The sequence below is a fragment of the Bufo gargarizans genome, chromosome 4 (assembly GCF_014858855.1).
Source record: "Bufo gargarizans isolate SCDJY-AF-19 chromosome 4, ASM1485885v1, whole genome shotgun sequence".
NCBI classification, from domain to species: Eukaryota; Metazoa; Chordata; class Amphibia; order Anura; family Bufonidae; genus Bufo; species Bufo gargarizans.
In genome coordinates, this window is record NC_058083.1 from 188,067,241 (window position 1) to 188,138,567 (window position 71,327).

Consider the following 71,327-nt stretch of genomic DNA (forward strand, 5'->3'; position numbering starts at 1 on the left):
TTTTTTGGCCTGATTCTGTAGTTTATATAAATGCCCCATATTTGGTCGTAAACTGCTGTATGGCCACACGGCAGGGCACAGAAGGAAAGGAATGCCATATGGTTTTTGGAAGGCAGTTTTTGCTGGACTGGTATTTTTGACACCATGTCCCATTTGAAGCCCCCCTGATGCACCCCTAGAGTAGAAACTCAAAAAAGTGACCCCATTTTGGAAACTACACCCGTCAAGGTATTCAAAACTGATTTTACAAACTGTGTTAACCCTTTAAGTGTTCCACAAGAGTTAGTGGCAAATGGAGATGAAATTTCAGAATTTCTATTTTTTGTTACTTTGCCTCACAAAAAGTGTAATATAGAGCAACCAAAAATCATATATACCCTAAAATAGTACCAACAAAACTGCCACCTTATCCCATAGTTTCCAAAATGGGGTCACTCTTTTGGAGTTTCTAACCTAGGGGTGCAACAGGGGGGCTTCAAATGGGACATAGTGCCCAAAAAAACTGTCTAGCAAAATCTGCCTTCCAAAAACCGTATGGCATTCCTTTCCTTCTGCGCCCTGCCGTGTGCCCATACAGCGGTTTGCGACCACATATGGGGTGTTTCTGTAAACTACAGAATCAGGGCCATAAATAATGAGTTTTGTTTGGCTGTTAACCCTTGCTTTGTTACTTGAAAAAAAATATTAAAATGGAAAATCTGCCAAAAAAAGTGAAATTTTGAAATTGTATCTCTATTTTCCATTAAATCTTGTGCAACACCTAAAGGGTTAACAAAGTTTGTAAAATCAGTTTTGAATACCTTGAGGGGTGTAGTTTCTTAGATGGGGTCACGTTTATAGAGTTTCTACTCTAGGGGTGCATCAGGGGGCTTCAAATGGGACATGGTGTCAAAAAAACTGTCCAGCAAAATCTGGCTTCCAAAAACCATACGGCGCACCTTTCACTCTACACCCCGCTGTGTGGCCGTACAGTAGTTTACGGCCACATATGGAGTGTTTCTGTAAACGGCAGAGTCAGGTCAATAAAGATACAGTCTTGTTTGGCTGTTAACCCTTGCTTTGTTAGTTGAAAAAAATGGGTTAAAATGGAAAATTAGGCAAAAAAATGAAATTCTCAAATTTCCTCCCCATTTGCCAATAACTCTTGTGCAACACCTAAAGGGTTAACGAAGTTTGTAAAATCAGTTTTGAATACCTTGAGGGGTGTAGTTTATAGAATGGGGTCATTTTTGGGTGGTTTCAATTATGTAAGCCTCACAAAGTGACTTCAGAGCTGTAGTGGTCCCTAAAAATTGGGTTTTGGAAATTTTCCGAAAAATGCTTCTAAACTTCTAAGCCTTGTAACGTCCCCAAAAAATAAAATGTAATTCCCAAAATGATCCAAACATGAAGTAGACATATGGGGAATGTAAAGTCATCACAATTTTTAGGGGTATTACTATGTATTACAGGAGTAGAGAAACTGAAACTTTGAAATATGCTAATTTTTCCAAATTTTGGGTAAAAATTTTTTTACTTCATTTTACCAGTGTCATGAAGTACAATATGGGACGAAAAAACAATCTGAGAATAGCCTGGATAAGTAAAAGTGTTTTAAAGTTATTCACACATAAACTGACACTGGTCAGATTTGCAAAAAATAGCCTGGTCCTTAAGGTAAAAAATGGCTTGGTCCTGAAAGGGTTAAATACACATTTTTATTCCCCCCCCCCCCCCTCCCCTTTAGGTATATCGGTTGCTGGAAAAAAAACAAAAAAAACCCATAATAAATAATACCCTCCCCCCTGCCAACCCTTTTTATTGAGCCATTTCTGCCAAATCCTGGCGAATCTATATTTTTTCTTGAACCCGATCAGGTGGAACTCCTCATTGGCTAACATCATCCTTGTGCGATTTCCCCATTCTTTAACTGTGGGGATCTCATCCCCCCCCCCCCCCCCCCCAATGCCCAACTATGCATTTTCTGGCTTGGAACAGTAACTTAGTTGCAATTTCCCTGTGTTGGGGCACTTCCACACCATCCATCACCCCTAAGATGCATTCCTCTAAATATCTGGGTACTGTGAACTGATGGTATTCCTCTATTTTTTCAGTTATCTTTACCCAGTCATTTTGGATTTTTATGCATGTCCATAGTATATGTATATCGTCCACTCCTATCTCTCCACACTTCTGGCAAGTAAAGACTTTAGTTCTATAGTACTTCATTAACGTTTTTGGAGAGTAGTAGAGATGAGACAATATATTGAATTGGATTATTCTATAGGAGAAATTTCTTGAAACCCTAGTCTTTGCCTGTATAGCTGAATCCCAAAAACCTTCCCGCACGGGTTCCAGAGTGCCCTGCCATTTATGGATCAGGTTATCCACTGCTCTACTATTATTCTTTTGATGCGACAGCCATTAGTATATCCTTGAAATCAATGTCTTGCCAGGTGTTAGCTTAATGATATTCTCCAAGGGCTGTGGCAAAGTGGTTATTTGTGTGCCTTTCCCTATTATCTTATACAGTGCATGTTTTAGTTGTAAGCAATAGAACCTCAGCCCTATATTTTTCAATTGGTATCTTGTTTTTAGCTCTTCATAAGGTATTATATCCCCCTCCACCCATACCTGTCCTAGTTTGTATATTCCATATTTCCACCAGATCTTCTGGTCAATTAATTTTAATTCTGTGAGGCCAGTATTATCCCATAGTATGGTATCTGCATAAAGCCCGGTTTGGGGCCATAGTTCTTTTGCCATCTCCCAACTCTTGGCCATCAGCTGAATCAAAGGTCTATATTTCACTCCCTGTTGAGCCAGAATACCTGTTTCCATAACATTTCTTACATTATATTACATTTCTCCAGTCTTTTATTTATCCCTTCCAATTCATTTTTGTAACTTTGCGTGTGACTCCATGTTATCATGTTTTTTATAATCCCTGCACTAAAATAGAGTTCCAAGTCTGGTACTGATAATCCACCCTCCTTCTCCTGAATACTCAGTATCTGTGCCTTAATCCTCGCTTTTTTTTCCTCGCCATATTAAATCAGAAGGCTAGCTATTTTTTTAAAGTATCTTTTGGGGATTATCACTGGTGTATTCCACAGGATATAGTTCAGAGCGGGTAATATGCACATCTTAACCAGTGAAATACATCCTGCCATTGACATGTACAATTTTTTCCATATCTCTATTTTCTTCCTGATTTCCTGGATTTTCGGGATCACATTTAACTTAACATAGTCGTTAGGATCTGGAGTGATCTGAATTCCCAAATATTTAACGGGTTCATCAATCCTCTTGATTTCCAACTCTCTCTCTAAACTCATTCAATCGGGACACACGCCGATTTGGAACAGTTTATCCTAAGTCCCGCAAGTCTACCAAATTGCTCGAATACCTGAAATACCCTTTTAGTGATCCATGTGAACCCACAAATAACATATCATCTGCATATAAAGCAATTTTTTCCTCATGGGTGCGATATCTAAACCCCACAATTTCCGGATCCTATCTGATCATATCTGCAAGCGGTTCAACAGCTATAGCAAAGAGCAGAGGGGACATCCCTGTCTAACCCCTCTGCCAATTGGTATGCCACATGAATGTTCTCCATTTACTATCACCCTTGTGGAGATTTCCGTATACAATAGTTTTACCCATGTAACAAAGCGATCCCCGAATCCCATTTTCTTCATTGTGTTGAACAAGAAGGGCCATTCTATTGTATCAAAAGCCTTTGAGGTGTCTATAGTCACAATCAACCGTTCTCCGCAATTTGTGGGTTCAAACTGGGTATTCACAAAATATCTCATGATATTCTCAGTGGTAGTTTTGCCCGACATGAATCCCGACTGATCCTCATGAACAGGCTCCGAGATCACACTCCTAAGTCTATTTGCCAACATCTTAGCTAGTATTTTATTATCTGTGGTGATCAATGAAATAGGGCGGTACGAGTCCATCAGGGCCGGGTCCTTACCTGGCTTTAAGATGAGTGTGATCAAGGCCTCTCGCGTAGAATCTGGCAGTTTTCCCGCCTGCTCCACTGACTCCCAAATTTTTAGCAGTTTCGGAAATAGTATTTCTTTATATTGAGCGTACACCTCAAATGGAATGTCATCTATTCCTGGGGCCTTGTTCTTTGTTATGCCTTTTAACATCTCCTTCACTCAGGGTTAAGGGAGCTTCCAGGGACTTGCATTGATCTATTGTTAACCTTGAGATAGTAATTTGATCCAAAAACTGTTGTATTTGCTTTGAATTTTTATCTATCTTGCTTCTATATATATCTGCAAAATATTTTTGGAGTAGCTCTATTTTAACAGTTTGCTCCGTATGTTTATGTCCCGTTTCATCCCTCATGCAGTGGATATACTTATTATTTTTTGTTTGGGTAGCTACCAGGGCTGCTAGTTTTTTCCCGGGGATGTGTGCATAGATGTAATTGTCCCTTACGTAGTTTTCTCATTGTTGTTCTGCCAATAAGAACAGTTCATCCTTTAGTTCAGAGGCCTTCTCTATCCAGAGAGTATAGTTTTGATCTGTAGGGTTTACAGTGTAATTTTTTTCACTTTTTTCTGCCTCACTTTCCAGTTTTGTTAATTTCTCCCTTATTCCTTTCTTATATAACACTGTATACTTTGTAATAATCCCTCTAATAAAAGCCTTGGCAGCCTCCCACACCATAGTAACTGTCGTTGATCTATCGTTTATCTCAAAGAACTCTCTTATCTCTCGCAAGATCTTATCATGTGTATCCATATTTATCCATCCTAAACTTATGTTCATCCCTTTTTTTTTTTTTTTTGTGTTTTAATATCTATATTAACTGGATTGTGATCTGAAACACCCCGTTGCCCGTATTTCACCCCTGCAATTTCCAGTGAGCTTTTCTCATTTGTGAAAACTAAATCGATCCGTGATAGACTCCTATGAGTCTTTGAAAAACATGAGTATTTCCGTAAATTAGGGTGCATGACCCTCCAAATGTCAACCCAACCCATCTCTGGTAGTGATATTTTTTAGTTTAGATCCCGTACAGGGCCCCTGATTATTCCCCAATTTACATCTATCTATTCTTACATCCATAACGTTATTAAAGTCTCCAACCACCAACAGTAGTTTTTTCCCCTGCCTTAAGTGCAATATCATACATTTTTAAAAGGATGTCGATTTTAAAGGGTGGCGGTATATACACACTTGCTATTAACCATGCTCTACCTTCCAGAATACAATCCAACAGGACATAACAGCCCTCCTTATCTATAGTTACTTTCACTATTTTTATATCTATGTCCCGGTGTATTAATATGCTTACTCCTTTCGCGTATGCTGAATATACTGAATGGAAGGCATATGGCATCCATGGTCTACCTATCCCAGAAGTATTATCAATCATGTTAATGCTCTGTGTCTCTACTGTCCGGAGCGGGCTTGGCTCTCTTTCACACAGCGGATTACCCGCACCAGATCCGCTCGTGTGAAAGAGCCCTAAAAGGTGAAATAGGTGGTGAGCACACTAGAGGCTATTTAGATTGAATCAGATTATTCTGCCTTTCCTTCCCTATTTATATGTTGATCATGTCTTATATCTTTGTATTCTATGATTAAGACCTGAACTGGTCGAAACACGTCAGATTTTTCTATAGGAGGGATGTTATTCCTAATATTTTAATAAGAAGAAATAAAGATTTTGGGGGTTTTATTTGCTGGATCAAACTTTTTTTCTGCATCTCTGAAGTGTGTGAAAACGACCCAGATCCGCGCTGAGTGGGTCAGATGACCTTCCACCTGAGAGCTAGACATACTACTACACTGATTGAAAAATGAATCCAGCCAGCAAAGGAGGCAATATGGACAATCACAATACATTAGTGTCTTGTATGAGAAATGCAGTTTGCTGAGGTAAGACAACCCCTTGAAAGGGTAGCTGTCATATTTTTTATTTTATTTGCTAGTTTATTAGAGCTAGGCATGTATACCTGAGTTAGTCTGTCAATGATTGTCAAAAGATCTGTAATTACCTGATAATAACAGCTTTCATTAATGTCCTCTGTCCTTTTCCACTGTTCCCTTAAAAGACTGTTGCTAGGGCTTGTCTGTCTACCTTTTAGTATAAACAGAAGACAGAGCGGTCCTTTTTACTGCATCCTGCATTAGGCTTCAGAGTGAGGAGGCGTGTCTCTCAATATTCCAGTCTGATTGGCTGGCAGGGAGCTGCTGGCTACAGCAATTGTGTATGAGAAGTGAGGGAAAGAGGAGCCATCTTGAGAAGGTCCTCATATTGTAAATGTTTAAACAGCCGTAACTAAGGGAAAAACTCAAGGAAAAACAGTGGTATGTGAAGAAACTAAAGATTTTTTTATGCATAATGCTGCAGCAGCAGTAACATATGCTAAAATGGATTTTTTGATGAAAACATGTTACCCTTTAACCCCTTAAGGACGCAGGGCATACCAGTACGCCCTATTTCCCCGAGTCCTTAAGGACTCAGGGCGTACCGGTACGTCCTAGCTTAACATCGGGATTCCGGCGCCCCAGGGGTTAATCTGAACAGGATGCCGGCTGAAATCATTCAGCGGGCATCCTGTCACAACGACAGGGGGGTCATGTGACCCCCCCGTGTCAGCGATCGCAGCAAACCGCAGGTCAATTCAGACCTGCGGTTTGCTGCGCTTTTTGCAGTTTCTGATCCCCACGGTCCCTGACCCTGGGGGGTGTCGCAGGAGGTGGGGGCGTTGCGGGAGGCAGGCGGTGCGGCAGGCGGGATCACGATCCCCCGCCCGCCTCCCCTTGAAAATTCGTTGGCTTCTAGTGGGTATACCAGGGTGTCAGCACATTGCTGACACCCTGGTATAAACGGCTGACATCTGTGCAGATGTCAGCCGTTTAACCCTTTCCATACGGTGGTCCTCAGGTGACCACCGTAAAAAATAAAAACGGTGTAAAAAAAGCCATTTTTTGTCATCTTACTTTACAAAAAGTGTAATAGCAAGCGATCAAAAAGTAATATGCACCCCAAAATAGTGCCAATCAAACCGTCATCTCATCCCGCGAAAAATGAGACCCTACTCAAGATAATCGCCCAAAAACTGAAAAAACTATGGCTCTTAGACTATGGAGACACTAAAAAAATTGGGGTTTTAAAAATGAAGTTATTGTATAAAACGTACATAAATTTAAAAAATTGTATACATATTAGGTATCGCCGCGTCCGTGACAACCTGCTCTATAAAATTACCACATGATCTAACCTGTCAGATGAATGTTGTAAATAACAAAACAAAAAAACGTGCCAAAAAAGCTATTTCTTGTTACCTTGCCGCACAAAAAGTGTAATATAGAGCAACCAAAAATCATATGTACCCTAAACTAGTACCAACAAAGCTGCCACCCTATTCCGTACTTTCTAAAATGGGGTCACTTTTTTGGAGTTTCTACTCTAGGGGTGCAACAGGGGGGCTTCAAATGGGACATGGTGTCAAAAAAACCAGTCCAGCAAATACGGGGTGTTTCTGTAAACTACAGAATCAGGGCCATAAATAATGAGTTTTGTTTGGCTGTTAACCCTTGCTTTGTAACTGGAAAAAAATATTAAAATGGAAAATCTGCCCAAAAAGTTAAATTTTGAAATTGTATCTCTATTTTCCATTAAATCTTGTGCAACACCTAAAGGGTTAACAAAGTTTGTAAAATCAGTTTTGAATACCTTGAGGGGTGTAGTTTCTTAGATGGGGTCACTTTCATGGAGTTTCTACTCTAGGGGTGCATCAGGGGGCTTCAAATGGGACATGGTGTCAAAAAACCAGTCCAGTAAAATTTGGCTTCCAAAAACCATACGGCGCACCTTTCACTCTACGCCCCGCTGTGTGCCCGTACAGTAGTTTACGGCCACATATGGGGTGTTTCTGTAAACGGCAGAGTCAGGGCAATAAAGATACAACCTTGTTTGGCTGTTAACCCTTGCTTTGTTAGTGGAAAAAAAGGGTTAAAATGGAAAATTAGGCAAAAAAATGAAATTCTCAAATTTTATCCCCGTTTGCCAATAACTCTTGTGCAACACCTAAAGGGTTAACGAAGTTTGTAAAATCAGTTTTGAATACCTTGAGGGGTGTAGTTTATAGAATGGGGTCATTTTTGGTGGTTTATATTATGTAAGCCTCACAAAGTGACTTCAGAGCTGTAGTGGTCCCTAAAAATGGCGCAGGCGCACTGAGAGGCGGCCGCTCCATCCTCAATGCGCCTGCACCGATGACGTCACATCTACACCCGCCGCAGGCGCATTGAGGATGGAGCGGCCGCCTCTCAGTGCGCCTGCGCCGATTAAAGACAGGTACGGCGCAGGCGCGAGATATGGAATTCAATCAGGGCCAGCAGAGAACGATTCCGTTCCCTGGCCCTGTCAATCACAATGCACAATCACAATATGAGCAGGAATCAAGGTGAAAAATAATATATATGTTTTTTATGACTATTCAGGATCAGATCCCAGTAGGAAGAGAGAGGTGAGCTACGCTCCTTCCCAGAACGTGTTCTAGTTTCTATAAAAACCGCTTCCTCCATGTAATGCGGGCCCGCCGTCCTCCACTACCTCCTGACAGCGCGCGCCAGCAGAAGGCGGTCACATGACACGGTGACGTCACGGTCACGTGGCTGCAGTTTACCTACTGTCCTGTGCTCTAGCGTCTGGGAGACCATGTGACCTGGAAGTGATTGGCGCGGTTTTGGCGCGCTGGATAGCGGAGTTGAACACTGAGCACATTGGTGCGTCATGTAAGTGCGGCGGACGGGCTGTCCGTACACAACCCGCAGGGCGCAGTCACTAGACTATGTCCTCTATATTATGTGCATGCTCTAATGCTAAGTAATGTGTATCTCCTGGCAGAGGCAGCAGAATGCAGGCGTTTCTGAAAGGGAGCACGGCTATCAGCACTAAGCCCGTGAAGGAGAAGACGTCTGCCTCCACTTCTGGCAGCAGCGTTGACGGCAAGAAGCAGAAGCTGGTTCCATGGGTGGAGAAATAGTAAGTGCCCCCCCCTTTCATTGTTTCCATGGTGATGTCAGAGGCAGGTCTGTCCAGGAGTGCACCCCTGGGTTTGTCACTCGGGCACCCTGTAGTATGAACCTGTCTGCACTGTGTGTAAAATGCATATGACATAGGTTTACAGTCCACGCCGCAGGGCTGCATATGGTCTGTGGACCTCTTTCTGCAGTGTGTGAATGCGACCCTCTGCTTTGCTGCAGTAGTAAACGGCTGCAGGTTTTCTACTTGGAATCCATTCTGGAAAACCAACAGTGTATCTCCCATATTTGAACATACCCTTAAAGGGCTTGACCTGTGAAGACATCTTATCTCCTATCCATAGGATAGAAGATAAGTGACCGACTGGAGGGGTCTGACCACCGGGACTCCCCGTTAGGCTGGCGTTAGACATCTCCGGGAGGGGGGAGCAGCCCGCTGGAGATGTCTGGATCCGGCATTGATGGACACTACCTGACACCCATCGGCTCCAATGGACCAATGGAGATCCGCAACCTGTCAAACATTGGCCGGAAGAACACCACTGAACGCTGTGTTTTTGTCCGGCCGATTCTCTGCGTCTTTGCCGTGATGAGGCTCGATATCCACCAGTCCCCATTATAGCGGATGGGGCTGGACAGCGATGTGGTAGCTTCTGCCAATTCTGGAATGCAGTGAGTCGGAACAGCCTGCTGGGTCTAGAAGCGCTAGTGTGAAACTAGCCTTACCCATTCACACTCGCCCTCTATAGCAGTGTTCTTCTACTCCGGCGCTCAGGCCCCATCTGTCAGGATTTGAGAATATCCCACAGAAGGAATACCTGTGGTAAGTCCTGATGCATGGACACAAATTATATCACCTGCTCAATACTAAGGAAATCCTGAAAACCTGACCGGCAGGTAGGCCCTGAGGACCGGAGGTGAGGAACCCTGCTCTATAGGACTGCGTGAGATAGCTGACCACTTTTACTGTCTCTAGTAGTCCCAAAGAGTTAATAGAGCTGCCAGCATGCAAGCGAGTTTTCCTCTCCATGCGAATGGAGAGCAGGGCCTCCAGTTCTCATTTTTGTGTAGACCCGTTCAGACACCTATCCCTTATTTTGGGCCTAAAGCACAATGCTTGTGGAAAAAAGTGTCGATCCAGATCAGTTCTGGAGAGAGATTATACAGCCTCGCGGTAACTAGGGCTAATACGTCGGCTCCAGTTACAGAAATCAGCAAGAAAAAAAAATGTTAAATGCTCCTCAAACATCTAGTATAAAATGCAAAAAAAGCTACCACACACTGCACCGCAGCTTCTGGCCCCACTCCCAGCCATCATAACCCATACAGCCTATATATCAAACCAACCGTTTTGGAAAGGGGGAATAATGGAAAAATATTATTTTTCTTTTTTTTTTTGTTAACAGCAAACAATGTGAAAAACTGAATATTTTCTTCCTTATTTTAACATTATCTTGGTTATATAATTTAGGCTACTTTCACAATTGCAGCAGAGTGATCCAGCAAGCAGTTCTGTCGCCGGAACTGCCTGCCGGATCCGTCAAAACGTATGCAAACTGATGGCATTTGTAAGACGGATCAGGATCCTGATCCGTCTGACAAATGCATTGAAATGCCAGATCCGTGTTTCCGGTGTCATCCGGAAAAACGGATCCGGCATTTATTTTTTTTATTTTTTTTGGTCTGCGCATTCCGGTATTTTGAATGCCGGATCCGGCACTAATACACTCTTATGGAAAAAAATGCCGGATCCGGCATTCAGGCAAGTGTTCAGTTTTTTGGGCCGGAGATAAAACCACAGCATGGTGCAGTATTATCTCCGTCCTGATCAGTCAAAAAGACCTGAACTGAAGACATCCTGATGCATCCTGAACCGATTGCTCTCCATTCAGAATGCATTAGGATAAAACTGATCAGTTCTTTTCCGGTAATGAGCCCCTAGGACAGAACTCTATGCTGGAAAAGAATAACACTAGTGTGAAAGTACCCTTATACCAGGAATGGTAGTCCTAATTAGTCCTCTGCAGGCTACAGGTTCCTATGGTCCATGTGACTGCTGGAAAGCATATCTGACTGCTGTTAACAATAGCTCAGGCAAGATGGCTGTCCCTGTAGCATTGCCCAGAAAATCAAAATAAAACATACAATCAGAAAATAAGCAGATTGGGGGGGAAAAAAACTAGATGATACATCTGCTCGTTGAATAGCGCAGTACAAAATGCTGGTTTGACTGTAAGTGGCAATAAAAAGCTGATGCAAAAAAGAATAGGCAGCTTGAAAGGAACCAACAAATGCATCCATCTCTGGATTTGTATGAGGTGTAATGTTTATAATTGTCCATTTGGCGGCGCCCTGGAGACTTTTTTTTTTTTTTTTTCTTTATGAAATTATCAGTTTTAATATTACGGATGATTACTTGTTTGTATGTAATTAATGGCTAGAAGCTCCTCGTTGACTAACCCTGGAATTGGCAGACCTAAGTAAAACTGCTGAAAAGTTAGTTCTGTGTGGTGAATTCCAGGGCAGCAGATAAAGGATACTGCGTGAATCCACAGCTTGTGTACGTCATGTCTTTTATTTTAAATATGGTTTCTGTGCAGCCGGCCGAAATGTGTGGATGAAGTGGCTTTCCAGGACGAAGTGGTGGCTGTGTTGAAGAAGTCACTGGAAGGAGCCGATGTAAGTAGTCTATAGTAGTCAAATTTCTTTTGAGGTACCTTTTTTAAAATGCATTCAAGTATATTGTAGACACCAGCAATGACGTGATCCTGCAGAAAAAACAATATGGGCCTTGTATAATAAACCATGATGCCTGTGCATAAGGCCTAAGGTTTTTGCCTTTTTATTTTTATTTTGCACATACAGTTTTTTGTGCCTTTTGGCTGCAGTGCTAATTTACCATAGTTAAAGGGGTTGTCTAGTTTAGAGAACTGGTAAAATGATGTTTGTAGTTAGCCAAAAAGGGATATTCCAGTAGGGAATCTGTCACCTAGTTTGAGCATATTAAGCTCTTACCATTGCAATGTTCAATAAACTACCTTCTTTCCAGCAAGGGTCTTTCTTTTATTCATGTTGTCATTTAGATAAAAAAAGTTTTTTTGTTGTTATGCTAATGAACCTTCAAAGTGCCCAGAGGGGCGTTATTCCTCTCCTCTAGAGCCCAGTAACGCCCCCTGCAGTGCCCAGCACGCCTTAATTTCAAGCCCAGCACGCCTCCTACAGCCGAGCTGAACGTCGCCGCCCCCTCCGCTACGTCATATAATTTATTCAACATACGAACCTTGCTTCATCCTTCTTGCACATGAAATCTCCCGTAGCTGCAGTATTGCCGACTGCCTGCGCCTGTCCGATCCTACTGCTCCTGAGGGCAACAGCGCTCTGACTACCTCACTGGGCTCGGCGCATGCCCAGTGACACTATTGAGGCTGTTGCCCTCATGAGCCGCAGGATCGGACAGGCACAGGCTAAGGGGCTTAACCTAGAATGTGATTTAAAATCATGTTTAGTTTAGTGTGTCAATTTTTAAATACAACTTAGTGGGCCGTACTTACGGCAGTGCTGGTGAGGTAGGACCTTTGGGTGCAAGGGATGGTGTTTAGTGCTGCCTGGGTAGAATTGGTCACGTCACCAGGATCAGGTGACGAGACATGTGACAGGAGTTTTATAGATGATACTAACGTAATCCTCCTGAAGCTGTTTTAAAGTATTAATAATAAGTGCAGGAGATAAAGATAAGTGTAGGAATGGCTTTTGATGTATGATATTTGACTGTATTTGTGGGAATGTGAATTGGATTGGGTATTGTCAATAATGGGTGGGACTGCGATGTGGTTTAGAAGTGCAGTCATTCGCTCCTGAAGAAGCATGTAAGCGAAACCCGGGTCGGGCGATACTTTGTATGCAGTCCCATGATCTTATATGCTTTTAGCAAGAATTTGCTTGTGAGTATAATAAATCATTTTATAATGTATGGAGGAAGTTAGTGCTTTATTATGGCTGCGCTTTCTTGGTTGCCTACAGGAGGGTCGGGTAGAGGAGAGACTCCTATCTGTGGAGCTTGATGGTTCTTTTCCGTGTCCAGAGGAACGATTAGCCTTGTGCTGAGAAAAAAAGGAGACTTGGGAGTGAGAAGCAGCGCGGTCTTCCATAAAACAATATAGCTAAAATGAACGGTCTATCCTAAAACCCCAAGTGTATCCTCTTTTCTCAATCACCTTTGTGCTGTGGGCGTATAATAGACTTATGTTAATGGTGGAAGGCACTGACTGAACTTATTGGCTTCTATCCAAGACATGGCAGCAGGCAGGCCAGGATGTAAATGCCAGTTGTCATTTTAGGATTGAGATAGAGTTACACGGTAACAGCATATACCGTATTTTTCACCCCATAAGACACACTTAGGTTTTAGGAGGACAAAAAATAAATAAATATTTTTAATTAGCCCTCAGCTTAGATCCCCAATGTGAATGAGCCCCATGCCTCTCATCAGCCCCCAGCAGTCTTATATCAGCCCCCATTGCCTCTCATATTAGCCCCCAGCAGCCCCCATTCCCTCATGTTTTATAAAAATAAATAAACCACCGACCTCTCCTGCTCCTGGATGCCGCCGCTCCTCGCAGCCTGCAATCTTCTTCCTCCTGCTGTCGGCTGTGCTGTGAACTGGAGCGCACAGTGTGAGGTCACAGAGCGCCCTAACGCACTGCACAACCGGCAGCTGAGGACCAGGGTTATTATTTTGCGCACTATTTCACGTTGCAATCTACTGCAGTTGAAGCCGTCAGTCACCATTGTGCGGTTATGAAAGACAGGAGTTATAATGAGGCTTCAACATGCAGAGAGACACACAATCTCCACCCAATTGAAAAAAGTACTAGTAGTCTATAAATGACACGTGCATTTTTTGCTATCAGCTAACATGGAGCTGGTGTTTTTCAACTTATAAATGCATGCAAAAAACACCTCAAACTATTTGAACCCACCCTTGGGGTGTTGCCACCCAGTTCTGTGTCACCTTTGAAGTGTGGGAGGAAACCGGAGTACCTGGAGGACACCCAGGCAAACACGGGGAGAACATACAAACGCCATGCAGATGTCCTTGGTCGGATTTGAACCTAGGACCCCAGCACTGCAAGTGCTAGCCAATGTGCTGCCTAATTTTAATGGTGTCTAGGCATTGAGGATAAAAACGCCATGCACCGTGAGGTTGAAAACAACACTATTACCAAAAAAATGCATGTGTGCACTGTGTTTAATATTTCCAATAGACTTTGCATACAATATTTGGCGCTAAAAGAAGGCCATGTGTGACACCTGGCGTAAGGCAGAAAGGTACAGTTGTGTTCAAAATAATAGCAGTCAGACATCACTAACCTGATGATATTTCTACATGCCAAATAATTTACTAGCAGGTGTAGTAGTATGCTGCTGATTCTGTGTAATTGTGCGTGCTGCTGATTCTGTGTAATTGAAAGGGGCATGTTCAAAATAATAGCAGGTGGTAATTATTGCCCTTATTTAAAGGGATTCTGTCACCAGTTTCTGACCCCCACTTTTAAAAATATGGTTCTGTGCATGGAGCCCTTGTGATTCCTATTGTGGTCTTATAAGCTAAATCTGCAGGCTCATTTAGTTAAAAAAAACGCTTTATCTAACCTGTCAGTCATCTTGTTAAGGTGCCCAGGGCGTTGCTCATGGCTTGAAGATGCCGCCCGCCGCCGCCGTTCGTGCCCAGCTCCTCCTCTGCTCTCATCAGCGCCGCCTGAAAATACTTAGATACGCCTCCGGCTCTCCCTCACTCCCCCCTCCTTCTCTTCTAAGATCCCACGCGTGCGGCAGTGTTCGCGTTATCGGGAGGTTGAGCGAAGTGCCCGCGCATGCACACTTCGCTCAATGAGGCTGAACGGAAAAGTCCGCACGGGCGCATCAGGCACAGGCCTGTGCGCACGCGCGGGACCTTAGAAAAGAAGGAGGAAGGAGTGAGGGAGAGCCGGAGGCGTATCTAAGTATTTTCAGGCGGCGCTGATGAGAGCAGAGGAGGAGCTGGGCACGAACGGCGGCGGGCGGCATCTTCAAGCCATGAGCAACGCCCTGGGCACCTTAACAAGATGACTAAAAGGTTAGATAAAGCGTTTTTTTAACTAAATGAGCCTGCAGATTTAGCTTATAATTCCACAATAGGAATCACAAGGGCTCCATGCACAGAACCATATTTTTAAAAGTGGGGGTCAGAAACTGGTGACAGAATCCCTTGAAGGAAGGCAGCAAATGTCGTACATGCTGGTTGTAGAGCATTTCTCTCTGACGTTCCGAAAGAAAGTGAAAAACTACCATTTAAATGGATAGAAGAATAGCCAAAATGGCAAGGACTCAGCCAACCATCAGCTCCAGGAAGATCAAAGAAGGTCTAAAGTTACCTGTGAGTACTGTTACAATTTAGCTGCCTATGTGAAGCCAAGCTATCTGCAAGAAGCCCCCGCAAAGTCCTACTGTTGAAAAGACATGTGCTGAAGAGGTGACAATTTGCCAAAGTGCACATTGACTGGCCTAAAGAGACAGTTTGTGGACTGATGAAGGTAAGATTGTTCTTTTTGGGTCTAGAGGCTGGAGACCGTTTGTCAGATGACCCCCAAACACTGAATTCAAGCCACAGTACACTGTGAAGCATGGTGGCACAAGCATCATGATATGCGGATGTTTCTCATACTACGGTGTTGGGCCTATTTATCGCATACCAGGGATCATGGATCAGTTTGAATACTTGAAGAGGTCCTGCTGTCTTATGCTGAAAAGGAAATGCCCTTGAAAATGGGTGTTCCAGCAAGACAACGACCCCAAACACCAGTAAAAGTGCAACAATCTTGTTGGTCTGGAACCAAGATGATGTTATGGAGTGGTCAGCCCAATCGCCGGATCTTAATCCAATAGAAAACTTGTGGGGTGACATAAAAAATGTTTAGAGTTAATTAGATGATTAGGTTAATAGCTCGTTTAGAGAACCTTTTCATGATATGCAAATTTTTTGAGAAAGGAATTTGTGGTTTTCATGAGCTGTATGCCAGAATCATCAATATTAAAACAATAAAAGGCTTGAACTACTTCAGTTGTGTGTAATGAATCTAAAATATATGAAAGTCTAATGTTTATCAGTACTTTACAGAAAATAATGAACTTTATCACAATATGCTAATTTTTGGAGAAGGACCTGTGTGTGTATATATAATTTTTTTTTTCAAACACTGATTTGATTTTTTATTTTTATTTTTTTATTTTTTTTCTTCACGTTTTGATTTGAAATAGAATGTGTAGTGTTCCCAAAGCTTATATTTCCATACATACAAATGCAATTAGAAGGATTTTGAGCTTTTATTCACTTTTTCTTTTTTTAAACACACTGCTATTATTTTGAACACAACTGTAGAGGAGAGGAGAAAACACTACCAGATTGTCAGGGACGACAGTTCCTTCAACGCTCGTTCTTGATAATAAATGAGTGAAACGTACATTCATACGTGCAACTAAATTATAGTTTATGGGCAGCAGAATGTGCTGTCTAAATGGCCCTCTGCTGTCAGAAACAATGCAGCTGTATGAGGACGAGAGACAGCAGCAGCCATTGCTCATCCTCATACTATGGAGGTGATCTCTGCATATAAATCCAGCATAAGTCTGCAGTAAACTGACAGCTATTCCTCCCATGTCCTTCATGCACTGGCACTATTGGCTTGGCAGAGTGTGAATGTGTTCATTGGGGACTGAGAATATATTCTCAGCTGCCAGCTACCACCTTGAGACAGAAGGATTTGGGCATAATTAAATCCAACATGTCCGACGCTTCTTTGCCTTGATATCTGCTGTTGGGGGAGAGTCAGGGGAGACACATTAGATGTTAGTCTTGGACCACATCATCAAATGTAGTCATCCTGACGTCATATTCCCTTCCAATGTGCACTTCATATGATGACTGAAGCAGGACGACTTTCTTCATGAATGAGAAGCCTTTTGTGTTTGTACGTCTTTGTACTTTCTGCTTTAGCTGTTTTGATGAGTGCTTACTGTGTTTATTCTTTTTATTCTTTTTTCTTATTTACTAGCTCCCTAATCTTCTGTTCTACGGCCCACCCGGAACTGGGAAAACATCTACAATTTTGGCAGCAGCCAGAGAGTTGTATGGGTATGTAAAGGTGAAAAAATAAAGGGCAAAGCTCCATTACCAGCCGAATCGCTGCTGATACTGCAACATTCTGGACATTTCATTTTTTCCTGCTTTCTTTGTTTGATCCTTCAACATTATCTATAAAGATGTATTTGTTTAGCTGTATAACACTAATGTCTTATGTAAACTGCTTATGGTAGTCTGTTGCTTCAAAAATGACTGCCCCAGTAAAGAATACCACTGCTGCTGGTAAAGTTATTGCTATTATGGGTTAACTGGTTTGAACAAACTGTCTATTGCTGGTCCACAAAGTGTGAGAGATTGCGGAAAAGTTTTTTTTAATTGAAAACACAGTTGAGAACCATTGTGTGAATGCGAGTGTTTGGGCTGCAACACTTCATATTTTTTTACTTTGCCTTTTAGATGGCTTTCAATTATTCTTAATTATTTTCAGGCCAGAATTGTTTCGAAGGCGTGTTCTGGAATTAAACGCATCTGACGAAAGAGGAATACAAGTAGTTCGGGAGAAAGTGAAAAACTTTTCTCAGCTGACAGTTGGTGGCTCCCGTCCTGAGTAAGCAGAATACTGTTCTCGTTCTGATTGTACAATAAGTTACATTCAATAACAAAAATAACGCACCAAGAAGGAGTTTATTTTTTTTAAATCAAATGAAACTTTGTGTGAAAGTAATGAATATATATATATATATATATATATATATATATATATATATATATATATATATTAGATAGAATCCAGAAAAAGGACGGCACTCCAGTAAGATGAAAAGAAAAGGATACCTTTATTCAACCATCCGGTGCAACGTTTCGGCTCTGAATGAGCCTTTTTCATTCAGAGCCGAAATGTTGCAGCGGATGGTTGAATAAAGGTATCCTTTTCTTTTCATCTTACTGGAGTGCCGTCCTTCTGGATTCTACTTGTGGGGTGAGAAGTCTATACCCTAGGATCGTGCACCCTATTTTCATCTATTTACAGCCAGTGCCGCCATTTTTCATGTGTGTGTGTGTGTGTGTGTGTGTGTGTGTGTGTGTGTGTATATATATATATTTTAGAGCGAAATTTACGTTTATTAGGGAAAACTGTACAAGTGAAAGGAGGCTCTAGTACATTGTTGGGTCACCTGGATAGAAGATGAGATACAGTTGGGTATGGAAGCATACAGGCTCTGAATGGTATGCTGCCGCACATTTAGTTTCAGCTGGGCATATAGGTTGTAAGCTGCTGTAGGTGGTGTCCCAGTTAGTTCCATAAATGCTCAATTGATAATAAATTTGGCGGCTGAGCAGGCTAAGAAAGTGCTCCAATCTGGCGAAGACTTTCCTGGGAACCCCTTGCCTGCCTGCATTGTACAGAAGCTGTTAGGATGTACAGCACTATAACAGCTTCTGTACAATGCAGGCAGGCCGGACGGCTGGCGCGCCACTCACTGACGTCATTTGCCTGCGCCGCCTGCTTCATTCATAAAGTAGGCGGAGCAGGCACGTGACATCAGGGTGTTACGCTGCCGCCCGGCCTGCCTGCGGGCATTCTACTGAAGCTGTTAGGATGTACGGTAATAATAGGAGTGAGGGGGCATGTGTAATCACTTTTAATTGAATAAGACATTTTATATTTGTGCAGCACTGGAGTAGCGGGGCTATAGTACAGTGACAGCCCCGCCGCAATTGCCGGCCCCCAGCTCCTCCTCCCAGTCCCTCCCCTGCTCGCCCGTGCATCGCAGACTGCGATGTTAAAGGGAGTCTGTCAGCACATTTACCCCTTTTTAACAGTTCCCATAGCGCTGTAGCCGCAACACAGATGATTAAACCGGTACCTTTTATATGCTTTTGCGCATAAGCTACTGCGACACCGTGTCAGCAATGGGCATCGCAGTGCGCATACCCCGGCTAAGGAAGTTATCGCGTAGGCGCGGGATCTCGCTGAGGGGGAGAGAAAACAGATGGGCGGGCAGAGAAAGAGGCTGGGCGGGGATAAGAGCCGAAGAGGCAGAGCTGCCTGGGCTCCAACGCGGTGGACGCCGCCCTGGGCACTTGGGAGCCCTCATTTACATATGCATCAAAGTTCGTTTTTTGGCAGTTTTAAAGGTCCACAAAAGCATATAAGGGTACAGTTTTAATCATCTGTGTTGCGGCTACAGCGCTATGGGAACTGTTAAAAAGGGGTAAATGTGCTGACAGACTCCCTTTAAACTGGAGGTTTTGGGGGGGAAAGGTGCGTCTTATGGGGCGAAAAATACGGTATATGTATTTGAAATTTGGCGACTACATTTTTCAGGTTAGGAGCCAACGGTTCCTTGGAATTTTTTTTTTTTTTTTTTTTTTGATCTGGAGCCCTGCTAGGGTTGACTGATGTATGCAGTGGCTCCCCAGATCGTCACACCAGCAGTTGGGGTAGTGCATTGCTCCACAGCTAAGGCAGGATTGAAGGGCTCTACACTCAAACCTGACAATCATCAGATCCTGAACAGAACCTGGATTCTTCACTAGAGACTATATAGTTCCATTCTGTATGAGCCCGGGTTTCTCGTTATCGACAGCACTGCAGGCAAAGCCGATGGTGGCTGGTTGTCAATGGCAGGATATGTAATGTTTGCTTTGACACTAGCTTTCCTTCTGCTATGCGCTTGGGAATGGTTGGGTAGAGACCGACCTGTGCAATGTAGGTGACACCTGTGGGGTGGTGGACAACAAAACTGTAGGAGCTACTTGTCGGTGGATCAAATGAGGGGTGGGGGACTAAGGCTTTGGGATGGATGTTGTCAGTATGTGTCCTACCATACAGCAGCTTCTTCATTCACTTACTCCCAGTAAGCAGCTCAGTATGGAAATAAACCACATACAAATGCAGAGTAACGTAGTATTTCATATTCTGTATAAGATTCATGTTTTGTCAGTGTACATCACAAAGCAGAATTTAGAAATAAATAGCAACTTGGTAGATTTATGGCCATATCAGCATGGGGCAGTTAGGGCTTCTGTCTTTTCTGCATATGACTTTCTCTTCTTTTGTTTGCAGTGGCAAACCTTGCCCCCCATTTAAAATCGTTATCCTGGATGAAGCCGACTCTATGACATCAGCTGCACAGGCTGCTTTGAGGCGCACCATGGAAAAAGAGTCTAAAACAACTCGGTTTTGTCTCATTTGTAATTATGTCAGTAGGTAAGTTCTCTTTGTTTCGGACAGTCTCATTGGCACATTATAAACAACCCACTTACTCTCTAGTAATACTGCAGGACCTATTTAGGCCAACCAGTTGTCTTGAGCTGGCTATACACTAGAGATTTCATTGTTAGTCTGTAAAGATCAGGTGGGCAGCACGATGGCTCAGTGGTTAGCACTGCTGCCTTGCAGAGCTGGGGTCCTCAGTTTGTATCCGCCCAGAGATGACATCTGCATAGAGTTTGTATGTTATCCCCATGTTTGTGTTGGTTTCCCCCAGGTAGTGTGGTTTCCTCCCACACTCCAAAAACATGCAGATAGGAAAATTGGCTTCCTATGAAGTTAATCCTAGTGTGCGTTGTGGGTAGAGATTGGCGACCACTGTCTTCCCAGTCACATAACTATCCCTGTGCTTTGAGTCCATGAGAAAAGCGCATTACACATCTTTGTCGTGTGTTATTACAAATGTTTGTCATTGTTTTTCTGGATGACAGTCATAAGTTAAAGACAAATTTATCTAGGCCATGATTTGTGACCTGGGATTGGGTTGATAGGATGTAAAACTGTTTGGGGAAAAAAGGGTCTTTTATTACTTGATCAACTTTTAAAGGGGGTATTCTCAGGATAGGTCATTATTATTAGATTGGCAGGGGTCCGAGTCCCAACTATCCTGCCAATCAGCTAGTTCAGGGAACCGTTGTGCTCACAGATATCTTGTGTGCAGCAGGCTCCCAGCAGCTTTCCAAGCACAGTGCTGTACATTGTATAGTGGCTGTTCTTGGTATTGCAGCTCGGCCTCATTCACTTGAATGGGGCAGGCTGAGCTGCAATTAAACCATGTTACTCCGATTGTTGTGATGGCGAGCTATCCCTTGTAAGACCTCTATGCCTGGCCTGTATAAGCAGATATAATCACTGCGGACAATACTCATCAGATAGCTGAACTCTCCAATACCGTGTTCATCCACAAGTTGCTTTATTCTGTACATCAAACAGGATACAGCAGAATTAATGGATCTCAGTATTATGCGGTCAAAAGATGATACTTTATTTAGCGTACCATGAAGAATACATGTGTCCCTGTTAGCTGCATCCATGACACAGGAAGCTCTGTACTCCAGAATCTGTGATCTGTGGATGGCACATACAGTGCCTTGCAAAAGTATTATTATTTTTTTTTTTTTGTATTTTGGTGCCTCACAACCTGGAATTAACATGGATTGTTTGAGGCTTTGTATCATTTACTTTACAGAACATGCCCACAACTTTGAAGATATAAATTTTATATATATATATATATATATATATATATATATATATATATATAAAATTTATAACACAAATAATGCAGCAGCACAGTCAGACGTTTTGCATCGAGTAGGCCGAAACGTTGCTCGATTAAAGTTTTTTGGGGTCTTCACCCTATCGCTAGAAGTGCTGCCTCGTCATTTGTCGTGTGTGTATGTGTGTGTGTGTATGTATATATATATATATATATATATATATATATATATATATATGTTTATTTTTTTTTTTCAAGAAAAATGGCGGCACTGGTGTTCTAGAATACAGAGAGTAGGGTGCACGTCCCTAGGGGAATAGGCTTCTTACCCCAATGTATAAATCCGGAAAAACGAGCGGCACTCCAATAGATGAAAAAATAAGTGAACCTTTATTCACCCAGGTGGTGCGACGTTTCGGCTCTGCTCTTGAGCCTTTTTCAAGCATATAATTTTTATTGTGAATCAAGCAACAGATAGGACAAAATAACAGAAAAAGGCAATGTGCATAAATATTCCCCCCCACACACACACAATAGTCAATACTTTGTAGAGCCACCTTTTGCGGCGATCACAGCTCCAAGCGGTTTTGGAAAAGTCTCTGAGCTTGCCACATCTTACCACTGGGATTTTTGCCCATTCCTCTTTGCAAAACTGCTCCAGCAATTTTTAAGTCTGACCACAGATTTTTCTATTGGATTGAGATCTGGGCTTTGACTAGGCCATTCCAACACATTTTACATGTTTCCCCTTAAACCAAGTGTTGCTTTAGCAGTGTGTTTGGGGTCATTGTCCTGCTGGAAGGTAAATCTCTGTCCTAGCCTCAAATCGCACACAGAGTGGTTCAGGTTTTGCTCAAGAATATCCCTGTATTTAGCACCATACATCTTTCCCTCAGCTCTGACCAGTTTCCCAGTCCTGGCTGCTGAAAAACATCCCCACAGCATGATGCTGCCACCACCATGTTTTATTGTGGGGATGGTGTTCTTTGGGTGATGTGTTGGGTTTGCTCCAGACATAGCCTTTTCCTTGATGGCTGAAAAGTTCAATTTTAGTCTCATCAGACCGCAGCACCTTTTCGCAAACTTACAACGTGCCTTTTTGTTTAGCTGAAAGTAATGGCTTTCTTCTGGCCACTCTGCCATAAAGCCCAACTCTATGGAGCGTACGGCTTATTGTCGTCCTATGTACAGATAATCCAGTCTCTGCTGTGGAACTTTGCAGCTCCTCCAGGGTTACCTTAAGGGCTGTTTCACACGAGCGGATGCCGTGTGTGACATCCGCTCCGTGAAAGAGTGCCAAGACCCGATGCAGACAGCAGAAGCACGGAGCATTAACGTGATTGATAATGCTCCGTGCCTCTCTGTGATCTCTTTACTACGAAATCACAGTGAGATAAAGTTGTCACTGTGATTTCGTAGTAAAGAGATCACAGAGAGGCACGGAGCATTATCAGTCATGTTAATGCTCCGTGCCTCTGCGGTCTGCATCGGGTCTTGGCACTCTTTCACGGAGCGGATGTCACGCACGGCATCCGCTCGTGTGAAACAGCTTTAAGTCTTTGTGCTGCGCCTCTGATTAATGCCCTCCTTGGCCGGTCCGTGAGTTTTGGTGGGCGGCCGTCTCTTGGCAGGTTTGCTGTTGTGCCATGTTCTTTCAGTTTGGTTATAATAATAATTAAATTTTTTTTTTTTTTTTTTTTTTTTATAACCTAACCCTACTTCTCAACAACATTCTCCCTTACTTGGGGAATAAAGAAGTATGTTGGGCGAGCACTCTAACATAAAGCACACATTTAATCGGATAAAATGTCAATCAAGTTAAAACAATTACATAAAATGCATCAATAAGCACAATGGGGACTGATAGAACTGTGCACAAGGGGCTATTCTACCATTTGGTACTAGGTATTCCTAATGGGGCCCTATATTATGTCCTTTTCCAGCAGAGAGGTTATTTCTTTAATTTTTGTAGGTGCCTCTATCACGCTAGAGTAGTTGATATGTAGTCCACAGATGGTATTATTTGTATAGAACAGCCGAGTCCTAATATTCCTTATAGGGATAATCGGTGCCGTTCAAATTCAGTCCATAGGTTTGTTAATCAGGATGAGGATAGTGTTCAAAATGATATTCTCGGCTTATCAGCCGCTTACCTCCTCCTTTCAGGGATAGTCTACGTGTGTCCGTGGTGTTTGTCGGGGAGCAGATGATACAGGAGACTCCGGCGTCTCACGTCGCACTCCTCGATAGCCGCGCTTGCCAGTTCTCGCGGGATCGTACTCGTGTGACTTCCTATTTCGTCCGGTGATGACGTCTCTATGTCGTATAAAAAATTCGGATATTCAGTCTTCCAAATATTATGGTAGTGTCTGCATGGCCATGCGACTAATTTCGACAGGTGTATGGCGTTTACCAGACGCGTTTCGGGAAATGTAGCTTATCCCTTCCTCAACTGATCCATCACATAAAATTCTGATTAAAAAAAACATTGAACTTGAGGCTGTAATGTAACAAAATACGAAAAGTCAAGTATATAGCACCTTATGCTATATATGTGTCATAGTTTCTTCAGTTTATTAAAGACTATTCTATTTGGTGCATTTGCTTCATAAATGGATGTAAAACTTGACAGTGCACCAGATTTTGACAAGGTATATGTGCAATCGGAGGCAGATTAAGTGCAAGATGGGCCCGGGGCTGTCTACCCAACTCGGGCCCCTCCTTCCATTTTAATTGTAAATTAAACAATTAAATGTTTCTGTATGAAGAGGCTGCGGTGCTTCGTGAGCGCCACAGTCTCTTCCTAGGCCACATGACATCACATTCATCGTTCACATGGCCTAGGTGCAGCGCTGTCCCATATGAGTGATTGGGTCTGAACTGCAATACCAAGCGCAGTGCTATCAAATGGACAGAACTGTGCTTGGTAAGGAGCAAGAGGCTGCGGCGCTCACTAGAACATCGCGATCTCCTCAAACAGCTGATTGGCGGAGTGCCAGGAGTCAGACACCCACCATCTCATAACTGTCGGAGTACAGATGTCATAGATGTTACCTGCAGTCCTATGTAACACCCCACATAACACAGTGAATTATTGTGTTATGCAGGGTACTACATAGGGCTGCAGGGAACATCTACTACATTATCTGCACACAAAGTTATCACTTATCTGGGCTGTTACAAATTTGCCACATTTAAAATACATATGGTTATAATAAAAAAACTTGGAGGAGAAGATGAGATGAAGGTCGCAGTAGTGAGCCAGCTCTACATATAGGGGAATATAGCACCACATACCTGTTACATCCAGTAACATCTCCTGTCATGTAGACCTTCTCTTTCCACTTCCCCTGCGCCTGACCCAGAACGCCATTACACATTCTTTCAGCCTCATCTCGTCTCTACAAAGTTTACTATTAAATGATTTGCCCCCACAGTAATATGCCCCCTCCGGCCCCCCAAAGTTGACACACACAAAAATAAAAATAAAGGCTAATACTTTCCGGTGTCCGTGATGGTAAGGCAGGCGCGCGTACAGAAAAGCCCTGCACCACGTCACGCGTGCGTGAGAACGTCATCATGCGCGTCTGCGCTGGGCTTTTACAACCACATAGGCTTCAGGCCTAATAATCCTGAAGCCTATAGCAGTGATCGGCGGGACAGGAAATTTAGAGCTCCCATGCCCCGCCGTAGTTTGGGTTGGTGTTGGGCCCCCCAGCGATGCCGGGCCCAGGGCTACAGACCCAAACGCCCCAATTTTAATCTGCCACTGTGCACTATCAATAGTGCTTTCAGATGAAAGTATTTTTAAAAGAATTTTCTAGGGAGATGCAATAAAAATAAAAATAAACGGAAAGGGTTTAAAAAAAAAAAAAAAAAAAACACTCATTGGTCCGTTATTCTGATGCTGCTCTGCTCTCCACTTTCTGGTACCAGGTCCACACACAGGAAATGGCTTGGAATGCCTGCTTGGCCAATTACTGAGGAGGATCACTTCTGCTCCCGCCAGGGTTTGGCTGAGCGGCTGTTCCATACAGTTTCCTGTGTTGAGCTAGGAACAGGAAGTGGAGAGCAGCAGGGATTGAGGGGGTGAGTAATAATGGCCTTTAATTTCTATAAAAAAAAACAACACATTTTTACTTTTAATATGTTGGATCTTTCTTGTAGGATTATTGAACCTTTAACATCGAGATGTTCTAAGTTTCGATTTAAACCACTGGCAGATGGCATACAAACCCAAAGAATTCTGGATATCTGCAAAAAGGAAAATGTGCAAATTACAACTGAGGTATGTGTTGTTTTTTTTGTTTTTTTTTGGGGGGGGGGTTCACATGCAGTTAGGTTAGTCACTTAAAGACAGTGTGACAACCACATGTTCAGTGTATAGGATATCTCCCCTCTCTACCTTGCTGTTACAGGAGGGCATTTCCACTGCTTGCTGTTTTTATATATACTGGGCAGTAGAATATCAGAGTGGTTTCTTATAGCAGGTTTGTGTTGTGCGTGTGAATATTTTACCTTGTAAATAGAGGGACAGATCCTGCCCCTAGCAGCATCAAAATGGGTGCTGTATAGAGATGGACAATATAAAGAAAATAAAAAATCACTTCGGATTTCTGTTGGAATCATCTAATAGGCATTCAGACACTATATTGAAAAAAAAATGGGATTTCCAAACTCAAGTTTTGTATCTTACCATATTTCTATAATAGTTTTATTTTTAAGGTTTACTGTCCATTAAACTGATGTAGTTATTTCCTAGTGTTCTTGAATTTGGAATTTGAAATATTGGCCTGGAGGAGACAGAGCGACACCCACCTCTTTGACTTTCTCCCTCTTAAAACAAAAAAATAAGGGGGGAATAAAATAAACTTCGTATTTTGATTTTCAAGGCAAACCTGAAGCCTAAATAAATATTTATAGGCAATTATTTTTTTTTTTTTTGTAGGCCGTAAGTCATCTGGTTGAGGTTTCAGAAGGAGACTTGAGGAAAGCAATCACATTCCTACAAAGTGCCACCAGGCTTACTGCAGGCAAGGAGATTACAGAACAAGTGGTAACTGAAATAGCCGGGGTAAGATGCGGCTTCTACTCTTTTTTTATAGTACTGTTCCTCTCGGTGGTTCATTTGTTTTAGAATTCCTACCTGGGTTTTATGAGATGTCTTCCTTTTTTTTGGTGACCTATGTATATGTTGTGATTTGTGCATCTATACTTTGTGTGTGCTTAGACTTTTGTCCGTGAAAGATCCTTGTACTTTTCTATTAGAAATAATATAAAGACTGTTGGAGGTCTTCATTATTGTGCATTTTGTCAATTTATCGTTATTAGTTATCTTAAAATGAAGCCAGGTATTAAATTGTTAAAATCTAGATACAATTTATATTTTAAGAAAACCATTTGATTCACCATTCCCCGTCTTCTATGTTTTCTTTTCATGTAGGTGATCCCTAAGGAAACCTTTGAAAGAGTCTTGGCAGCTTGTCGGAGCGGATCTTTTGAAAAGCTAGAAATTGTAGTGAAGGTTAGAAAATCTTTTGCTATTTGGTCCATGCACTACACATAGTAAATTCCTTTTTAAAGGGAGTTTGTCACCACATTTCAGCATATTAGACCGATCAAATAGGGTTATATGATCCACCCAGAACTTAAAAACGGTACCTTTTGTTGTAGAAAACTGACTTTTTTCTTTTTGACGAAAATGAACTTATAGGATTATGTTATGAGCCCTCTCAAGTGCCCAGGGCGGTCTCTCAATCCTCGGAGCCCCAGGCAGCACCTCCTTAACGGCTCATAACCCCGCCCTCCGTGCGCCTCTGCCCGCCCGTTTACTCCCCTCCCCTGTCCTTTTCCACTGCGGCTGTGCGGTCCAAATCGTAGCGGGCGCATGCGCAGTAGGTATTGCGATGCCCTGTCAGGAGCGGGCATCGCATTGCGCATGCGCCCGCTACGATTTGGACCGCACAGCCGCAGTGGAAAAAGACAGGGGAGGGGAGTAAACGGGCAGGCAGAGGCGCACGGAGGGCGGGGTTATGAGCCGTTTAGGAGGTGCTGCCTGGGGCTCCGAGGATTGAGAGACCGCCCTGGGCACTTGAGAGGGCTCATAACATAATCCTATAAGTTCATTTTCGTCAAAAAGAAAAGTCAGTTTTCTACAACAAAGGTACCGTTTTTAAGTTCTGGGTGGATCATATAACCCTATTTGATCGGTCTAATATGCTGAAATGTGGTGACAGACTCCCTTTAAAGGATAACTGTCATATATTCACTCAAAATAAAAAATTTCATATGTTGTTGCTGCTGTGGTGGTAATCCATAATCACAAATTGTGTTCCCATACCACTTGTTTAATAAGATTCCGTCCATAGCAACCGCTCCTCACAAGACTTCTTTCTGACTATCTTCTCATATCTTCAGATGGCCGCCGATGCCCTTAACCTGAGGCTAAGACCTCCCTAACTACCTAGAATTCATTTGGCTCATCTCGGGAACGCGCAGCCTCGCCCCAACCAATCGGCTTTGTTCAGACTTAAACTAGGGATCGACCGATTATCGGTTTTACTGATATTATCGGTTTTACTGATATTATCGGCCGATATTCAGGATTTTGACCGTTATCGGTATCGGCATCTATTTTGCCGATATTCCGATAACGTATGGGGAACACAGATCGTGCTGCTCTGTGCGCTCCCTGTTCCCTCAGCAGCACGGGGGAGAAGGAAGCAGTGTCTCCCTCCCCCTGTGCTGCTACTGCCGCAGCCGCCAATGAAGAGACAGATAAGAAGAGAAGGGGAGGGGCTGTGGCCACTGCACCACCGATAATGTTAACTTATTCATTCAAATTGAACAGGAGGCGGCCGCTGGCTGCAGAATCACATAGCCGGCTCCCGACCTCTATGAGCAGTAGCTGCGAATCGCGGCACCTGAGGGGTTAACTACCGCAGATCGCAGCTACCGCTTGTAGAGGTCGGAAGCCGGCTATGTGATTCTGCAGCCAGCTCCCGCCTCCTGTATATGAATAAATGAGATATTTATCTTCATTGTTGGAGCAGTGTGCCCCCCAGTATTAATTATTGGTGGCACATTAGTGGGTCAGTGAGCCCCCCCCAGTATTAATCATTGGTGGCAGTGGCCACAGGGTCCCCTTTTACCTCCGATCGGAGCCCCAGCAGTGTAAGCCTGGGGCTCCGATCGGTTACCATGGCAGCCAGGACGCTATTGAAGCCCTGGCTGCTATAGTAAGCTCCATGCTGCTATGTGCATAAAGCACAGAGCAGCAGGGACAGTGTGAGATCCTATTCACCCTGATAGAGATCTATCAGGGTGAATAGCACAAGGGTTCTAGTCCCTAAGTTAGTTAAAAAAATAAAATAAAAAAATATTAAATATAAATGAAAAAGGAAAGATTAACAAAAAAAAAAATACCTACACATTAACAATAAACATTCATTTTCAGCAGTTGTGTAGGATTTTTATTTTATTTTTTTCAAAAATGAAAATTCACATAATTATCGGCTATGTGCCTGAAAGTTCACAAATTATCGGTATCGGCCCTAAAAAAAAAATCAATATCGGTCGATCCCTAACTTAAACACACCTTCTTCATCCTAAGTAGTTGATTGCGAATATTCTAATCCGACGGTCTGACGGGAGCGCACGCAGCATTTGGGACTGCCCACTACTACGTTCTCAGTCTTCTGTGTATAGGAGACAGAGGCCTGGGGGGGGAAAGAACATGCTGCAATTACTAGGTAATTCAATACCTGTACAAAAGTATTAACTAGGGAACTAAGGTAAACTTAGTCAGACCAATCCAATTATATAACAAAATAAAAATTAGTTACCCATTAAACGATTGAAATGTGCTAACCCTGAAGATGTTCCTGTAACTATGACTTGTAAAATTTAACTTTGAGGGTTTTTTTTTTTTTTTTTTATAACTTTAATTTTTTATTTTATTTTTTCATGTATCAATCTACAAAGAATTTGATAAATAGTGGCCATGCAGCAACACAGCTTGTAAACCAGCTTCATGATATTATACTCGAACGAGAAGATCTGACTGACAAACAGAAGGCGATCATTACAGAGAAACTTGCAGTAAGTCTGATGTTACCGCAGTGATGGTTCATTGTGAAATTGCCATGCTAGAAAAGGAGCCTCTTGCTTTTTGCATGTATTTAGTCTAGATTAAACATTTAGTATGCATTAAAATACACAGGTTATCTGCGATTAGATGGAGGTTTTCAGGCTGTGCCTTTACTGAAAAAACACTATTCCATTTTCTCCTGCGGCTATTCTGTGCTGTCAGCTCGCTCAGTCCTTTCATAATGCCAGGCTTTGACCCAAAGGACCAGAGAGGTTTTGTCCTGCTCAAGACCTGTTGCCTGCTGATTGATTGGATATTCTATATTCCAAAGTGTTATTGCCTGTGAGTGTTACACTGACAGGCAAGCGCTAAGGGCATCCTTTTATGGCCAAATAGTCAGATATGGATGGCGCACCATAGGGACTTTATTAGGCCCCTGGCAGCCATGGTAACCCTTTGACACCCCATAGTTGCCCGACTGGGGGAGCCTCTGTCAAAAACCTTAGATGACACAAATATATGGACTAATCGTGGGCTAACACCTGTAAGGGCTTATGTGTGCTAGATAGGGTTGAACGAACACCTGGAAGTTCGGGACCTAAACTTGACCCCGAAACCCATTGAAGTCAATGGGGACCCGAAGTTTGGGCTATAGAAAAGGCTAGAGGGCTGCAAAATAGGGGCAAGAGCAGGACAATTGCCCTGCAAACAAATGTGGATTGGGAAAATGAATTAAAATAACCATAGAATAAAAAAAAAGTTAGAAATAATAACAAAGAGAAATTGCGCTGGAGTATAACAATGGTTGGGTGCGGCCGGATTCATTTTAATGAACGTGAGCTTGTCCACATTGGCTGTGGACAGACGGCTGCGCTTGTCTGTGATCACCATCCCTGCCGTGCTGAACACACGTTCGGACAATACACTGGCCGCAGGGCAGGCCAGCACCTCCAGGGCGTAAAGGGAAATCTCAGGCCATGTGCTCAATTTGGAGACCCAGATGTTGAATGGGGCAGACCCATCAGTCAGTATGTGTAGGTGTGTGCACACGTACTGTTTCACAATGTTGCTGAAATGCTGCCTCCTGCTAAGACGTTCCGTATCAGTTGGTGGTGCTGGTTTTTGTGGCGTCCTGACAAAGCTTTTCCACATGCTAACCCTCCCTTCTGATGTGCTGGCAGTGCCCCAGCTACGTTGTTGACTACTTCTTTCTCCTCCTCTGCCTTTGCCTTGTGCTTCCACTGAGCCCCCGGTGTTGGGTGGGAATGGAATCTGCATCGCAGCGTGCGCTTGTACTCGCGCATCTTCCGATCACGCTCTATTCACAGAGTTAAAGGGGTTGTCCGGGTTCAGAGCTGAACCCGGACATACCCTTATTTTCACCCCGGCAGCCCTCCTGAGCCTGGCATCGGAGCATCTCATGCTCCGATGTGCTCCCGTGCCCTGCGCTAGATCGCGCAGGGCACAGGCTCTTGTGTTTTCAATAACACACTGCCGGGCGGTAACTTCCGCCCAGCAGTGTGTTCGGTGATGTCACCGGCTCTGAGGGGCGGGCTTTAGCTCTGCCCTAGCCGTTTTACTGGCTAGGGCAGAGCCAAATCCCGCCCATCAGTGCCGGTGACGTCACCGGGCTGCCTGTCAGCCCCATAGAGAGCCCGGTATGTCACCGGAACTCAGAAAAATGCCTTTGCCCTGCGCGATTTAGCACAGGGCAAAGGAGAGCATCGGAGCATGAACTGCTCCGATGCTCATGTCAGGGGGGCTGCCGGGGTGAAAATGGAGGGATGTCCGGGTTCAGCTCTGAACCTGGACAACCCCTTTAAGGATAGCACTTTGTCTTTGTAGTGGGGATCCAGCATGGTGGCCACCCAGTAATCGGCGCAGTATACCACAAGTAATAGTATTACAGTCACAAAGTATTAAACAATTTAAGGCAACTGCAGTAGCGTGAAAGTGTAATTTAGTTGATGCATATAAGTGGTCCCATTTCGGTTGTTTGTGATCCTTTTAGCCAGATCTTCAAACTGCTATGGAATTGAAACAAAGGGGTTTGGCCACCAACATCCTGTCCTAGAATGTGAGCAGGACTGGGTGCTACCACTTGCAGAGCTGCCTAGGGGTGCCTGGGATGAGAAGGCTGGCCTAACTACACTGCTCTACAGTAGATAATTATGCAATCCTGCCTATGATATGCCATCATGGCTGAGCAGCCTGACAGGAAAACTCACCAATATGTAGTATATGAAAGTGTAGTGTGTGTGGTGAGACCCTGCCCCTTCACCCCCTAGGAATCTCTGCAAATGGTGGCACCCAGTCCTGCTCACATTCTAGGATAGGATACCAGTGGCCATTTTAAATTTCCGGAGAACCCATTTAAGGTCCCATAACTTCATTATATAGTAAAAATCCTGTTTTTAAAGGGAACCTGTCATCAATTTTATGCTGACCTCACTGAGGGCAGCATAAAGTAGTGACAGAAATGCTGATGTCAGCGGTGTGTCACTCATGAGCTAAAGGTGGTTGCCGAAAACCAGCATCATAATCCTTGCAGCCCAGGGCTTGAAAAGAGTAAAATCTACCTGAGAAGAGTCCTGGTCATTCATAATCTCCGGCTCTCACCCATCTGCTGATGGTTGGCAGTTCTCTCCTAGAGAGAAAGGATAAAACTAGGTAGAAGACTCAGTCATCAGCAGGAGAGCAGGGATTCATGAATAACCAGGACTCTTCTCAGGTGGCCGGGACTCTTTTCCAGGCCCAGTCTGCAATGAATGTGATGTTGGTTCTCAGCAACCACTTACTTTTAAATGACAGACCGCTGAAATCAACTCTCCTGTCTCTGCTTTATGCTGCTGTTAGTATGGACAGCATAAAGTTGATTCCCTTTTAATATGTATGCGGCCTGTACTATTTATTGAATAATTTGGTAGCAATCTACTTTGTATAATCTACCTTTTGTATATTTTTAAGCTTTTTAGTTTGAACAGGTTGCCCCACTATTAAATATTCATTATATAGATCATAAAAGTTGTATTACATGGTGTGGTGCCACCTGGTGTTCAGAGTACTGGTGGATCTGCACATTCAGTCTGCAAACGGAGCTTCTGCCCTGCTTGTAAGGGAAGGAGCAGCGCCATGACAGTACAATGTCTTCTGCAAGGAACTATATTGTCCGGTGCAAGGTGTGTGGGAGAGTGATTTTCTCTCGAGCCCATTCCAGCAATACAAGTTAACAGCAGCAGCAAGATGGAGACATGGTAGCCAAAATAAAGGATAAAAAACGGTTTTATACTAAAAAAAACCCACTGTAAATGACTTTAAAAACTACTGTTTGCCCTTCATAACTTAATTGGAAGTTTTATTGTACTTTATTTTACAGGAAGTGGACAAGTGTTTGGCTGATGGAGCAGATGAATACCTACAAATACTCAGTCTTTTTGCAGTTGTTATGCAACAAATGACTCAGAACAGCTAATGTAGTCTATTTCTTGGAGTCACTTATTTTTTTTTTTTTCTTTGTATAAATGCTAACTTTTTGCTAAAAGTGACTTGGAAGCTTGTTTTATTTTGGGACGTGTGTAAAGCTTATTATTTGTAAGTGATGTTTTTTTCATATACAGATCTTTGGCATACTAGTGATATTTGTTACTTGTTTGTGTCGGGAAGTTATCACTGCTTTAGGAAGTAGAGAATGGCGGGGAACCCACGGCCTTGGAAAAGGATGGACATTCTATTTAACCCCTCTCTACTCTTTGCCATAATAAATTGCGGCAGAAAGGTAGTTAACTTGCAATGCTATACTGTTTTAGGGCAGTGATGGCTCAGGAGCTGGGCCTGCACCATCCCTTGACGGTGACGCTGTAAAAACCAGAAGTAAGATGACTCCAATTCCGGTTATTTAGCACCTGTCCCCCTCCCCGATGCGGGTCCTGAGGTTTCCATACCAACCATTCTACCTTTTATAGAACACATAGGATGGCACTCCCAGAGCTAACAGTAGTACAGCCGGTGCACTCCTCTACAGGGATCTTCCAAAGTAGAAAGTGGAGGGAGCACTGCTCAACCTGTGGCCCTCCAGCTGTTGTAAAACTACGACTCCCACCATGCCTTTCTGTAGGCTGTCCAGGAATGATGGGAGTTGTAGTTTTGCCACAGCTGGAGGGCTGCAGTTTGAGCATGCCGGCTGTAGATTAATTGAAACCAAGGGGCACGTTTATGAAGTGATTTACACCACAATAGTTGCAGATTTCGCACACTTTTTGCAGCCAAATCTGTGACTGTTCCCCTTCCTTTCCACGTTTCAGAAGTGCAGAGAAAAGAAGGGTGGGGAGCAGTTCGCACAGCAGACCTGGCACATTTATCTTTACTCATGCCACAAAAGTGTGAATGAAGAAGAATCTACAGCAGCTAGGAGGCTGGTATTCGTGTTTGGCGGAACGCAAAACAACGGTCATGTGCATGAGTCCTTAAAGGGGTTATCCAGGAATGAATAATGATGACCTGTCCTCATTGGCAGGGGTTTGAGCCCGGCACCCCTGCTGATCAGCAGTTACAGGTTGCTGCCACTCTCACCATAGCTCCTGGCAGCTTACTAAGCACAGTGCAGTACACTGTATGGTGGCTTTGCTTGGTATTGCAGCTCAGCCCCATTCACTTCAGTTGGTGGCTGAGCTGCAACTAGGCCATGTGGCAAAAGTACAGTGACATCACATGGCCTAGGAAGAGGCCGGGGCACTCGCAGAGCATCAGACTCATCTAACAGCTGATCAGTGGTTGTCAATATTAATTGATAACCCCTTTAAAGATAACTGACCATGCATGTGAAGTGCTGAGCTTTTACCACAACACCCATAATCTATGAATGAGAGAGCCACGTGCATTCCTGGTCTCCTACTCTCTCTGAAGTGCTTATTGGAGAAGGGGACCCCCATCATCCCAATAGGTGTGTCCTGGAAGTGGAACCTATACCTATTGGATAGTTATTAAATTGATATGCCATAAATGATGCCCTTTAAGTTTTAGGTTGCAGTTACTTGGTGATGTGCGATGTTGCATTGAAACATAGAATGTGTCGGAAGATAAGAACCATTTGGCCCATCTAGTCTGCCCAATGCATGCCATGCAATCCATTGCATGGAGTCAGATGTGATGTGACCTAATGCATGGCATGACCGGCACAAAAATCTAACCCACTTTGGACTAAGATGCTTTTAGCTGAGATAAATATAAAGGTATTTAAATTCCTGGTGAAGGCAGTGAATGAGAACTGGAGCGGATGTATACTTCAGTTATTCAGAACTGCTGGTCATGTTGCTGTCTCCTCTGCAGTTCTCTCTAGAACGCTCGCTGAGCTCTTCTTTTCTATGGTAACTGTATGTAAAGGCTCTGCCAAAATGCATATTTTAATGCAAATAAAGTTCTAAATCTCCAAGCAGTTAGTAATTCATTTCTGTGCAGAGACGATTTGTGAGAGCCAATATAAACAGCTGAAATGGGAAAGAACGGAGCAAACAGCCGGATGCACAGTGTTATTTGTGCTGCTGGAATCTTCAGTGGATGCTTGTCCCAGGATCACCTTTATATGGCATCAGAAATATATAGGCACTTCATCCATTACAGAAGATACCTTTATCATGAGGAAGCAGAAATACATAAGTCTTGTACTCCTGTTGCTCACTACAGTATAGCTGTTAGATTCTAATACTAAATTTATTATTTTCTAATTGTGGAGGCAGCCATTTTACCTCAGCTCCTACTCAGATGTGTCACCAGCAAATGAAAGTTTTTCCTAAGCGCATCCACAAATGTCAGTCCAGCAATGGCCCGTTTACCCTCATAGATTCAATTAAAATGCACCAAGAACTTTATATTTGTGAATGTGATAATATGATTACAATCTTACAGAGAAAGTTTATTGGGGGAAAACTGTACAACTGAAAGGAGGATCTAGTACCTGTTGGGTTGCATCGAGTCTGGATACAAAATGATCCGTTTAGGCATGGAGACATACAGGCTCTATATGGCATACGGTGGCACATTTTGCCACGGATGTTGCAGCTGTAGATACTGTACACTTATGGGTTACCAAAACTGGTACCCCAGCTGAGCTCTTTAGGTGAAAAAACTGGGGACTGGACAAGCCAAGAAAGTGTTGCAATTTGTCATACATTCCTGGGAAACCCTTGCAGTGTGTATGGGCGAGCATTATCCTGCTGAAAAATGCCAGTTGGATGCCCTGCCATAAGGCAACACTTGTGACTGCAGGATGTCCTGTACATATTGTGGAGCTGTTAGTGTCCCTCGTGTCACTACTAGGGGTAGCATGTTGTGTCACAGGTGAGGCAAGATTTGAAAAATTCACAATTTTCAAAATATCAATTTCTCTGCTTTTAAAACAGAAAGTGATACCTCATACAATATTTATTACTTAACATTCCCCATATGTCTACTTTATGTTGGCATCATTTTGGAAATGTCATTTGATTTTTTTAGGACGTTAGAAGGCTTAGAAGCAATTCTTAAAATTTTTAAGAAAATTGCCAAAACCCACTTTTTAAGGACCAGTTCAGGTCTGAAGTCACTTTGTGGGGCCTACATAGTGGATACCCCCATAAATGACCCCATTGTAGAAACTACACCCCTCAAGGTATTCAAAACCGATTTTACAAACTTTGTTAACCCGTTCCACAAGAATTAAAAAAAAAAATCTAATTTTTAAATTTCACTTTTTGGGCAGATTTTCCATTTTAATCAAATTTTTTCTTTAACACATCGATGGTTAACAGCCAAAAAACCCTCAATATTAATTACCCAGATTCTGCGGTTTACAGAAACACCCCACATGTGGTCATAAACTGCTGTATGGGCACACGGCAGGGCGCAGAAGAAAAGGAACTCCACATGGTTTTTAGATGCCATGTCCCATTTGAAGCCCCCGATGCACCCTTACAGTAGAAACTCCCAAGAAGTGACCCCATTTTGGAAACTAGGGGATAAGGTGCCAGTTTTATTAGTACTATTTTTTGGGTACATATAATGAATGATCAAAAAATCATAACACTTTATGGGGCAAGGTGACCCAAAAATTGGTTGTTTTAGCACAGTTTCTATTTATTTTTACAGCGTTCACCTGAGGTCAAATGACATTTTTATAGAGCAGATTGTTACGGACGTGGCAATACCTAATATGGATACTTTTTCTCATTTATTAAAGTTTTACACTAGCATTTTTGAAAAAAAAAAAAATTGTTTTAATGTGTCCATGTTCTGAGAGCTATAGTTTTTTATTTTGAGATTTTCTTATGTAGGGGCTCATTTTTTGTGGGATGAGGTGACTGTTTTATTGGTACCATTTTGTGGGACATAAGTGTTTTTGATCACTTGGTGTTGCACCCTTTGTGATGTAAGGTGACAAAAATTGCTTGTTTTGACACCCTTTTTTTATAGCGCTGGTTTTTACGGACGTGGCAATACCAAATATGTCTTATTTAATTTTTTCTACCCTTTATTTTACACTTTTTGTCCCCCATAAGGTCATACAAGACCTCTGGGGGACATTTACTTCACTTTTTCTTTTTCACTGTTTATTTCTCCTGTAATTGGGCCTGACATAGTAGCCCCAGTTACATGAGAAATGCACCCCCCCAGAGGGGCTGTACAGCCTCAATGCAGGGCTGATCGAGGTCTGTGAAAGACCTCACAGCTCCTACACTCCCTCTGCCGGAACAGTGAGCGCTATGTATGCAGCGATCCAGAAGGCAGGGACACCTGGGCACTGTCCCCGTCTTCTCTCTGGGTTGCCCTGCTGTCACTGACAGCGGGCAACCCGATCAGCAGCTGCAGTTTCTGAACGGACGTTTTAAAATGTCCATTCAGAAATAGAGATCCACCCATAGGACATTTATATCCTATGGGCGGACGGAAAGTGGTTAAACAGTTCCAGTTCTAAGCAGTCCAGATATTCACAACACCACTGTAAATGAAGGTGACAGTCAAAGGTAGGACACTGATTAAGTGCCTGGAAATGGTCTGGGTGAGAGAGACATATGTAATGAAGGTGACACCTGTAGAGTGGTGGATAACAATGCTCGTGGTTGTCTGCAGATCAAATGATCCCCTCTACTGGTGGTCTGGCTAGCGCTTGTTTTCCTGTCATGTAAACACTGCTCCCAACAGCTAGGTCAGAATGGCCTAGATGGCAGACATCTGGTCTGCTTCTTAGTCTAGATATGCATATGCAAAGTCTGTCTGGGCATGTCTAGCAATCAATGATCTCATACTAACAGGTACACTAGCTAAAAGCGTGCTTTTTTTTATAAATAGGGCAGCAGGGGAGGCACTTATAGACTGTCTTGTGGCAAGACCCAGTGTCTAATGAGACAACACCAGTAATCCTTAACATATCTGCCTGAGATATACAGTAACTGCATGCAGCAATCTGAGATTTCCACCTGTGTACAGCCACATTTTATGTTGGGTGGATGCAGTATTACAAGTATGGGGAGGAGTTAAGGATTTTTTTTTTAATATTTATTATGGGATGAATTGGCCATTATTGAAAGTGATAGAAGTATAAAGGAATGGAGAATAGATTCAGGCCAAGTATTATACTGTTAGGCACCCTAGTAAAGGCACTCAAATGCCTTTTTGCAGGGTTGATGCAGACAGCACCATATGTTTTGTGGTGTCTCCAAAAATACACACCATTGGCAATGTGCAAACTAAGCAACAGTTGAGTACCTGATCCCTAAAAGGTGTATAGTAAGATGTGCACTAACTAAACCGCCACATCAGTGTTACCCAACATTTGTAAGTTCTGTCAAAAGCAGCATGGCATCCACAGACTATGCACAAGTGTGAACATTACCTGCCATTCTCAAAATGTAGGAAGCAGCCGTTTGCTTTACACTGACAGCAACAGGATTTGCAGAGTGGCATAAATGAGTATTGCACCTGAGCCAGTGTAATTTTTTTTCTCTATGCTACTTCAGTCACATGCACACTACAGAATGTATTTTAATGTCCACCAAACAGATGGCAGTTTTGAGGATGCATGGGGTTCACATTTTGATGACAAGTATAGGCCATTCTATTCCTTAGGCTACATTTACATGAATGTCTTGTTTCCATGTTTTTTTTGCAGGTAGGATGCAGACCCATTCATTTCAATGGGTCTGCAGAAGAAAAAAAAAAAGTGTGGACAGCAAAATATACAGGTGTGAATGTAGCCTTATAGGTGTATTATGGCTTCATGAAATTGATACACCCTCAGGATCAGCCAGAGTGAGATCAGTAGAGGTCCAACTCTTGGCTCCCCTATTTAGCAGCTTTTTGAAGGAGCTGCATGGTCTTCAATGTATGTGTAGTGTAATTAACCGCCATATGAATGGAAGAGGATGCTGTAATGTCCCTATACCACTACAATGCAGTCAGCCCTTGCATTATCCCACAGCCCCTTCTGGGCTTGTTCGCATGACAGTGTGAAGCCTGTACTGTGGACAGCAATGCACCGACTATGGCCCAGCCGTATGGAGATTGTGGACCCATTCTGTGATCCCTCAGTTCCAAAAGATAGAGCATGCTCTTTTTGCAATGCAGAGGCATGGAACCCCAGAAAGCACTCATTGAGGTGAATGGGTCTGCATCTGTGATGCAGAATGCACACGAAACGGTGCCATGTGTATTGCAGAACCACAATATGGCAATAGGCAGCACATGTGTGTACAAGCCCCAACAGGATCAACAAAGGTGCAGTTAGCGGTTTCAGGTAGTGATAGCCAGTCACGCTAGTCCTTCAACATGAAATCACCATTCCAGGGGCAGCACAGCAAACCAAAACCTGAGCATTACCCATGTTCAATGGACGTATGAACAGGGATGACCTTCCTGTAGGGCATCACATCTTGCACGATGCATTGACACTTGGCAGGACGGACCCAACAGGATGTTCACCCTGTCAGATCCATTCTGCCGCTATTTCACCAGACCACCGCTCTGTCCCAATTGACTAATGGGGCAGAGCTCTGGCACAGCATGGCAGTTTGCTTTGAGAGGCTGTTGGACTAAGTCAGACATGCAGTACTTTTAGTCCGGCGGCCTTATGCGGTGGGGACAGCTGTGGCATGGTGAAATAGCGGCAGGACGGATCCGACAGGGTGAACAGCCTGTCAGATCTGTCCTGCTGCTAGTGTGAAAGTAGCCTTATACAACCAGATTTAGTACTTGCCCCACATGTGGCCAGCATCACTTACACAGCATTAATATAGCACAAACCAGGTATGGAGTAAATATACTATTTATTAAACATCTATATCCATGTGCAATGTGGCAACTTTACAATTAAGCCAAACACGATATAGATTGTTGGGGTTCAGGGTCTAGCACAAGTGCACTTTATGCAATAAATACATTTAAAAACAAAATTATAGGCTTTAATTTAGTAAACTCTACATCTGCAATGTACAATAAAGGCGCATATGCTAATTTAACATAATTGGCTGATTTTATACAGCGCTTATACTTTTTAGTCCATAAGTAAATTATTAAATGATAAAGAACATCAACCACCACCACTTCTCTAGAACTGCTAAATAAATGTCGAACACAAAAATGTAAAGACCCCATTGCTTTACAACCCACCCCAACAGTCTAAACTCTAGGAGGAAAAAGCCCACAGCTTTCCTTCCAGAGAAGGCGACTAATGTCGCTTTGCTTATCAAACAAATCTGTATTTCTGATCAGTCGTGAGCATTGAGACAAGATTCAATATATTTTTTCCAAAGAAAAGCACAATGAGCGCCGTGATTCGCCAATTCAGCAACAGCGAGTACAGCATTCAAAAAGATCTCTTCCCCAGGGATCAAATAAGATCAGCCACATTCATTGGCATCTCCTCCACTGTAGTATTGTAGAAAGTCTCAATATCACGAAGAATTCGCTTATCCTCCTCTGTAACAAAGTTTATGGCCACCCCTTTTCTACCGAACCGACCTCCGCGACCAATCCTATGAAGGAAAACAAATGTTAGAAGTGGACCAAAGTTTACATGTGTGCAAACATTTAATGAACGTTCACCATCAGTGTCCATTTAATCTCTCCATGCATGTGCATGGCTCATTAGTGGTAGAGTCCCCTTTACATGGTCAGATAGCATTCCTTTGCCAGTGACCTAGTCATCCATGACAAGAGCACTGCATTTAGATGTGGTAATCCCTCTCCACAGCATGGGAAACAATGGGTACTACCATCATTTATCCCATACAAAGTAGTTTGCCAGCAGCAGAGTGCTGTTTAGACACCATAATCTGCTGCTGGCAAATGGTTTGTGTCCACTTCAGCCATCCCATCAGCACCTTTACACAGGCAGACCACCAATGAGCATAAAAGGCCCTTTAAAGCATGTGCATGATAGGATGATCTTGTCCCCTGAAAGACCATTTTCATTTGAGCAATGATTGGAAAACAATGTTTTCTACAATAAGCAGGCACTGGAATACTTTATACCCAATAGGGAATTTTGCTTCTATAAACCCCAGTTTCATTGGAGACTAGTTCATATACCCCACACAATATGGAGGCATCTGCAAGGCAGTCATGAGCCACTTACAGCCAGTGGCATGCTCAGGAAGTTCAGATGTTACCATTTCCCCTTCAGGTACACAGCACTTCTGATTTAAGGGTACTTTCACACTTGCGTTTTTCTTTTCCTGCATAGAGTTCTGTCACAGGGGCTCTATACCGGAAAAGAACTGATCAGGCATATCCCCATGCATTCTGAATGGAGTAATCTGTTCAGTTTGCATCAGGATGTCTTCAGTTCAGTCATTTTGACTGATCAGGCAAATGAAAACTGTAGCATGCTGCGGTTTTATCTCTGGCGAAAACTGAAGACTTACCTGAATGCTGGATCCGGCATTTTTTCCCATAGGAATGTATTAGTGCCAGATCTGGCATTCAAAATACCGGATCAGTCCTTCCGGCCTGCTCAGACCGGTAAAAATGTGAAAAAAAATTGTACAAGACGGATCCGTCTGTCTGCATGACAAGCAGAGATGGATTCATCCTTGCAATGCAGTTGTGAGACTGATCCGGAGGGCAATTCCGACGATGGAACTGCCCGCCGGATCACACTGCCACAAGTGTGAAAGTACCCTAACACATTGAAATTCCCGATCAGTCTCAAGAAAAATGAATCCAGTATTTTTTTGCATTTTTAAAGGTTTGCATGTGCAGAATGGGAAACCGGATCCAGGATTAATACTTTTTGAACGGGAATTAATGCCGGATCTGGCATTCTGGCAAGTGTTCAGCTGTATTTTCTATGGCCAAATACCATAAAGGGACTGAACTGATGCATCCTGAATGGAATGCTTTCCATTCAGAATGCATTAGGATAAAACTGAAGCGGTTTCCGGTATTGAGCCCCTGTGATTGAACTCCATACCGGAAAACAACGCTAGTGTGAAAGTACACTTACACAGCTTTGAATATACAGCTATTGCCAGAAACTAACAGCTTATGACCTTATTTGGGGCAGTATGAAATACTGACCCGTCAATATGTCAGTGTTCCCCACAAGTTCTGGAGCATCTTAGAACTGTAGCCTGCCCCCCCTTAGTCTTGTCTGTACACACTCCAATCAGTACCAAGTAACTGTAGGTATGTGTATACAGAACTTGGGCCTAACTGTAGTCCCCATGTGAGTGCAACCAGCATAGGGTGGAGTTCTGTACACATCTTGATTTGGGTTGGTAACTTACTCCAAAACACCCCTGCCATGATATGGCAGCTGGGACCTTAGTCAATGGTGCTCATGCTTTAAACCCTTGCCATACACTAATATGCATACAGATGTTGGAGTTCTCCACATTGCAAAATCCCTTGCCCCGGCAAAACCAGCACATGAAACATTCCCTTGGACAAGTGTCCATGTACTTGAAGACTCCCAGTAACATTGCTGGGAATTACTGAAGCCAGACTGCAAGATTCCATATGTGGAACCAGACAAGAACTGGTAGTGCTCTGGTAGTCTAAGGGACTGCTCTGGTTGACACTACAAGTTGTCGTGTCCCCAAGAAGTATAGGTTTATAAGTGCATGACCACCTTTGCAGAAAGTCTTACACTCAGCTACTCTTTTGTAACAAGCGGCACACCTCCTTTCAAAGCTGGTAACATGTCCAGAAGTGACAAGGATAGGTAAATTTTTATAAAACAGGCGCAGACTGCCCAATGCTGCACCTAGTTTATGACTTTGCGTACACATCATAAATCAGGCGCAGCATCCTTGGTTATCAGCCTTTTGTACGTCACAGGGTCAGGTCCCAAGAGTACGCTGTAAAGTTTACCAAAGGTGATGATTCCTGATGGCCACTCTACATGCATCAGCTGCTCTCCAGCAAGTCAATAAAATAGTTGTCAGGAATGTGCGACTATATGCTGCTTTACCAAGAGGCCTACCAGCAGTTATTCATAAACCATCCCTTTAAATGCAGTGTATTTTAAGCACTGAAACAAAAGCTATTAACCCCCTAGTGACCACCAATACCCTTTACTGAGAGGGTTTTAGCTAAACAGCTGGCTTTAATCAATTAAATCTACCCAAAATGGTGCATAAAAAATTAGAACTTGCCCTGCACCCAAAAAATTAAATAAAGTGTGGTCACTAAGGGGTCATGAATTAAGGTGCAGCGAGTTAGCTGTCACAAGTTGTCCTGCTGCTACCACTGCATATTACAGCACCAGAAAGATATTTAAAGAACCCAGCAGCTAATATAGCCACTTGATATTCATTGCAAGCTAAATCCGTTTCATCTAGAGCAGACATAACAGCAAAGGCCAAGGCATTAATACCAAGAACTCTCATTTCCAACTGTTGCTATTACACAACAGAATACAGATATTAAAAAGCATTACCTTTGCAAGCATTAGTCCATGCTCCACTGGCCATCCTCACATCACGACCAGATGTGCAGTTTCTCTGTTTGAGAACGCACACCACTTCCACAGGCCATTCTCAGCAGTGTCCTGGAGCAACTGTAGTCTGCTCCTCAACTATTTGAACATAAAAGGTTCATAAGAATTTTGCCTGAGGAGTTAGCGAAATTTCATTTTTTTTTTAAATAAAATTGTTTGAGACCAAGCGTCCCCATTTGCTGTGAGGGTCAAGACAAACAGGGATAGTAGGAAGCAATTTATTGTTTGCAGGGGGAACGACAGAACAGCACTTAACAGCTGTACTGTAACTTATCCTGCAGAGCAAGTGCTTCCCCGAGCCGTAGTCCTCCCCACAGATGGCATTTAATGCTTTGGCACAGACCTTGCTGCATTTGTTTCCCAGCTACAAGAACTGCATTAACACAATAAGCAACCAGCTATACAGCTGCATGCCACGCAAATAGAAGTTATTAGTTTTATCTTTAACAGACCTGTGGATGTAGTTCTCACGGTTGGTTGGTAGGTCATAATTGATTACTAGGGAAACCTGCTGAACATCTATCCCACGTGCCTATAAAACAAGGATGAATGTTAGGAAGTTCAGGGGCATAGCCAAATTTAGCCAATATAAAAAAAAAAAGTTACTGCAAGTTACTGAATGTAGTTGTCAGCCACATAATAGTGGTGAACTACAACGGTGTAGTCCACTGTGGAATATGGCTCTTGCTGTTCCAAAGAGCATTACTGCTAGGTACAAGTCACCTTTGCAGAAGTAAGAAGTCTTTGGTTATGGGAGGGGGGGGGGGGGGGGGGGGGTGTCACCACTTACCAGCAAGTCTGTGGTTATCAACACACGACTAGATCCAGATCTGAACTCTCTCATAATGACGTCTCGTTCCTTCTGGTCCATATCACCATGCTGTTGAGATGAGGAGTTAGTTACAAGTGAAAAGCCATTATTACACTACAACTGTATGAGACCAAGCGTCCCTGCCAGCCACAGAGAACAGTCAGGGATAGTAGGAAACATGTTACTATCAGCAGGGGGAACGACAACACAGCACCAAACTGCTATATTGTAACTTATCCTGCTAGTGTGATTTATTCTACCACTTACCAGAGCAGATACGGTAAAGTCTCTTGCATGCATTTTCTCAGTAAGCCAGTCAACCTTTCTCCTGGTATTCAGAAAAATAACAGCTTGAGTAATGGTCAAAGTCTCATACAGATCACATAGGGTATCCAACTTCCACTCCTAAAAAAAAAAGTTTAAAATGTTAGTTTAGACCCAACCTTATTGTCTGAACACTGACGAGCATGCTGCTGCGTGAGCCTACCTCTCGTTCAACATTAATGTAGAACTGCTTAATACCCTCCAAAGTCAATTCCTCCTTTTTGACAAGGATACGAATTGGATCCCTCATAAACTTTTTTGTCACTTCCAACACATCAGTTGGCATTGTGGCAGAAAGCAGGACAACCTAAAATGTGAGGACATCTCAGGGTAAGAGGTAGGTACACATGGTGCAAAGCAGAACATAACTGGACACTACTTGGCTGCAGATATGCAACTGGTATTTTTACAAGATTTGAACTATTTTAGAATAGTCAGACTTTTCCAGACTGGGTCCCATTATGGTTTTTCCCAGTTAACGCATCTGAGAAACTGCCCTTAAAAGGGAGCAGAACATAGCAGCTTTCTTCCAGACACAGAATATTGCAGCTCAATCTCCTACAATTAGGCTGAGCTGCAATACCAGATAACCCATGCACAGGAGGTGCTGTTTTTGGAAGAACTTGGTCCATATTTGTAGTTGTGGACAACCCCTTTAATGCACTTTGTTCAGACATCTACCTGTATAACAAGAACCCTCTTCAAGTGCTACCATAGCTGTTCAAATAAGCATTGTGCTCCCCTCAAAAAGTGAAGAGCTGCGTACACCGATATACAAGCAAATTCTCAATTCCCCACAAACCTCTGCATTGTGCCACCATTACCTGAATGTTTGTGCTCAGCTTTTGAAAGATCTCATATATTTGATCCTTAAAACCACGGCTCAACATCTCATCAGCTTCATCCAACACAAACATTTTTATCCATTTGGGGGCTGGAAGCAAGCAGTAGTCTAGTTAGTGATCCCCTGAATTGTCAGTTTACGTGACAAACATTGTAAAGGCTACTTACACAGATAGCGTCTATTCAACATGTCAAATACACGGCCAGGAGTTCCCACAACAATGTGAGGCGCTTCTGCCTGCAGTTTCTGCATTTCATTGCGAACATTTGTGCCTCCAATGCAAGCGTGACATGTTGCACCCATGTAGTCACCCAGGGCCAAAATTACCTTTTGAATCTAAGAATAAATAAAACTAGTAAGTTTATGAAAGACAAAAACCATAAGTTTACAGGCAGATAAACTACATGCATTTGCTCTCTAAATAGATAATTGTATATTTCCAGGTAACAGTATAATGGCTGAAGCTTCCAGCCGGCACATGTCACCAGAGGGCAGCAAAGACTACAGTCCTCATGCAGATACACAGAACAGCCTAGTCAAGATGAAAGGCTATGGATGCCTTTGGGGGTAATGGTTCAGTTCTTCTCTGTACAGATCGCAGTCTATTTGCAGAGCAGCAGGATTTCCACCTACAAGGCGTTCTGTCAAATAGAAGCCCCGACCACCCATGTGTAGCTCTAATGACTGAACTCCTGACAGCACAAACCCAAAAGCTAGATGCATGCCAGGTTGCTTTCATTAGCAGTCAGGAGTTCAGAGATTAGGGCACCATGCAAATACAGACCAACATCTGTACAGAGAAAGGGCTGAACATTTTAAATTAGCAATGTAAGGAATTGTAACCCACAGTGAGTAGAATGCACAAAGGTTTCCTCAGCCTTTAAAGACATTAGGCTTAACTTCACAAAGCCATTCTGGCAAAGGACCATATCCTACCCAGAACTGACACTTGAAGCTCCTGGAGAATTTGCAGCTTCAGGGGCCTTTATCAATCACAGCAAGTAACCCTAGTATAAAAGCCTGCTTGGCTGAAGACCACAGCTAGTGCCATGTAGAGCCACTAGAACAGTTCTCTCCTGGCTTCCCTGGTCACATACCTATGAAATGGTTTATAATTTGGTTCCATACCCCGCAAGTTTAGGATTCATTGATTTAAGTGATAGAGGTGACTGGCTGCAGCAGTCACATGCCATATCCAGGCAGTTTGTAGACCGTGGCAGGAGGACTGGACCAGGGCTTGTCCAATACTTTAAAGGGTTTCTGTCACCAGATTTAACCCTATTAAACTGACATTAGCGATGTGCTAGTGTCAGCTAAACCTAACTAGCCTATTCCTACTTTTATCTATGCCCCCATTACTCCAAAACTATAACTTTGCCCCTGCTCCTAGAGACTCTGTTCTCATCACCTCTGGCCACTCTTTGCTACACTAGATTGACATGGCCCAGCAGCGTTTGTCTCCTGCCTCTGGCCCTGTCTGCCATGTAAATCTCACGCCTGCGCCACCCAGTTCAGTATTCAGCGCAGGCACAGTGAGTGAAGTGTGCTCGCTGGCTTACTCACTGCGCCGAATACTGAACAGCATGAGATTTCCCCAGCACACAGGGCCAGCAGTTGGAGGTGAAGGCTGCCAGGCCCTGTCAATCTAATGTAGCAGGGCGTGGCCAGAGGTAGGAAAACAAAGCCTCTAGGAGCAGGGGCAACACCCACCTGCACCTAGAGGCTAATTAGCATATTCTAAAAGCTATGTTTCTGGATTAACCGGGGCATAGATAAAAGTAGGCATAGACTAGTTAGGTTCAGCCAACCTTAGCACGTCGCTAATGTCAGCCAGTTCAATAGGGGTAATTCTGGTGACAGAAACCCTCATCTCAAACAACCCATTTAAAGGGGGTTGAAATAAAACCAAAAATACAACTTTATTAGTACTCATTGAATGTTGCACTCCTGGAAGTGTACCAGGCATATAAGGACCAGGAGAGCAGTGCTGGCCCACTAAGCAACATTTAATATGTACCAATGGAAATATGTTTACTGTAATCAAGGAAGGAGACCTGAAATATTGGATACCCCTTTAAGCACTTTAATAACCATCCCCTGCTCACAGCACATTTATAAAGTCTCTGCAGCTGCAAAAACACCTGCCTTATAGGGACTGCAACCCTCAAACGCCCCCATCCCAAACAGCTGGTGTACACTAGCTGTAAGACCACTACTGTATGTAGCATACCCTAATGTGAGGCTTCACAAACATGACACATTAGTGCCAGAGGATGAATGAGCCCATCAAAGGAACCCCTTTCATCTGTGTAATCAGTACATATGGTCATTACTTTACACTGCATGTAACCATAATAGGGGAAACACTAGAGACTCAGTACAGCTATTCACCTGCTAACATACATGTAACTCTCACTAAGGAGAACCTGCCACCATGGAATGCAGTACAATCTGCTGGCAGCAGGTTATAGAGCAGGAGAAGCAGAGCAGAATATACATTCATGGGGAAAGTGTCAGCAAAACTCAGTTTATACATCTGCTCTGACTTAGTTGTCCACGTGGCTGTCTTACCAGCGATTTTGTGTACACAATGCTACCAATAAGATGGTCCTGTGGACAACTGTACTAAATAAGTTTGGAATTTTGCTCATTCTCCCCACACAGAACTACTTACCTGCTCAGCTTCTCCTGCTCTACAGAATACTGCCTACAGCTTCCAGTGCATTTCATGGTGGCAGGTTCTCCAACTGTACATCCATACCACTAACGTAGGAGAGCGGAAGATCCAAGCCCCTAATCACATGTGACACTAGAACAAGCATTTCACAAGTGACATGCAAAGCACCAGAAGACTAAGACGACCATGTTCACATTTTGAACACTGCAGTTTCCATATTACACAACTGCATAGCAAGTCTTGGAGCGCATTACAGCAATGTTAAGCCATATTAGAAGTATACTAGTCTAATCAAACTCAAGCCGTTGGATTAAGTGGTGAGGCATTTATGACAGTGTGGCTAGTGAAGCCATCTGCACTCACAGTTGTGGAATCTGAAAGGCGTGCAGAACAGTTGCAAGCTACCCTGTCAATACCTGTTGAGCCAGTTCTCTTGTGGGAGCCAATACTAGAGCTTGGGTCTCCTTGAGCTCAATCTCCAGTTGCTGCAGGATGGAAATGGCAAATGTGGCTGTCTTGCCAGTACCTGACTGAGCTTGGGCAATCACATCATACCCTAAAAAGAGTAGGGAGACATTTAATGTTCCCAAATATTACCTGCTTGTGTTACCCAAGACAATTTTAACAAGTGATCAGAAAGTATGTTCTCTCCATTTCAGGTCAGTCCCGAAAGATGGTTACCATCATTTCACTTGTCTAGGATCATACAGGGAATCTGGGAATGACTCATTTCCCATGTCTACAAGCTCTACAGACAGAACCATACAAACCTTTAATGCAGGGAATGATTGCCCTTTGCTGAATAGCAGAAGGTTTCTCAAAGCCATAAGCATAGATTCCTCTCAGGAGAGATTCTTTTAGGTTCATATCATCAAAATTGTCAACAATTTCATTCCAGTTGCTCTGTAGGAAGAGAGACTCATTTATCCTTCAGTCATCACCCATCTTAGGATGGGAAATAGGTATTTTACCAACCTCAATGACACCATCGGGGTCCATTCCTTCAGGGCCGCCATGGTCTCTAAGGGAAAAGATGTTACATGAAGTGAATAAGACCTCAATATTGACTGCCATCCCCTACCATCAACTGACTAAAGACTGGTACTACACAACCATGTGCCACCAGATGCCCAGCACTAGAGTGCCAGGAGACTGACAAATGTTTATGAAGTTTAAGTAAAAACAAGTTTGGACTTTTTTTGGAAGTTTCAGCTTCCAAGATGAGCAAAAATGCATCAATGTTAAAACCTGTTAGGTCTGTATGGGGTGGTGTTCACATTTTGTGGTTTACCTTTTTCACACTAAAGGGGGATCTGGTGTCAGGGAGAGGGAGTGTTTGTTGTGGCCATGGCAGACTAGATCGGGGGGGGGGGGGGGGGGTTGCTAATCTGGCCTGTTATACAGGAAGTCAGCTACGGATCACTGCCAGGCGCCCACGGATCACATGGGCACAGACTCAGACCATGGAATTAGAGACATAACATTGTCACTAAAATGATTCCTTTCTCTCTGCAGTCTATCACCAAAGCTTACTGGATATACACAGATGTGCTCTTAGCACTGAGGGGCTGGCCTATCCTCAGAGCACTGCCCCCCTCCCTGTGAGACTGAGCCCCAAAGTTACTGCTCTATCGCCTGGCCCCAAAGTCTTGACTGTGAAAGTTTCAGAGTACACCCCACACAGATCTTCACTGACACCTGGCCCTGTCCATCTCAAAGGGTGTGTGTGTGGGGGGGGGGGGGGGAGAATCAAAATAAATAAAGGACTGGAGTCCATGATACAGTGGCTACCGCCTGGAAAACGTGGCCACCATGGAACCAAATGGCTGAACATAATAGAAATGTCAGATGCAAACAGCCATATGGTAACTTTACATAGGGCTGTTTACCAGGCAATTATTGGGACTGGACCAGACATTTCATAACTGAGAGACTGAACAGCATTTACTTACAGCAGTCATCTCATAAGGCTTATTTCTGGCCAGCAGATCCAGGGTTACTCTGGATGGCCTGTGGGTCAGGATTTTGCGTGGCAGCTGAAAGATCCTCTCACCTGATAAGGGTTCATTATCCATGGGGGGGGGAAAGATCACGTCACATTCTACAGGGCAGTTACCAGAAGGAGTGTTTCTACAAACATCCAATAATTCCCAGTGACCTACGCAAGGACCTCAAAAATGGGGGTCATCTCATCTAAGGGTACCTCCACACTAGCGTTGTTACAATCTGGCAGGCAGTTCTGTTCCGGATCCGTTATTCATTGAAATACTGATCAGTCTTTCCAGTATCAAACGAAATAACAGATCTGTTTTTTTTTTTAAAGCTAGAAAGAACTGCGCATGCTCAGACTGTAAAACTGGATCCAGCATTAATACATTTCAATGGAAGTTAATGCTGGATCCAGCAAGTGTGGTATTGTTCCGGAAAATATACTGCAGCAATTTGTCAGGTCAAATACCATACAAGGGATGGAACTGAAGACATCCTGATGCATATAGAATGGATTGCTTTCCACTCAATGCATTGGGAGAAAACTAAAGCTTCCTCCCCAATCCCCCCCATGCTGTTCCAGTAGTGCACGCGTGCTACAAAAAGCAGTCCAGCAAGGTATAGCAGAGCTCAGTACACTACAGCTCATGCACTGCAATGTTATCTAGCCGGCCCACTGCTGCTCCCTGTCCACCTGGTGGGCACTTTATGTACAATTAGGGTACTTAGGGGAACCCTGATCAGTTTTATCCTAATGCATTCTGAAGGGAGAGCAATCCATTCAGAATGGATTCAGTAACTGTTCAGTCCAGAGATAATACTGCAGCATGCTAGTTCAGTGTCTGCATGGAACCAGACTGCCTGGCAGGGCATCTGTGTGGCACATGGCACAGCCCTACCCTGTACCTAAAGGAATGGCACAAGTGATCAGTAAGTTTATGTTCTCTCCATTTCAGGTCAGTCCCGAAAGATGGTTACCATCATTTCACTTGTCATGCCGCCTAGTGACAGGCCCAGCTAACGCCAGCTGTGTACGAGGAGCCTGCGTTTTACTCCCCAGCCCCCCTGTAAGCACAGCACGGGCGCCCCCTTTCCCTCACTGCCCCGCTCCCCTCCACCGTCAGCTCAGCCTCGACCCCTCCCCCGGTTTCAGTTCGGGCGGCAACCAAGGCCAAAATCGCAACTACTGACGTGCCCCAAGCGCAGGGTCTGCCCCGAGTACCGGATTCCGACACAAATCCCGAGGCTGAAGTAAAAGCAGCTACATAAGCCCTGTAGTGTGTACGGGGCGAGCGCGGGGCCTACACAAGCCTAGGTGACCGGGCAGAGGGCTAGCGAAAAGCAGCAGGCACGTAGCCCCAGTAACTACACGGACTACGTAGGAGCGGGCATGAGTGCCAGCAGGGGTGTAAATTACCTTGAATAATCCGCAGAGCCACCAGACATGATCCGCACCACGTTGCAGAGCTCAACTGAAAAGGACTTGCTGAGGGGGGCGCCCGCTATTTATATACCCGGAACTACGTTTCTGAACGGCGCAGGAATACCGCGACTGTGATTGAAAGTCTGTAGCGCATTTAAACTGAATATCCTTGCTTGTTGCTACTGTATACCGAATATCTTGACCCAAAAACTATTTCCCCGTGTGTTTCTTGCTAAAGAACGTATTCCTTAAGGGGAAATGGAACTTTTTTTTCTCCCTACACTTTTTTTCCGTACCGCGGAAAGATATTGCAGCAAATGGTGAGTAGGTTATAGATCGGTGAGACGCACGGGGTTTCTCTCCCCGGCTCCTGCAGAAGCTCCGCCTTCCTTGCGGCCGGCCGGTGACGTCACTCACAGGGCTGGTCAGGAGAGTTCTAGTGGGAGAATGTGACCCTCGGAAATGACTGTCCTTCTTAACCCCTCAAAGACCAGGGCCATTTTAGTTTTTCCACATTGCAAGAGCCATAACTTTATATTGTCTGTTCATATGAGGGCTTTTTTTTTTTTGCGTGAGAAGTATGTATTTTTATTTTTCATTGCACCATTTTAACCCCTTTGTGCCCAGCCTGTCTTGGGCCTTAATGACCAGAAGCCTATTTACATTAGCACCTTCCAAGACCTGTAACTTTTTAACTTTTTCATCTATGTAGCTGTATGAGGGCTTGTTTTTTACAGGACAAGTTGCAGTTTGAATGGTCCCAATTTGGGGTACATATAACTTACTCATTAACTTTTATTAACTCTTTCTGGGAAGGGGGCAGCAATACTGTCACTGAGTTTTTTTATTGTAAATTTTGTGGCGTTTCTTTGGCATACATAACACAATAACTTTATTATCAGGGTCAGTACAATTACAGCAATGTCAAATACATGTTATCCATTTTTTTATTTCACATTTTACTACTTTTGCACAATAAAAACCTACTTTTGCACACAATAAAACAAGCAATGGCTATTTGTGCACCACATCACAGATTTGTCCACACTCCGAACGGAGGCACAGAACTTCACGGAAGCACTATGGAGTGCTTCCGTGGGGTTTCTCTCCGTGCCTCAGCACCGCCCCAAAAATATTTTTTTGCTGTGCGGATGGATCACGGACCTTTTGAAGTTGAATGGGTCTTAACCGCCTCCGGACCGCCTAACGCAGGATCGTGGTCCGGAGGCGGCAGCTCTGCGCACAGTCACGCATATATGCGTCATCTCGCGAGACACGAGATTTCCTGTGAACGCGCGCACACAGGCGCGTGCGTTCACAGGATAGGAAGGTAAGCGAGTGGATCTCCAGCCTGCCACCGGCGATCGTTCACTGGCAGGCTGGAGATGCGATTTTTTTAACCCCTAACAGGTATATTAGACGCTGTTTTGATAACAGCGTCTTATATACCTGCTACCTGGTCCTCTGGTGGTCCCTTTTGCTTGGATCGACCACCAGAGGACACAGGTAGCTCAGTAAAGTACCACAAAACACCACTACACTACACCCCCCCCCCCCCGTCACTTATTAACCCCTGATCACCCCATATAGACTCCCTGATCACCCCCCTGTCATTGATCACCCCCGTGTAAAGCTCCATTCAGACGTCCGTATGATTTTTACGGATCCACGGATACATGGATCGGATCCGCAAAACACATACGGACGTCTGAATGGAGCCTTACAGGGGGGTGATCAATGACAGGGGGTGATCACCTCATATACACTGTCTGATCACCCCCTGTCATTGATCACCCCCCTGTCATTGATCACCCCCCTGTAAGGCTCCATTCAGACGTCTGTATGATTTTTACCAATCCACGGATACATGGATCGGATCCGCAAAACACATACGGACATCTGAATGGAGCCTTACAGGGGGGTGATCACCCATATAGACTCCCTGATCACCCCCCTGTCATTGATCCCCCCCCTGTAAGGCTCTATTCAGACGTCCGTATGTTTTTTACAGATCCACGGATACATGGATCGGATCCGCAAAACACATACGGACGTCTGAATGGAGCCTTACAGGGGGGTTATCACCCCATATAGACTCCCTGATCACCCCACTGTCATTGATCACCCCCTGTAAGGCTCCATTCAGACGTCCGTATGTGTTTTGCGGATCCGATCCATGTATCCGTGGATCCGTAAAAAACATACGGACGTCTGAATGGAGCCTTACAGGGGGGTGATCAGGGAGTCTATATGGGTAATCACCCCCCTGTAAGGCTCCATTCAGAATTTTTTTTGGCCCAAGTTAGCAAAAATTTTTTTTTTTTTTTTTTTCTTACAAAGTCTCATATTCCACTAACTTGTGTCAAAAAATAAAATCTCACATGAACTCACCATACCCCTCACGGAATCCAAATGCGTAAAATTTTTTAGACATTTATATTCCAGACTTCTTCTCACGCTTTAGGGCCCCTAAAATGCCAGGGCAGTATAAATACCCCACATGTGACCCCATTTCGGAAAGAAGACACCCCAAGGTATTCGCTGAGGGGCATATTGAGTCCATGAAAGATTGAAATTTTTGTCCCAAGTTAGCGGAAAGGGAGACTTTGTGAGAAAATACAAAAGAAAATCAATTTCCGCTAACTTGTGCCCCAAATTTTTTTTTTCTATGAACTCGCCATGCCCCTCATTGAATACCTTGGGGTGTCTTCTTTCCAAAATAGGGTCACATGTGGGGTATTTATACTGCCCTGGCATTTTAGGGGCCCGAAAGCGTGAGAAGAAGTCTGGGATCCAAATGTCTAAAAATGCCCTCATAAAAGGAATTTGGGCCCCTTTGCCCACCTAGGCTGCAAAAAGGTGTCACACATGTGGTATCGCCGTACTCAGGAGAAGTTGGGCAATGTGTTCGAAGTAGTTTGAAATCAAAATCTGTAAAAAATGGCCGGTGAAATCCTAAAGGTGCTCTTTGGAATGTGGGCCCCTTTGCCCACCTAGGCTGCAAAAAAGTGTCACACATCTAGTATCGCCGTACTCAGGAGAAGTTGGGGAATGTGTTTTGGGGTGTCATTTTACATATACCCATGCTGGGTGAGATAAATATCTTGGTCAAATGCCAACTTTGTATAAAAAAAATGGGAAAAGTTGTCTTTTGCCAAGATATTTCTCTCACCCAGCATGGGTATATGTAAAATGACACCCCAAAAAACATTCCCCAACTTCTCCTGAGTACGGCAATACCAGATGTGTGACACTTTTTTGCAGCTTAGGTGGGCAAATGGGCCCACATTCCAAAGAGCACCTTTCGGATTTCACCGGTTATTTTTTACAGATTTTGATTTCAAACTACTTTGCACGCATTTGGGCCCCTAAAATGCCAGGGCAGTATAACTACCCCACAAGTGACCCTATTTTGGAAAGTAGACACCCCAAGGTATTTCATGATGGGCATAGTGAGTTCATGAAAGTTTTTATTTTTTGTCACAAGTTAGTGGAATATGAGACTTTGTAAGAAAAAAATAAAATAAAAAAAAAATCATAATTTTCCGCTAAGTTGTGACAAAAAATAAAAAGTTCTATGAACTCACTATGCCCATCAGTGAATACCTTAGGGTGTCTACTTTCCGAAATGGGGTCATTTGTGGGGTGTTTGCACTGTCTGGGCATTGTAGAACCTCAGGAAACATGACAGGTGCTCAGAAAGTCAGAGCTGCTTCAAAAAGCGAAAATTCACATTTTTGTACCATAGTGTGTAAACGCTATAACTTTTACCCAAACCATTTTTTCTTTTTTACCCAAACATTTTTTTTTATCAAAGACATGTAGAACAATAAATTTAGAGAAAAATCTATATATGGATGTCGTTTTTTTTGAAAAATTTTGTAACTGAAAGTGAAAAATGTCATTTTTTGGCAAAAAAATCGTTACATTTCGATTAATAACAAAAAAAGTAAAAATGTCAGCAGCAATGAAATACACCAAATGAAAGCTCTATTAGTGAGAAGAAAAGGAGGTAAAATTCATTTGGGTGGTAAGTTGCATGACCGAGCAATAAACGGTGAAAGTAGTGTAGTGCAGAAGTGTAAAAAGTGCTCTGGTCATTAAGGGGGTTTCAGCTAGCGGGGTTGAAGTGGTTAATCTGTCTGCAGAAACCGCACAGATGTTGCCCGTGCATTGGGGACCAGAAATTGTGGTCCCTAGTGCACGGAACGGCTGGCACATGTTCGTGTGCATGAGCCCTGGCTAAAAGATTACCGTTAGTTGCCACCGCATTCCTTATCTGATCAGAAACCTGCCAGTCCTTAGCAGTGTAAGGCCTCATGCACACGATCGTTCCGTGCATTGGGGACCGCAATTTGCGGCCCCCAATGCACAGGCAACATCCTTGCAGGTTCCACAGACTGATCCAGACCCGTTCAACTTGAATGGGTCTGTGATCCATCCACACCATGTGCTTCCGTGGGGTTGTGTGCTGCCATTCCGCACCAGACCTTCCGGATTGCAGACCCATTCAAGTGGATGCCCGTATATTGTAGACCTGCTGTTTGTGGGCCGCAATACATTCACGGCCCTCTGGCATGAGGCCTAAAGGTGCCTTCAAAATGAGTTCCATTCATTTCAATGGGGCAGCAAACCCATGGATTTTTGCAAGCCTCATTCAGATGAACGGAACTGATTTTAGAGTTGCAGAAAATTCTGCAACAAAATCTGCAATGTATGAAGGCTACCTAAATGCTCCAGGGGTAAATGAGCGTCAATTGCTGTAATAAACAAACTGAAAAATATTTAATGATTATTGTTGCGTGCAATTGAACAAAAAACCCGCTAAATCATTGCTTGGGGCTTGTATATAAAAAAATAAAATAAAATTCTGCCCACCTAATTAGACTCTAATTAACATAGCTGATCATGCCTGATTTCCCAACCACTTGTCATAACTGTAGTGAGTGGTGTAAAAACCAAAAAGTCACAGAATTTTTTACGGTAAGTTTCGGGGCCGCTTTCGGGGCCGCTTGTGAGAGCCTTCAAAAGGAACTCACAAGCGGAGCCCCGAACGCTAGTGTGAAAGTAGCCTCACCGAGTGTTTTACCATTTAGTATGTACGGGTGACTTGCATTATTCCTTCCTATGTGCATAACCTTACATTTGTCAGTGTTAAACCTCATCTGCCACTTCTCTGCCCAAGCTCCAATCTATCCAGATCCATCTATAGCAGTATATTGTCCTCTTCAGTGTTAATTACTTTACACAGTTTAGTGTCATCTGCGAAAATGTATATTTTACTGTGCAAGCCTTCTACAAGATCATTAATATTGAAGAGAATAGGGCCCAATAGGGCCTAATACTGACCCCTGAGGTACCCCACTAGTAACAGTGACCCAATCTGAGTGTGTACCGTTAATAACCATCCTCTGTTTTCTATCATTGAGCCAGTTACTTACTTACCCACTTACCTAAAAAATATAGTAACCTCAAAAATATTGCGAAAGCCCTATTTAGTGACTTTTTGAGGCTAGTATTCTGGCGTGCAGGGTGTGATAAATTCTGCTCCAAGTATTGCCAGGGATAGCTGGGTACAGCACGTGTCTAATTCTGGCAGATCTATAAAGAATGAATGGAGCTGTAGCACTCAAGCGCGATCTTCTGCTCTCTTCATATGGGGGAAAGGGACCTCCATTCCTGAGCTCAGTGGGGATCCCAGCCAATCAGATAGTTCTGCCCTATCCTATGGATAGGAGATATATTACAAGGAATTTGTCACTGGATTTATACGACTAGGTTCTAACAGCTCCAGCGCATGCCTGGAGTCCTGATATTCATGAGCTTCTGGCTTTAAGTATACAACTACACTTGTTTGGTTTGCAATGTTGCTGATTCAGGTTTGGCGACTCAAATGCTGACCAATTCACTTCAATGGGGCCGCAAAAAATGCAGATAGCACTCCGTGTGCTGTCCGCATCCGTTGCTCCGTTCCGTGGCCCCGCAAAAAAATATAACCTGTCTTATTCTTGTCTGCGCTTTGCGGACAAGAATAGGCAGTTATATTAAAGGCTGTCTGTGCCGTTCCACAAATTGCGGAACGCACGCAGACGCCATTCGTGTTCTGCGGATCCTCGATTTGCGGACCGCAAAACACACAACGGTCATGTGCATGAGGCCTTACGGACAGTTTTTTTTCACCTAAATTAGGCCTCATTCACACAAGCCTATTTTTGGTCCGAATCTGATCCGCCTTTTTTACGATTCGCACACAGATGCATTTATTTCTATGGGTCTGTAAAAAAAAACAAAAAAAACGGACAGCACACAGTGTACTCTCCACATCTGTATGTCTGTTCCCCACTCCCGCAAAAAAAAAAAAAAGAACGTGTCCTATTCTTTCCTATTTTGCAGACAAGAATAGGCATTGTTACAATGGGTCTGCAACGCCCTTAGCAGGACTCATTGGCATGTGCTGGAGATGTTTAATACAAGATTTTAGCAAAACGGTTGAGTCAGTTGAAGAAAGTGACCCAACATTTTGCTAAGGCTAGTTTAACATTTGCGGCACAGCATGCCGGAGTTTCGCCGGATCCCGCATTGCTGAATGTTACCAGAATGTCTGCTGGCAAATATGCCAGGATTCAGCTTGACAACAACTGCTGTACGCAACGGTTTTTGTCTGGCCAATTTCTGGAATTTCTGGAGAACTGTGCCACAAATGTGAAAGTAGCCTAAAGGAATCTGTCACTATTTTATGTTGTCACCATAAAACTGGTGACATATTCCCCTTAAACAATTGGCACAACGCCCAAAAAGTTGCAAATTGTTCAAAAATAAAACTTCTAATTTTTTTCCCCTGTGCTTGCAAAAGTTAGAAAAGTGGGCGTGACTTTCCACGAGAGGCATGGTCTAAAAGGTTTAGACAGAGTTATTAATATTTAAGCCAAAAAATGGTGAACATTTTGATGCAATTTGGCACAAATCACTTCAACTCATATCTTTTTTATGTTACTGTAAGAAGGACAATCTTAAAAAGGTTTTCCAGGAAGAAACCTTTTCTTTTAGGCCACATGCACACAACTGGATCTGTTTTCCGGTCTACAAATCGCAGATTTTCAAAATACGGATGCAGTCATTGTTGTATCATCATTTTTCCCTTCCCCCACGACAGCACCACAGAGAGAGGAGATCCGCCCCCAGGGACAGGAAACCTGCAGAAATAAAAGGGAGGAGCCCCTCTCCCACCTCAGTGGTTTCCTGTCCCTGAATCGGCCTTGGTCGGGGGTGATGCGTTCCTAAGCACGCTGTCGGATAAACCACTTCCCGGCGTGCAGTTGCAGACAGCGAGGGACACCTTCAGGAGCTTCCGGTAAGCAGATACAGGGCTATTGACACACTTCCGGGGGCAGGTGCTCCCCGAAGTCACCTTTTGATGACGCGTGCGTTTCACGGGACCCACTTCCTGTGGCGTGCGTTCCACTACCCATTTTTCCGGCTGGACACGCCAAGGTGGATCTGGGTAAAGTGGGTTCAGTCTTAGATCGCTGAAGCAGTGACACAAGGTGGTCCTATCTGCTGATCCCTGTATGCTGTCTGCCCTCCTGCTAGGTATTTGGCATCAGGAAGATTATGAATTGTCGGGTTCTCCTTGTCTGGACTGGCTGCTTGTACTTTGCATCCTTTCAATGTGTATTTTTTTCTAATAGTATGGAAGAAGAAAAGAGACCTGACCCGGCGGAAGGAGAAAACCCTGAGCCGGTATTTAATATCAGAGGCTAGAAATCATAGGGATAAGTACCCAAAACTATGCGATAGAGATTGATGGAGTAGTTTATCTGTTTTTTTTTTGTAGACAAGACCCAGGAAAGTTTTGACAACACATAAAAACAAAGAATGTGCCCTCTGTAGATGCCCCTTATCTTTCACCTACACTAAAAGGTTGTGTCAAAACAGTTGCAGAAGAATCTCCTTGTTTTCTCAAGAACATAAAATCCCTCATTAGGACGGAAGTGAAATCCTCCTTAAAATCCTGTAAAAAACTGAGAAGATCGACTAACCTGCTTGGAGCCCAGCCACGCCCCCTGTGACGGAGCCCAGCGCCGCCTGCGTCCTCCGAATCTCCTCCTTGCTCACAGTTAGATCGCCGTGAGCTCGCGCATGGTCAGTGCCGGCATAGTGTTCCTTCCCTGTGCTGGCATCAGTGTCACTGTAGTGTCCCACTAGGTAGGGGTGGGCACTACACAAGGGTCAATTGGTGTGCGCGTTACTCCTACTCACAAGGAACAGAAATGTTATATTTAATTGTGCATTTAATGTATGTTCTAATGTGTTTTTACATGCAATGTACCCCTGTATGATGCAATAGCAGGCCTAGTTGGGTGTAGTTAGACATCCCAAACACTAGAGGGAGATAGGGAGCCCCTAGTATAAATGTCCAGGCCCAGACAGGGAGAGTTAGTGCAGAGTCAGGAGTCTGAGAAGACAGAGGTTAAAAAGCCTGCTCCTGACATGCAGCTGGATAGCCCTGGCTGCTAGTGATGTCCAGGAGGCTAGTGAGAAGCTCCAGCCTGCCTGAGAACAAGAGAGCCTTAGTTAGCTCTGAAGACACCCCAGTTGCAGGACCCAACCTCCTGGGAGAAACCCACAGTCAATCAACAGCCAAGTAAGGAAACTCCAGGGTAAGCTAAGTAACCCTGATGGGCAGATGCAAATAGAAAGGAAAGCAAGAATCTAATACCTGAGGAAGATAGTAACCAAGGATTTAAGCCACCCTTTAGGCATCCGGGCCTTGGGATATAAAGCCAGAGCAGGAGTTCTAGAAAGGACAGTGTACATTGATTCTGAGGAAAGGTACAACCTGCTGCTGAGTGCTTGTGAATTTACCCTCTGCGTATCTTGCATAACTCATACCTGCCGGTTTGTGAATAAGCCTACTTGTGGAACTGTGATTGAAAGACTCTGTGACCACCTGCTGTACAAAGTTGAACTGTTCAGTAAAAGTAACGTTTGGTTCACCATTCTACTTGTGTATCTACATCATTCCAACTACTAACCGGCGTGCCACCGTCCAAAGGCACTGGCATCACAAATCCAACAGGGACCTTGCCCCAGGCACTCAAAATACTTGTAACATCCAGGGCACCTCATCCACCATCAGGCCTGGTCCCTATATACAGAGTGTGCCCCAGAGGAACCGTGTCTACCTCTCCTTCACTGCCACGCGCCTGCCCAGGGTTCTCCAAATATAGTGAGTAACCCTCGATTGCCCATAACCGTGACCTCACTTCGCTATACCCTGCAGGTCTGGCGTGTTGCATCACGGTCGAATGGTTTGACCATGACGCGGTTGCCGTGCAGACTAGTTGCCAGGGGCAGCGAGTAGTTTTCGGTTTGCACATGCACATCCGAGATTACAGTGATCTAACTGTGAGCAAGGAGGAGATTTGGAGGACACAGGCGGTGCTGGGCTCCTTCACAGGGGGTGTGGCTGGGCTCCAAGAAGGTTAGTACAGCCCCTTAGGCTGATTTACATATATATATATATATATATATAAAATAATTTTTTAAACACAATAAAAGCACACAGCGCTATGGGACAGGTATATTGCGGTAATCCTAGCTCCGATCTAGCCGTGCATGTCCGCAGCTCTATAGGCTAAAACGATGTGACAGAATCCCTTTAAAGAAGATAGGTCGGTAGTTGATACGGTTTTTGAAGGTCTTCAGCAGAAGAAACGAAGATATTTTCCTTTATATCCCTCATTAATAAAGAGTGGGAAAAAAACTGACAAAAAAGTCTTTATTCCCAAAAATTTTAAAAGGAAATATCCCTTTGAGGAGGATGCTACTTCTTCCTGGGGCAAAGCGCCTAAGATTGATGTGGCCATTTCTAAAATATCTAAAAGATCCTCTCTTCCATTCGAGGACTTGGGGTCCTTAAGGGATCCATTAGATAAAAAGATTGACTCCTGCCTAAAGAATACCTGGGAAGCCTCCTCCTCCACCTTTAGACCTGGTATAGCTTCAACGGTGGCAGCTAGATCCATGGTTGTTTGGCTAGATAGGTTATAGGCTCAGATTCGTCAAAAATGTCCCCTAGATTAGATTCTGTCCTCCATTCCTACCTTACAGAAAACAGCTGAATTTTTGGCAGATGCCTCTGTAGATTCTATCAGACTGTCAGCCCAGGCCTTCTCCCTTTCTAATTCAGCACGCAGGGCCCTGTGGCTAAAGAATTGGAGAGGAGGTGACCTAGCGTCAGGGGCGTGGCTAAAAGATCATGGGCCCTGGTGCAAGAGTTCAGCTTGGGCCCTCGTCTCTCAGTGCTTGTTGGCAAGGGGCAGGGGAGCACATATCCTTCCTGCTGCCTGAGGCAAACATTTAAAGGGCACCCCCTCATGCCAAATTCTTAACGTAACCCCTTCCCTCCAGCCAGAGGTGTAAATTGACCAGTATGCACTTTCGATAATGCCGGTGTCTTATGTGGCACAAGGGTGTTTGGGCCCCCTCAGGCTCCTGGGCCCGGTAGCGACAGATACCTCTGTACCCCCTATAGCTAAGCCCCTGCCTAGCGTCAAAGCAACGTTTATGTGGCATTCCCTGTCAGGGTGAATTCCTATTTAGGCCCGATATGGATTCCTTACTTGAGAAGGCTGCAGACCGGAAGAAGAAATTCCCAGATGTATCTTCAGGATTCCCTGTAAATTCCTTTTCAAGACCCAGACGTTTCTTTCGAGCCTCAGGATTTAGAGAAAGAAACCGTGGTAATGAAAGAAGCCAGAACTCTAAATCCAGGGGATTTGGAAGCAGGGGTTTCCTTTTCAGAAATGCCTGATCCCAACCTAAAAAAACATCCCAACAGCAACCATGCAACCAGAAGCTGGGTGGGAGGAAGAATAAAATACTTCCTTTCCGCTTGGGAAGACGTTGGGGGAGTTTGGGTTAAAAAAATAATAAAAGAAAGTCTGAAACTAGAATTCCGTTCTACCCCCCCACAGATTCAGGGATTCAGGGTCACAGATCCTCAAGTCTCAGCTTTAGGTCAGTCGGCAATGGTGAAGGAAATATTGAGTTAAGTGGAAAAACAGGTCCTAATTCCGGTGCCAGTGGGGGAACGGGGAAGAGAATTCTCTATTCTCTTCTCTTTTTGGTAAAAAAAAAAATCCTCTGTTTTATAAATCTCAAACATTTAAAAATCATCTTGTTCAGAGAAAATTCAAGATGGAGACAATAAAATCAGCAGTTCAACTTCTCTTTTCAAATTGTCACAGGGCAGTACTCTATTTGAAAGACGTGTATTACTATGTCCCCATTCACCATTCTCACCAGCAGTTCCTCAGAGTGGCTATAAAAATCAGAGGCCAGATTCATCATTTCCAGTATCAGGCGCTTCCATGTGGTCTTTCCATGGCACCAAGAATATTTACGAAAATTATCTCAGAAGTGGCATCCTTCATAAGGAAAGAAAACATACTGTTTCTACCATACCTAGACGATTTCCTTATCATTGCAAACTCTCATCGGAATTGTGTAAATGCAGTTCAGAATGTATTGGGCATCCTGAAACATTTAGGTTGGATTATAAATCTGGAGAAGTCCCGGCTGCAACCAAGAACGCATCAGTTATTCCTATGTCTCCTCCTGGATTCCGGATCCCAGAGGGTGTTTCTTACGGAAGAAAACATTTCAAGGATACAGGTGAAGCTTCAGATGTTAAGATCTTCAAATCACCTGTCCGTTCGGAAGGCCATGTCTCTGCTGGGGTCACTGACATCTTGTATCCCAGCAGTAGCGTTCGCTCAATACCACACTTGAGCCCTACAAATGGAGATACTGTTTGCCTTCAAAGTCCGCGGAAACTCTTTAGAGATAAAAATGTCATAAAAAACTCTGAAGAGTCTAGAATGGTGGTGGGAGAAGTCGAATCTAGGTCAGGGAGTCCCTTGCAATGTCTCCAATCCCATGGTATTGACCACGGATGCCAGTCCCCTTGGGTGTGGAGCTCACTGTCTAGACCAGGTCTTTCAGGGGACATGGTCTCTAGTTCAGCAGACCTTCTCCTCGAACAGGAAAGAATTGTTGGCAGTCAGACTTGCCCTACAAGAAGCAGTCCCCCTAATCGATTCAGATCACATAAGAATATTATCAGACAATCTTGCAACAGTGACATATATATAAATCACCAGGGGGACACAAAATCCAGATCCCTCATGAGGGAGAGTTCTCTTCTGTTTCAGTTTGTGGAGGGGGAGATTGGACAGATCTCGGCTCTCCACATAACTGTGAAAAACAATGACCAGGCAGATTTCCTGAGTCGCCAGCAGCTAAGACAGGGGGAATGGTCTCTAAATCAGGTTATCTTTGGAGAAGTAGTCAGTGCATGGGGTCTTCCGTCCATCAACCTGTTTGCCACTCGAGCAAACAGAAAAGTGAAATGCTTCTGCTCGGTCAACCCAAGGGAATCCCCATTTGGAATTTCTCTTGGGCTATGCATTTCCTCCCTTTCAGTTAATTCCGTCAGTGCTAAAGAAGATCAGGGACAATCATGCGAGAATCATACTTATAGCCCCATTCTGGCCAAAGAGAGCTTGGTTCTCTCTCCTAAGATCTATGTCAATTTCCGACCCGTGGATCCTTCCGGAGATCCTGGACCTTCTCAAACAGGGTCCTGTTTGCCATCCAGACGTCAGAAGTTTAAATCTGACGGCCTGGAATTTAAAAGGACGCTATTGATCAACCAGGGGTTTTCCGAAGCGGTAGTGTCCACCTTGCTAAAGAGCAAGAAAGAGGTTACCGTATCTATTTACGCAAGAGTCTGGAGGAAATAACTAGAATTTCTAGGGATCAGACCAGGCTCTGTCCTTTCAGAAACATATATTCTCCAGATTCTGGGAGTTTCTACATATCTGGAGGGTTAGCTAAAAGTACCTTTAAAGGTCCAAGTTTCAGCACTTTCTGCCCTTTTCCATAGGAATTTTGCTGCCAACCCTTGAGTAATAAGATTTTTTAAAGCAATAGACAGAATAATGCTATTAAAGCCTCCTAGTTTTGCTCCATGGGATTTGAATTTAGTTTTAATTTCCTTAACCCGTGAACCCTTTGAGCCATTATCCTCCTGTTCAATAAAACCCCTCTCGTTGAAGCTGGTTCTGTTGGTAGCCCTTACTTCGGCCAGAAGAGTAAGCGAAATACAAGCCCTGTCTATTAACCCTCGTATGTCCATCGCTGAGGATAGAGTAATTCTGAGACCAGATCCAGCCTTTCTGCCAAGTCCCATCCAGAGTTAATAGGCTTCAGGAAATTGTGCTGCCTACCTTTTTTGCTGACCCCAATACTCAGGAGGAGTAGATTACACTGCCTGGATGTCAAAAGATCCCTTTTGCAGTATCTTAAATTAACAAGGGAGTGGAGAAATTCCACTTCTCTCTTTGTCCTCTTTTCAGGAAAGAGCAAAGGGAAGGCAGCCTCTAGAAGTTATTTGGCTAGGTGGATAAAGTCTGTTATATCTCTTGCCTACACGTTGTCTGGTAATCCTCCTCTTATCACACTAAAGGCACATTCTACTATCTATCTCTGCCTCCTGGGCGGAAAGATCTAATGTTTCCATTAAGCAGATTTGCAAAGCTGCCACGTGGTCCTCTTCTTCCACCTTCTATAGGCACTATCGTCTTTAACTAAATTCCTCCTCCGATCTCCTGTTTGGTACCAGGGTTCTTTAAGCGGTGTCCCACCCATAAGGAAGGGTGTTCTCTGTAATCTCTCTGTGGTGCTGTCGTGGGGGAAGGGAAAAATGGTGATTACTTACCGGTAATCGGATTTTCCAGACCCTCACAACAGCACCCTTCCTTATTCCCTCCCTTGAGGGTTTTCCTAGTTCTTCTTATGCACCGGGTGTAGCAGCAATTTTTTTTTTATATATATGTACAGTACAGACCAAAAGTTTGGACACACCTTCTCATTCAAAGAGTTTTCTTTATTTTCATGACTATGAAAATTGTAGATTCACACTGAAGGCATCAAAACTATGAATTAACACATGTGGAATTATATACATAACAAAAAAGTGTGAAACAACGGAAAATATGTCATATTCTAGGTTCTTCAAAGTAGCCACCTTTTGCTTTGATTACTGCTTTGCACACTCTTGGCATTCTCTTGATGAGCTTCAAGAAGTAGTCACCTGAAATGGTTTTCACTTCACAGGTGTGCCTTGTCAGGTTTAATAAGTGGGATTTCTTGCCTTATAAATGGGGTTGGGACATCAGTTGCGTTGTGGAGAAGTCAGGTGGATACACAGCTGATAGTCCTACTGAATAGACTGTTAGCTGTTTTTTTCTTGCCATAATACAAATTCTAAGTAAAGAAAAATGAGTGGCCATTATTACTTCAAGAAATGAAGGTCAGTCAGTCCGCAAAAATTGGGAAAACTTTGAAAGTGTCCCCAAGTGCAGTCACAAAAACCATCAAGCAGGGGCGGACTGAGAAGCCCCAGGGCCCCTGGGCAAAATAAATCAAGGGCCCCCTTACAGGCCCCACCCATGTTCTGCTGCAAGCCCCACCCTTGTCCCGCCTCCAGCCACACCCTACACAATCTTTAATAAGATTTCAAAGTTACACAAAAGGCACCCAGAGCACTTCAGCTCATTGAAGTGGTCTGGGTACAGTGTCCCTTTTGCAAATCGAGCTGCAATGTTATAGAGAAACTGCATTGTTTACGTTCCAGCAATAAGTCAGCCTCTAGTGCCGGCAGCCACCTGAGGGCTTCCTGGATTAAAACAGACCTTTGGTCTGGTATCTGACGCTGGACGTCCTCACACTCTGCATGATGACCTCCAGGGTCAAATTTTTCCCCATAGGAAAGCATTGATTCAATGCTTTCGTATGGAGTGATCTAATCTCAGCGTCCATTAGTGAGCCTCTGTTAGAAGCAGTGTGGGCATAACTACTGTGAAGGGGGCACATATCTGGGCATAACTACTGTGAAGGGGGCACATATCTGGGCATAACTACTGTGAAAGGGGGGGGGGGGCCGTCACAGTAGTTATTAATCCCTTTCAGCAGTCCCCCCTTCAGTGAATGGGGGACTGCTGAAAGGGGTTAATAACTACTGTGAAGGGCCTATCCGTCTGGGCAACCCCACAGATCATACCCCCACCCACCTTGTACTTGTTCCACTGATCCGCTACTTGCGGGCTACATGGGCATGAGTTTAGTCACTTCGGTGCGCTGTTATGGGGGGCTCTGTGGATGACACACTGTTATGGGGGAATCTGTGGATGGCACTGTTATGGGGGGATCTGTGGATGACGCTGTTATGGGGGCTCTGTGGATGACACACTGTTATGGGGGCTCTGTGGATGACACACTGTTATGGGGGCTCTGTGGATGACACACTGTTATGGTGTCACGACCATGTTTATGGCCGTGACTCCTTGGGAGCCGCATACAGTTGCCCGCGGTTTGGGTTGTAGTGTCAACCGCAGCTGGAGGCATTATGTTGTTGGCCTCAAGTACCAATACACTGCGCATGCGTGAAAAAGACGACTTGGCGCAGGCGCAGTAGAGGTTAACAAAATGCAAACAAAAATAAAGGTTAACAAAATGCAAATATCTAGACCTCTTCAGCACCTCTGTGACGTTTAATTGACAGTATTATGTCTATATCGTGGAAAATAGTTTTAAGGAAATGACATAAAGATTAAAAATTTTATATTAGTCAGCACTTCAAGCTAGACGTAATGTAAAACTATCTCCCACGATATAGACATAATACTGTCAAGTAAACGGAACACCGGCATCTGGTGTTGTAATGGCAGCGGGGCCCGGTGCAGTCACTGTATTCTATTACACCGGGCCCCGCTCACTGTAATACTAATATTCCTATGTGAACAACTTGAAATCCTCTCCCTCTCCCTCTCTGTACTCACAACCTCAGTAGCAGGCCGGGCGGCAGCGCAACTCACTGACGTCACGCGCCTGCTCCTCCCACTTTATGAATGAAGTAGGAGGAGCAGGCGCGTGACGTCAGTGAGTTGCGCTGCCGCCCGGCCTGCTACTGAGTTTTAGAGATGGGAAGTTCGGATCTTTTTCATGAATCGATTCATTTGAATCAGTTCATTCAAAAGAACTGATTCATGAATCGGATCTTCGGTTCACTTCATGAGCCGGCAGAAGCAAGTGAACTGAAGATCAATGCGCAGGCTCAGTTCATCGAATCTTTGGTTCACTTCCTGAGCCGGCTCTCGAGTGAACCGAAGGTCTGGAGGGACTCGCTCCTGGCAAACACAGCTCTGCTGCAGTGGAGCAGACTGATGTAACTACACTGTATAGTTATTGCAGGGATTTAGATATTGGTCTAAGAGTTTATTAGTTAAAAGAATCAAATGAGTCAGAGATCATTTGATTCTTTGAGTTAAAATAATCCTGTCACCGAGTCACTGCCAGGCTTCCTGCTCTGCTACATTGCTGCAAGCACCCTGTACACACACAGCTCTGCTACATTGCTGCAAGCACCCTGTACACACACAGCTCTGCTACATTGCTGCAAGCACCCTGTACACACACACAGATCTGCTACATGCAATACTATACCACCCCCCGGACGGACTTGTCGGGAGACAGGGAGCCGCAGAGCAGGTAGCCTGGCAGGGACTCGGTGACACAGTCTCTGACTCATTCGATTCTTTTAACTAAGGCTACTTTCACACTTGCGTTTGGGGCTCCGCTTGTGAGTTCCGTTTGAAGGCTCTCACAAGCGGCCCCGAACGGATCCGTCCAGCCCTAATGCATTCTGAGTGGATGCGGATCCGCTCAGAATGCATCAGTTTGGCTCAGTTTGTCCTCCGCTCAGCAGGCGGACACCTGAACGTTGCTTGCAGTGTTCGGGTGTCCGCCTGGCCGTGCGGAGGCAAACGGATCTGTCCAGACTAAGGCTACTTTCACACTTGCGTTCAGAGCGGATCCGTCTGAAACGGATCCGCTCATATAATGCAGACGGTGGCTCCGTTCAGAATGGATCCGTCTGCATTATAATGTTAAAAAAATTGTGTGAAAGTAGCCTCAGACGGATCCGTCCAGACTTTCAATGTAAAGTCAATGGGGGACGGATCCGTTTGAAGATTGAGCCATAGTGTGTCATCTTCAAACGGATCCGTCCCCATTGACTTACATTGTAAGTCTGGACGGATCCGCACGGCCAGTCGGACACCCGAACGCTGCAAGCAGCGTTCAGGTGTCCGCCTGCTGAGCTGAGCGGAGGCTGAACGCTGCCAGACTGATGCATTCTGAGCGGCTCTGCATCCACTCAGAATGCATTAGGGCAGTACGGATGTGTTCGGGGCCGCTTATGAGAGCCTTTGAACGGAACTCACAAGCGGAACCCTGAACGCAAGTGTGAAAGTAGCCTTACAATGTAAGTCAATGGGGACGGATCCGTTTGAAGTTGACACAGTATGGCTAAATTTTCAAACGGATCCGTCCCCCATTGACTTTCAATGTAAAGTCAAAACGGATCCGTTTGCACTATCATGAACATGGTAATGCAAACGGATCCGTTCTGAACGGATCTAAGCGTTTGCATTATAGGTGCGGATCCGTCTGTGCAGATACCAGACGGATCCGCTCCGAACGCAAGTGTGAAAGTAGCCTAAGGCTAGGTCTACACAATGACATTTGTCGCGCAACATTTTGTTGCACCAATGTCGCGCGACAATTTTTATAATGGCAGTCTATGGTGTCGCACTGCAACATGCAACATGCTGCGACTGCGACGCAACAGTCGCTGAAAATCCATTTGAGATAGATTTTTCTGCGACTGTTGCGTCGCAGTCGCAGCATGTCGCATGTTGCAGTGCGACACCATAGACTGCCATTCTAAAAATTTACGCGCGACATTGGTGCAACAAAATGTCGCGCAACAAATGTCGTCGTGTAGACCTAGCCTTATAAACTCAGATTCTCTGAGTCGCTGCGACTCCCCCTGTGCTGTGAGTCAGTGCTGGACTGCTGTCTGCCTCTGATTGGTTGGTTGGAGGGCGGGGAGGGGCGGGGAGGGGCGGGGCGGGGCGAGCTTCCACTGTCGGCTCCTATTACACTGGCTGCTGCTGCCTCTATGCTACTGAGTTTGTGAGTACAGAGAGAGAGAGGATCGCAGGGGATTTCAAGTTGTTCACATAGGAATATTACTATTACAGTGAGCGGGGCCCGGTGTTATGTTATTCTGGGGCGGGCCCCAGGGGCGGACTGGGCCGGGGGGCAGGGGGGCAATTGCCCCCAGGGCCTCTCTGTCAGCTCATTGTCCCGGCCGGCTGGGCCGGAATGATATGTGACTGCAGCCTGCGGAGGGAGACGGGGAGCGGGGGAGGCGTGCGGCCGGCAGCCTATCAGAGAGGCCGCCGGACCGGCGCAGGCGACGCGATGATGTCATCGCGCGGCCGTAAAGTAAGGACATCGACAGCAGCGCTGGAGGCGGGACGGGAGTATTTCAGTGAAGGTGCTGGAGGTAAGTATAAGTCTGACTGGCTTTTTTTCCTTCTTATTTCTGTCACTGATAGGGGGGCCTATCTGGCTACTGGCTACTTGCACATTATAGGGGGGCCCTATCTGGCTATTGGCACATTATAGGGGGGCCCTCTCTGGCTACTGGAACATTATAGTAGGGGGCCTATGGGCTACTGCCACATTATAGGGGGGCCCTATATGGCTACTGGCACATTATAGGGGGCCCTATATGGCTACTGGCACATTATAGGGGGGTCTCTATATGGCTACTGGCACATTATAGGGGGGCCCTATCTGGCTACTGGCACATTATAGGGGGGCCCTATCTGGCTACTGGCACATTATAGGGGGGCTATGGCTACTGGCACATTATAGGGGGGGGGGCTATGACTACTGGCACATTATAGAGGGGCCCTATATGGCTACTGGCACATTATAGGGGGGCCCTAATTAGTTAGATTATAATCATTAACTACTAAAAAGTGCCTTAGGCTACTTTCACACTAGCGTTCGGGGCTCCGCTTGTAGGCTCTCACAAGCGGCCCCGAACGGATCCATCCAGCTCTAATGCATTCTGAGTGGAGGCGGGACGGGAGTATTTCAGTGAAGGTGCTGGAGGTAAGTATAAGTCTGACTGGCTTTTTTTCCTTCTTATTTCTGTCACTGATAGGGGGGCCTATCTGGCTACTGGCTACTTGCACATTATAGGGGGGCCCTATCTGGCTATTGGCACATTATAGGGGGGCCCTCTCTGGCTACTGGAACATTATAGTAGGGGGCCTATGGGCTACTGCCACATTATAGGGGGGCCCTATATGGCTACTGGCACATTATAGGGGGCCCTATATGGCTACTGGCACATTATAGGGGGGTCTCTATATGGCTACTGGCACATTATAGGGGGGCCCTATCTGGCTACTGGCACATTATAGGGGGGCCCTATCTGGATACTGGCACATTATAGTGGGGCTATGGCTACTGGCACATTATAGGGGGGGGGGCTATGACTACTGGCACATTATAGAGGGGCCCTATATGGCTACTGGCACATTATAGGGGGGCCCTAATTAGTTAGATTATAATCATTAACTACT

At 44.2% G+C, this 71,327-nt stretch overlaps 2 protein-coding genes and 4 non-coding genes across 9 annotated transcripts; 1 reads left to right on the top strand and 5 right to left on the bottom strand.

Annotated features, from left to right (window-relative positions):
- The first annotated feature begins 8,629 nt into the window (after positions 1-8,629).
- On the top strand, positions 8,630-35,131 carry LOC122934438 (replication factor C subunit 4-like). Of its 2 annotated transcripts, none has more exons than XM_044289898.1 (11): positions 8,630-8,763; positions 8,876-9,013; positions 11,613-11,691; positions 17,103-17,182; positions 17,619-17,738; positions 20,202-20,345; positions 25,795-25,915; positions 26,576-26,701; positions 27,071-27,151; positions 29,611-29,727; positions 33,093-35,131. In XM_044289898.1, exons 2-11 carry the CDS (start codon positions 8,886-8,888, stop codon positions 33,186-33,188), a joined length of 1,092 nt encoding a protein of 363 aa, XP_044145833.1. In that variant the 5' UTR covers positions 8,630-8,763; positions 8,876-8,885; the 3' UTR covers positions 33,189-35,131. The 2 variants fall into 2 exon arrangements, with proteins under 2 accessions (XP_044145833.1, XP_044145835.1); XM_044289900.1 differs by having other exon boundaries at positions 8,675-8,754.
- Positions 35,132-39,991: 4,860 nt separating this feature from the next.
- Positions 39,992-51,859, bottom strand: LOC122933700 (eukaryotic initiation factor 4A-II). 3 transcript variants are annotated; one of them, XR_006388533.1, is made up of 12 exons: positions 51,748-51,859; positions 49,317-49,362; positions 49,112-49,244; positions 48,758-48,897; positions 45,832-46,000; positions 45,645-45,754; positions 44,984-45,127; positions 44,764-44,901; positions 44,476-44,565; positions 44,138-44,217; positions 43,626-43,763; positions 40,579-40,716 (listed from the first exon to the last, which is right to left on the bottom strand). XR_006388533.1 is itself a non-coding variant. In XM_044288662.1 (11 exons), exons 1-11 carry the CDS (start codon positions 51,774-51,776, stop codon positions 40,572-40,574), a joined length of 1,224 nt encoding a protein of 407 aa, XP_044144597.1. In that variant the 5' UTR covers positions 51,777-51,859; the 3' UTR covers positions 39,992-40,571. The 3 variants fall into 3 exon arrangements, 2 of the variants coding, with proteins under 2 accessions (XP_044144597.1, XP_044144598.1); XM_044288662.1 differs by lacking the exon at positions 43,626-43,763 and having other exon boundaries at positions 39,992-40,716; XM_044288663.1 differs by lacking the exons at positions 43,626-43,763; positions 44,984-45,127 and having other exon boundaries at positions 39,992-40,716.
- On the bottom strand, positions 43,838-43,966 carry LOC122937034. The gene has a single exon (XR_006389456.1). It is a non-coding gene; the product is annotated as a small nucleolar RNA SNORA63 (small nucleolar RNA).
- LOC122937031 lies at positions 44,617-44,740 on the bottom strand. Its single transcript, XR_006389454.1, has one exon. It is a non-coding gene; the product is annotated as a small nucleolar RNA SNORA63 (small nucleolar RNA).
- Positions 48,968-49,035, bottom strand: LOC122937064. Its single transcript, XR_006389485.1, has one exon. It is a non-coding gene; the product is annotated as a small nucleolar RNA SNORD2 (small nucleolar RNA).
- On the bottom strand, positions 51,252-51,321 carry LOC122937060. The gene has a single exon (XR_006389481.1). It is a non-coding gene; the product is annotated as a small nucleolar RNA SNORD2 (small nucleolar RNA).
- Positions 51,860-71,327: the final 19,468 nt, after the last annotated feature.

Bases quoted from the DNA above. Each gene is read 5' to 3' on its own strand.
- LOC122934438 (XM_044289898.1), top strand. From the start codon at position 8,886: ATGCAGGCGTTTCTGAAAGGGAGCACGGCTATCAGCACTAAGCCCGTG. The intron at 26,702-27,070 runs GTAAGATGCGGC...CTTTTCATGTAG, and splicing joins TGGTAACTGAAATAGCCGGG to GTGATCCCTAAGGAAACCTT. The intron at 29,728-33,092 runs GTAAGTCTGATG...TTTATTTTACAG, and splicing joins TCATTACAGAGAAACTTGCA to GAAGTGGACAAGTGTTTGGC.
- LOC122933700 (XM_044288662.1), bottom strand. From the start codon at position 51,776: ATGTCTGGTGGCTCTGCGGATTATTCAAG. The intron at 46,001-48,757 runs GTATTGACAGGG...ATTTATTCTTAG, and splicing joins CAAGAGAACTGGCTCAACAG to ATTCAAAAGGTAATTTTGGC. The intron at 44,218-44,475 runs GTAAGTGGTGAC...CTTGTTTTATAG, and splicing joins TGATAACCACAGACTTGCTG to GCACGTGGGATAGATGTTCA.